The sequence below is a fragment of the Melopsittacus undulatus genome, chromosome 7, assembly GCF_012275295.1.
Source record: "Melopsittacus undulatus isolate bMelUnd1 chromosome 7, bMelUnd1.mat.Z, whole genome shotgun sequence".
Lineage (NCBI taxonomy): Eukaryota > Metazoa > Chordata > Aves > Psittaciformes > Psittaculidae > Melopsittacus > Melopsittacus undulatus.
In genome coordinates, this window is record NC_047533.1 from 5,755,013 (window position 1) to 5,826,189 (window position 71,177).

Sequence of the window (71,177 nt, forward strand, 5' to 3'; positions counted from 1 at the left end):
TCTGATTGATATAATTATTATATAATATCTGATTAATATAAAATACTGGGAAGAGGCAATAAAGGCTGGAGAAGCAAAGGTCTGAAAGATAATAAATATAACTGTGGGAAGATAAATGGCAGGGGATGGGGATGCAACAGGCTGGATCCTGGGAACAGGAGCTGACAGGTTTCCAAAGCCCTATCTCTACACCTGGAATCCAAAGCTGGGAAGTGCCTAAATAAGCCGAATATCCACGAAGAACACTTACCTTCAATAGCAGCAGCTTCCCCTTCTCCCTGGCACACCATTAAGGACCATGCTAGCAAATGCAGCATCCATCTGCCTGATTGAATATCCTCATTAGTGTGCCTGACGGGGTGTATCCCAACCATGCATTCTGATTCAGTCATTTGTTTCCACTGTGGCTGCCCATTTTGATTAGCATTTAGCAACATGCTTTATCGTAGTGAAGGTGGCTTGAAATTACCTTGTGTACGTGCCTTGAGCATTCATCTAGACATAGCCCCTGTCAGCGTGTAACAAACTGTTGTAGCTAAGCAATGTCAAATTCAGCTTGAGGAGCCTGTCTCCAGCACAGGGATGCAGGATAATGATGTATTTTCATAAGAGAAAACTATCAGTGAGGCCACGGGATTAACTTCAAGTGATACAAAATGTCCCATTAAGAACACCTCTATTCTCATGGGCTCATTCCCCAAAGAAATTAAGCTCTTTGTCTACTCAGGAGCCTCTGATGTAAATAAGCTTTTCTCCCTGCTATTAAGTTAAAGGCGCTTTCATAATTTCTGCCCTCCAAATTCTGCAGCCATTAGACCACTATACTTAGCTATAGAGCAAATACCCTGTGCCACCCAAAGGCTGCATGGGCTGCCATCGGAAATGTCCCATGCCAGGATGGGAAGAGGGAGCAGCTCCATAGAAACACCGGATCCTTGTACCTCCCTGTATCATCTGGTTGGAGCATGGCCGTGCTAGGCATCATTTTGTTAAATCCATCATTGCTCCTCTTCATGCAGGGAAACACATCCAGTAATGTGACTTGCCTATGGTCTTGCAGCAAGTTAATGGTGACATTTGCTGTGGCTAAGTGGTGATGGGTTGAAACACACATTTCCTATAGGGTGTTCCACGAGCATAAGGAAGCAGGAGAGGTGATTCTCTTTGATAATACACTCCTCAGGGACCAGTGTGCTAATATGTATACATAGCCCTGTCACCCCTTGGGTCTAAGTAATCTAATATGTCTAATTAGGACATATTCTCATATCTAATATAAAATATTACTGTAAAATAAGTTTTTTGTTGACATTATTATTATATTTTGATATTTTGGCTGTAGCTGGTAATAATCTCTTGCTTATCCTTGGCTATGGCAATGATGTCTCTGATGTTTAAAGGTATACTGTCAAGGATGTTTAAAGTTATTAAAAGCAATACCTTCTAGGTGCTAGGGAGAGGGCGCTCTAAACCCTCTACTCCAGGCTAATTTTAGCACCGATTCAGACCCGGAGTCAGATCACTAAAGGGCTCAGCAGAAAGGCTTCGATGGGACATCAGGTCTCGGATCTTAGCTCTGCATTGCCATCTTCAGGCTGGGAGCAGCCTTGCTCCTTCCAGAAATCCTAGGAATCTCCCACAGATCGAGCTCAGCTCCGGCTTACCCAGCATTAGCTGATACTGGTGGCCAAACCCTGCGAAATGGTGTTAGATACAAAGGAGAGGAAGGAACTCTGCAAGGCTGGTGCTCAGCTGCCCTGGATAGCACAGGTATTCCCCTCCCTGTAAATATACAAGGCTTTAGGGAGCAAATTAACCTAAACAATGCTGTTTTACACACATTACTTCTTGCTTTGTTTAGTTTATTGGCAAGTTTTCTTTCAAGTACATGAATTGAGGCTGCCTGAGTGATTTGAGCTCCATAGGCTGTGTTCTAACCCCTTCCCCCCAAAAAAACCCTTTTCTGACAATGAGAAAAACCTGGATTCTGAAGAGGTTTTAATAATATGTGCATCAAAAGGCTTCTGACAAACATTTCACATTTGATAGACACGGTGGTGGGTTTGCAAGAAAGAGAGGAGGTTTTCAGGCTTTCAGGATCTCTGATGGACAATATCCTGCAGACAGCTTGGGGGCACAAGGAGCTGTAATCACAGAACAGCATAAGTAACACATCTTAAAACAAATGACAAAATCATGGGATAGCTTAAATAACACAAAATACATTGAAAATCATGGGATAATGAAGGTGTCATGGCGCAGCAAGGCCAGCTTGGATGAGGTTGCTCATCACCTTGTGAACATCCCCCTGCGATTCCACCACCTCTCTGGTCTCCGGCCAGTGTTTGACCACTCTCATGGTAAAAAGTATTCTCCTGATGAGATCTGGTTGGAAAATCACTTTATAGGAGCCCAAAAATCATAGAATCATGGAATGTTTTGGTTGGAAATGAACTTAAAAGCTTCCAGTTCCAACCCCCCTGCCATGGGAAGGGACACCTCCCACTAAACCATATCACCCAAGGCTTCATCCAACCTGGCCTTGAACACAGGTCTCAAACTGTTTAAACCTCTTCCCACCATCTCAGTCCCTGAAATCCACTACTCCCAGTCCAAAAATGAGTAATCCCAGTGCTTACCATGGTCACCCACAGCACCCGTCACTGGCTGCGTCCATCTCAATCCCTTTCCCAGAGCACAGCCCCATAGCAGGAATCTCAGGTGACCATCTCAGCCTCCGCGAGGAAATGCTGTAGGCATCATTGTACTCGGATACCCAGTGGTTCCTGCAGAGAACATGGAGAAGGGGATAAGAAGAAGACTTCCATCCTCTCCATGCACCGGAACAGGGGACCTACCTGCCCTTTCACAGGGGTTGTCACCCAGTCAGTGTAGAGCAAAGGAAAGCACAGGGGGGAGAGGAAGACAAGCTTATCTCCATCATGCAGATGCTGAGACACACATGGCTCTCATTGCGACCAATCTCCCACCTAGATCAGCCATTACCCAGGCTGGGCTCCAACCCACACATAACTCCAGGATCATAGATTAAATCGAGACTTTAGTGCGGAGCTGAAATCCGTGCGTGAGGGGGATGAGGCAGCAGGGAGGAATTGCCTTTCCGCTGGGAAACGGGAGCTCAGGAGCAGTTGATGCCTGTTTGTTCATAGTGTGCGGGTGAGTCACATCGCAAACAGCTCCTGCCCTGTCTGATCCGAGAGAGCCCTTTCCCAGGGGAAGCCCGGGTGTGGAAGTGTTGAGACGTGCCTCCCGCTCCCAGCCTCACAGGGACCTCAGCATCTTCTTTCCATGGGGATGGGGCTGTTCAGGAGAGGTCCCCTCACTCCTACCAACACCACCAACAGAACTGCTCAAGAAAAGGCTGAGCAGGCTTGGAGAAAGGGTTTGACCCCGAGGGAAACCATTCAAGCTCATACTGGACACAATATGCATAGCATGGACACAGAGAAACATGCTTCAGAAACACCTTCCAACCCTAACCAGCTTCAAACACCCCCTGACCTGCTCTTACCCTGTCTCTACTCCCTCCAAGCTCCCTTCCCCTCCTCACCCACCTCTCACTTACTTGTGGAGCGCATCTTTGGGGAAAATGTGAGAGAGGTTCTTATGTCCTTTACAGTGTCCACCACAGGCTCCTGGCCGGTGCTTAAAATCTGTGTTGTATGTGGTTCTCCAGTCATGGTCAGAGCAGTCTGGTGAAGGAGAGTACAAGTAATTGAGTTTGCTGGATCTCTAACTCCTGCATCACAGAGACTCAGTGTTCCCCCTTTGTCCAAGCTCCATTGCTGTTTATGCTTTCAGAGCTCAATGTGGGAGCTGCCACAAACAAAGGGTTGGCCAAGGTAGAGGTGCAAGAAGCACTTCCTTGGCGTGGATAAGGTCTTTTAGATGAGGTTTCAGATGAGAGCTGGGCTTGTCCAGCCTGGAGAAGAGAATGGTCCAGGGACACCTGAAAGCATCCTTCTAGTACCTAAAAAGGGGGCTATGGGAAACCTGGAGAGGGGCTTGGGACAAGGGCCTGTAGGGACAGGCCAAGGGGAATGGCTTGAACCTCCCAGAACAGGGGAGACTGAGCTGAGCTCTTAGGCAGAAGCTGTTCCCTGTGAGGGTGCTGAGGCGCTGGCACAGGGTGCCCAGAGAAGCTGTGGCTGCCCCATCCCTGGCAGTGCTCAAGGCCAGGTTGGACACAGGGGCTTGGAGCAGCTGCTCCAGTGGAAGGTGTCCCTGCCTGTGGCAGGGGTTGGAACTGGGTGAGCTTTAAGGTCCCTTCCAACTCAAACCATTCCATGATTCAGCTTTTCTTTTCTACAGACTTTTATGTATGATGGCAGTCACACAAGGCAGATCTGTCAGTGTTATCTTGTGCTCTTCCCTTCTGGACACTGACTTGTTGGCCAGTACATATTTTTCCCTATTGTCTAGATTTTCTTTTTCATCATGTCAGAGCAACACGTCTCTCTCTGAAAGAGATACAAGATCCACTTAACCCCCATGTGAGGACCATAACATCTATTGTGCTATCTTCCCCAGCATTAGCTGGTTTGAAGGGATGCTGTCTCCTATCCTGCTCTCCAGAGATGCCCCATCTATATATATGTATGTGTCCTTCTGACTGAGCATGGGGACAAACATGCTGCCACCTCTCACAACAAAGCAGGGGGACACACAATGAAGAACAACCAATTGAAGATGCTTCAGGTTTTCTGTGCATTTTAAAATTACACATTCCCATAATGAGTCATTAGTGAAGTTATCTCTGTTGTTTTCACTGAGGCTGAGATTCCAGGTATTTATTGCACATGTGTATGACCACATCTGGCTGTTCATGCAACCCAAGCTGTCGCAGCAGCAGCTCCCATGCTGCTCATGGCAGGGGGGATGGACCTTCTTAGGTCCCTTCCAACCCAAACCATTCTATGATTCTATGAGGGATGCTGGTGAGGGACTATTCATTAGGGACTGTAGTGATAGGACAAGGGGAAATGGGTTAAAACTTAAACAGCAGAGGTTTGGATTGGATATAAGGAAGAAATTCTTTACTGTGAGGGTGGTGAGGCACTGGAATGGGTTGTCCAGGGAGGTTGTGAATGCTCCATCCCTGGCAGTGTTCAAGGCCAGGTTGGATGAAGCCTTGGGTGACATGGTTTAGTGTGAGGTGTCCCTGCCCATGGCAGGGGGGTTGGAACTGGATGATCCTAAGGTCCTTTCTAACCCTATCTATTCTATGATTCTATGGCTGTGTTGCATGGGGTGACCCATAAGGAAACTGGGATGAAAGAAATGTTATTCACAATGCTCCAACCTCATCCCTGCCCTTCATCTCCCTGCTGATGGGCAGATAGTTACAGGGACTCTGTGGACCCTTCCTGTGTCATTCACCTTCCCTTCTTCCTTAGTCTCTTCCTTTGCTAAGACCCCCAAAGCCAGGCTGAAGGCCACAGGTCACCCTCATGGGGCAGCTGCCACAACCTCCATCCACTGACCTTCAGCCAGAACAGAGGAGCCCAGATTCCTGAGCTTGATTTGCAGACCATTATTCTGTCTTTCCTGGCTGGTCTCCATGAGGAACTGCTGGTAGGTGCCCCAGGTCGGGACCAGCTTCTGCCTGGGCAGCAGCATCCCTGAGAACAAGAGGGTGCATTGGTCAGGAAGCACCATCAGTTACCCAAAATATAGCCTTGGTTGGAAGCAAGCAAACAACAACACCAAGTTGAAACCTCAGCTGGCATAAATCAGAGCAGATTCACTCACTGCAGCAGAGCTTTGCTGAGGTGCATCGGTTTATCATTGATTTGGCTCAAGAAGCCAGAAGGAAAAGGTTTTATGGAAGTGGAAGGGGCCATGCTGTCTCCATGTTGTCCTGGAGTGTGAAAAGGAGCTGAGATCCTCTGCAGGAGGTTCATGTATGAAAGGGAAGGACTTTGAGGGAAATACTGCTGGATTACACAAGGACAGAGCAGGAAGGGGAAAGCCCACTGTAGCTTTGTCATTAGAACAAGACAGCTTCAGAGGGGCTTGGCAAAGAGATGCTTGGAGCCCTCAGGTGTTAAGAAGAGCCTAAATGGACTGTCCAGATGGAGACATGTCCACCTGAGATGCTTGTCCAGACTCCTTCTAGTGAGTGGAGAGAGGGATTACTTCACCTCATCTTCAAGGTAGCATTCAAGCTACAGAATGGCTGTGTCTTTTCTCCCCTCTGATCATGACAGGATCCAGACACAGACATCCCATGCTGAGCTCAGGGAGCAGAGAGGACATCCCTACTTGTGTCCTCATGTTTGATCCTGGAGCAATACTATCCCCTTCCCTGTCTCACAGGAGCTTAGAGGAACACCTCCGCTGCTTTGGGAAGGTTGGGCACGGATGGGTGATGTTTGGTGACAACTACTTTTGTTTTCCTGAGTTCCAGCAGCATTTTAATCCATGCAAGCAAGCTGTTAACTGGCATGGCTGAGGGCTGGCTACCAGCCCCTTTGCTGCCTTTGTTGCCCATCAGGTATCCCTAGCAGAAGGGCACTAAGAGCTGCTGCTCTGAACCACCCAAGTCCCTTGTGCTCAACCATGGAGTCCTTTTGCCTCCCTGCACTTCTGTTCATGACCTGCAACATGGGGTTAACCACATCTCCCTCTATCCCAAAGGAGCAGTGATGATAAGACTCTAGGAGACTTTGCCTTGTCAATGCCTTGCTAGTAAGGCTCTTCATGCACCAAGCATTGCTCTGTAGATGTTTCTAAGACTCCACTCACTATACCTGCACTTAGAGCTGGGCTGGGAGCTGCATGTTCATGGTGACAGGGTGCTGTGCCCATGCTGCTAATCCTCATCAGTGTTAACCCAGCACCAACACTCCATCAGGATGCTGCCATCCTGTGTGTCCAGCCAACATGGACCATGGGCAGGGGGGCTCAGCTAGCAAAGACCCAGGAGACATCCCCTGGGATAGCCGGATATATCCATTCATGTTGGTGAGCAGCTGGTGTGGGGTTTACCTGTTGTCCCAGCAGCCTGAGCAGCCACTGGAAGATGCTGGCAACAAGACAGCTCATTCTCCATCTCACTGAGGGCCTGCAGCCCCTCTGCCTTCTCTGCCAGTTGAGAGGCAGGGTCGTGCTTTGGGAGGTAGCTTTCTGCAGCAGGAAGGGGGGAAGCTAAGTGCTTTCCCTCTTGCAAGGCCCTGCTGCTGTCTGGCATCCTCTCTTGTGCAGCATCAGCATGAGTGATGGTTTCGATGCTCAGTGCTGGGATGACTTCCCTCTGCGCGACAACACTGTCGCTGTAGGGTATCACTGGCCTCTCCTGGGGTACAGCAAACTCCTTGGCTTTTAGCTGGGCATCTGCAACCTGCAGCTTCTGCAGAACAAAGACATGTGAACGGAGGGGTAGTGAGGGGGAAGGACAGTTGCTAAAGCATCATTGGCAATGCTACCTGCCCTGGGTTTTGGTCAGGTCAGCTCCACTGGGGATACAACAGCCACAAAGCAGCTCCTTAACTGCTATTAAGAATGCAGGGACCATCACAGCTTCCTTTTGTGCCCATCTTATGGCTTGGGACTCAGGAGGACAGAAAGAAAGAGGGAGGGAGCTTTGATGGCTGGTTTGACAGTCATGTCAGGGAAGGGCTCATGGGGCTGTGGCATGGCTGCTCTGGGGTGTCTGCTGGCTCCAGCCTCATCAGCTGCACACTCCAGCTCTCTCATGAGCCAGTTGCTCCTTTCTAGGGGCTCCGGAAGAGACTTTCCTGCTGTGAGCTCTGCCAGGCTGCTGGGGCCAGCAAGGAGCATCCTCACAGGGTCTGCCCCAGCAGGCACCTTCACACAATGAATTCTCTGTTGCTAACCCCCCCTCCTTTTCCTCCCCATCCTGAACCTTCTATTTCCCTCTCTCCTGAGCCCAAAGCACTCCATCAACCCAACGTGCCCCCCGCCACTTCCCCGCAGTGGCCTGGTGCACACCACAGCGGTCCCCTTTGGGCTGCCACAAGCAATTAGACCAGGGCAGGCAGAGCGAGGCAAATCAGATTAAATAGCTCAGGGGGTTGCTCACACTGCAAGGGGATTCAAACCCAGCAGCCCACAGCTCCCTTGCAGGAGTCTTCTCAGGCCCATGGCAGGGCAAGGAGCCATCTCCATCCTACATGAGATCCCCCTCCTCAAGGCGGTACTGGGATGGGTCTAATCCTGATGCACTCCATCAGCCCCACGGGAAGCAAGAGGAGTCCAAGGCTTAGGCAGTTCAGCAAGCAGTGCCCTGACTTAATGAGTGTAATTAGCATCACCCGCCCCAAACAGCTTTACTGCAGGGCATGATGGGGATTTCCCACAGAAGGGATGGGGACACAAGCCAAGGGCATTGGGGTGTGATGAGACCTGCTGGTGGGTCATGGAGGTGGGGACCAAAGCAGACCTATGCCTGCTGCCCCCTTGGATCCCCAGCTGTCCTGCATCCATGATCCATGGATGTTTTAGTGGATACTAAAGAGCCAAGCAAGGAAAAGCCCATAGTACCTGTATGTCACTGGGTAGCTTGCGCTCCTCACACCACTGATAGTCCTTCTTGTACGAACTCTTGTACATGCTCAGTGACACAGGTGGCTGAAAGGAGAAGAGGCAAACACAAGGAGCAGATAGGACTTGAGGAAAGAGTTCCAAAGCAGTAATACATACCCAAATGCTCTCTTGTTGCTCAGGAGAGGATAAGCTGCCTGTGTCCCCTGAACCTTGATCAGCTGCTGGGGTCCCGTGACACTCAGGTTAAAGCAGGACCTGCTTCCACCTTCTGTTTTAGCAGTATTTCCCATGTGCTTATCACATATTTGTTTAAAGCTAAGTGCTGGCTATTGTCAATACTCATTCTCCAAAGTGATTGGAAAACCTATGGAGGAAAACTCTGCCAAGGGATATTAATGCAATGGTATTTGCCCTAACACCAGAAGTCACTGCGGTGCAAACTTCTGGATATGGGGACAGGATTTTAGGGAAAAAGCACTTGTACTTGTGTTTTCCCCTTCAGCATCTACCATGGGCACTGCTGGAGCTGAGAAACAGGGTGAGGTAAGCCTTCAGGCTGGCCCAAGAGATGCTAAAGCATTAAATGTGCTAATGAGTCAATGCATGGCAATGGCTGGGGAACATGGGTTCTTATGCAGTAGTTGAAGGTGCTACCATGATCTCCACTGCTACATGAGCACATTCACCACGTGGGGTGGCTTGGCCACTGGGTCTGCACTCCCATGTCCCTGTGATAAAAGGAATCAGTAACTGCCCCAGCAAACAGCCCTTAGGGAGGGCTCCTTGTGCCTATTCAACAGTGTCACCCATTATGGCAAAGAATATATTTTATATTCTCTTTTTTTCCATCATTTCACTCTTTTTCCCCTCTGGGCTTCCCAAACCGGTGTCTGCCTGTGGCCAAGACCCGGAAACTCGTTGTCAACAGCTCTTATTATCTTCCCAGCCTGGCAGACCCTGTAAACCCATTACTCAAACACCAGCGAGGATGCAATTCCTATGGATACCTCACCTTTGAGGGCTTCGGTTTCCCCATTGTGTCCACCATGGTGAGCTAGGAACCTGGACCAGAAAAGACACCCAGTTAACAACCAGCAAACCAGATCCACACCACCCCAAGGGGTCTAGAGACCTGGAGTTAGGAATGGCAATAGGAAGGGGGTTCAGCTGGGGCTGTGAGGCCCCTGTACACCCCAGATTGGCAGTTAGAGTATGACTGACTTCACCCAACTCCATCAATGCAAAATACACCCATCCAGCCCAACTCAGAGAACAGACAGAGCAGGACACCTCAGAGAGTCAGCCCTGTGGGACCCAGCAGGGAAGAGATGATAGCACCCCACAAACAGCAGCCCCAAGGGGTGAACATGGGTGTCCCCTCCTGCAATAGGGTACGTGTGCTGTGGGATCCACCAGCACCCACGTTACCACAGTGACTCCAAGGACAAGGGAAAACATTGTCCCTTTGTGAGACACCCACGCTCCAGAACCCTTAAGGCCTTGGTGGGAGTATGGGGGGCTTTGACAGTGTGGGGTGAGAGCTTCTTGGAAGAGAAGCCACCCCATGGTCACAGTGAGGGAGCTGATACCCACTCCTTCAGCTGCAGTCAGGGCAAGAGTGGGACAAAGCTTTTAGGGCTCTTGGAGCATCTCCAGCTCCTGCTACAGATGGGAGTAAAAGATGGGAAAACTGGGGGGGAATGGACCTGGGTGCGTTGAGTGGAAGAAGCAGTCTCCTTACCTTACTGCATGGGGTGGTGGGAAACACTGCAGAAGTAAGGCAGGAAGGGATCCGAAGGTCTTGGAGGGTGGCTGAGTACGCCTGAACTGTCCCATCCAGATGCTGCAGTTCTCTTCCTCTGATGACCTGAAGCGTAAGGCAATAGGGGATGCTCAGATGTAGTCTGCTGTCCCACAGGTGGACAAGAACCAGACCAGATCCACAAAGCAGTATTTACTCTTTAATAAAAGTCAAGTACTAACAAGGTTTGAATGCACCTCATACGAGAGTAATCATAGAATCATAGAATAGTTTGGGTTGGAAAGGACCTAAAGCTCATCCAGTTCCAACCCCTGCCATGGACAGGGACCCCTTCCACTGGAGCAGCTGCTCCAAGCCCCTGTGTCCAACCTGACCTTGAGCACTGCCAAGGATGGGGCAGCCACAGCTTCTCTGGGCACCCTGTGCCAGCGCCTCAGCACCCTCACAGGGAACAGCTTCTGCCTAAGAGCTCATCTCAGTCTCCCCTGTTCTAGCAGGTTCAAGCCATTCCCCTTGGCCTGTCCCTACAGGCTCTTGTCCCAAGCACCTCTCCAGGTTTCTTATTGGCCCCTTTAGACACTGGGAGCTGCTCTAAGCCCTCCCTTGAACCTTCCCCACATTAAACAACCCCAATTCTCTCAGCCTGAAAACTGCTTTCTCAGAAAGCCTGGGTTTGGTCAGTTGAATCTCATCCAAGAGTCCAATTTCTATAGCTACACATGAGCCTGGCTGTCAGCTCAGAAAGGAGGTTCTCTGGCACTACAGCAATGCAAACAGTTGTAAAGGCTGGTGATGGTGCACGAGTCAGAAAGACAACATCTCAGCTCCAGGATCCTCCACAGAGAAGTCAGTCATGGACCTGCATTCACATGCACTGTGGGAAGTAGCTCAGGTGCGGGAGCTGTTTCTCTTTGCACACTCTTAGACACCAGTACAGAATCGGACCCCAAGGCTCTGCAAGGGCCGTGTGCTGCTAAAGGCTCAGCACTGGAGTCACGCAGAAGCAGCATCCCCTTATCCCCACTGTATTTTATGTAAATTAATATTAGTGTAAATGATGCAACAAGGAAAGAAATGATTTCCAGAAATGTGAAACTCTCCTGTTCTCCTGTGCTTATATTAAAGGGATTACACTCCATTTCCTTCTTAATACAGCTAATGCTCTATGGGAAGCCCTCAGGCCAGGGATTAAAGCACTTATTCAATTAATTAGGAACAAACTTCTTCCTTAAAGTCAAACACACAAATATCAGTAAGCCCTTGAGAGTGTCTTCCTTGCAGGGGCAGGAAAACGGATCCTATTTCTGATGTAAATTAAACCCTGCCTGCACTCCAGAATTACCAGGAATAATACGAATTGAGAAGATTGACTTTTAAAACACTGTAATTCTGTAAAGCACTGCAGTAAAGGAGGAACAGTCCCATCCTCTTGATCTCAGCATCCAAACTCCCATCAGTTACATGGGGAGCAGAATCAGGTCCTACAAGACTAATTAACATAGATGAGATACAACATTAGGATGGAACATTGGTAACTAGCTCCAAGCTGCAGGCACAGCAGAGTTTGGATATATTTGAAGTTAGGGATGAAATCCTGGCCCTGCTAAACTCAAAACCCAAAATGCTTATTCAGTAGGATCCGAATTTCACCTAAGGTGTCTGATTCATTACCGAGATAAGAGACAATTTCCAAAGCCTGGCTCCATATCCTTGTCTTCCTTGATGCCGGTTTGATCCTTCCGCCTTCTCGCAGGCACAGCTCTCATGAAATTAAAAGGCATTTTGCCAGGACAGTTTATGCAGGAGCAGCCCAGTATTGCTGTTCAGGTTCCCGTTTCTTCTTCCCAAATATCAAACGATGGAAAGTGACTGTTGCCAGCATAATCCCAATTAGAAGCAGGTAGGAACCAAACTCCCAGCTCTCATCTTCTTCTACATCCAAGAGAGCTCATCTGCCCCCTTGCTGCTAATTCAGATATGGAGAACAACTAAACCAGCCACATGCCTATTTTTAAGTGGTTTTATACATAAAAAACAGGAACATGGACTCTTTTTAAACCTCCAGGGCTTGGAGCAAGCTGCTCTAGTGGCAGGTGTCCCTGCCCATGGCAGGGGGTTGGAATTAGATGATCTTTAAGGTCCCTTCCAACCCAGACCATTCTGGGATTCTGTGATACTTACAGGCTGCAGTGCCATTCTCTTTCCTGTGATACCAATTCCCTACAATGGTCCTAGATTTCTCTTGTGCTTCCCAGTACAAGGAACCTCAGCAGAAGGATGCTTGGGCACATCGTGTTCCTCCCCTGGCAGTCCCACACAGCGTTCAGCACGGGCTGTACATGAGAAGCACCAGGAGGGAGCCATCCAACTGGAGTGAATGGAAATACTGTGTTGGATTCACATCAGCTGGAATTGCCCCTTCCCCACAGCATCAACCACTGTGTGATCGCTCAGACTCTGCTGGGCTACTGGACATGCTCATGCCAGTGCCTCATGGATGTTGAAGCAGTCATAGAATCCCAGACTGGTTTGTGTTGGAAGGGACCTTAAAGCTCATCCAGCTCCAACCCCTGCCATGGGCAGGGACACCTTCCACTGGAGCAGCTGCTCCAAGCCCCTGTGTCCAACCTGGCCTTGAACACTGCCAGGGATGGGGCAGCCACAGCTTCTCTGGGCACCCTGTGCCAGCGCCTCAGCACCCTCACAGGGAACAGCTTCTGCCTAAGAGCTCAGCTCAGTCTCCCCTCAGGCAGGTTCAAGCCATTCCCCTTGGCCTGTCCCTACAGGCCCTTGTCCCAAGCCCCTCTCCAAATGTATTGTTTTCTAAAGGCCAACTGTGCTATAAACACCTGCAGGAGAAAATTGTTCCTAAATAATAAGTTTATTCTCACAGCACTCCAGGGAGGCAACTGTAGAAATTCCCAAGGTCAGGAACCTAAACCACAGACCTGAATGGAAGTGCTTCTGTTTCTCAAGGCAGTGATCACACCAAACATCCAGGGAGGTTTTTAGAGGGTGCTGGTGCTTTTGTCTTCACCATATCATGCTATGTGCATGGATACAAGGAAATTACAATAAATCAGCAGGGATCCAATTGTCAAAGGCAAACACTTTTGTGTTTTAGTAGGACCTTGGGAGAATTCTCCAATGGGTCCAAGTGCACAATAGCTGAGTTCAGGTCCTTTAACACCATATAGGTAGGAAGATTTTAAATTAAATTAAATAACCTGAATTACAATGTAAAATAATGAGATTTGTGCACCTGATCTGTGCAGCTCCTTTCTGACATCCTGCTGAACTGTTCCCTGTGCTCAGAGGTACCTATGTACCCCTGAAGTCAATCAGTAAGTATATAGGATGTGACCTAAAGATGAATTTCACCTCATTTTGGCCCTAACTTCTCATTTTTGCAGTCTTTTTCCACTTGTGAAATGGCAACGGTGCTATCTAAGCCTGTATGGCTCTTGTGCAAGGTGCTGCACTGGGTACAGCAGGGTTCAGGTGAACCATCCCAGCTATTAATTCAACACAAGAAAACATGGCCAAGGAGGATATACCTCCCTGTCAGCCCAGCTCTGACAAGTGCTCTTTGGGCTAGGAATAAGATTCATTGCCCCTGTGAGGATGTTGAAAGAGGGAAGTGATGGGTAAGCAGGACCCCCATTGCATGAAAGAGGCAGGGTGTAATCTGTGAATCTCCATTGAGGTTATCACCATGAGGAGACAAAGTGCAAAGGGGAGACTCTTCTTCAAGAGACGAGTGTTGACAGCCCATTCTGTCAGCATGAGGTCAGTCATCCATTTGGGTCTAAAAACATGAACTTTGGTGGCAGTGCAGCAGTTCAGCATGGGAAGGTTTCCTGTGGAGTTGTTTACTCCATGCTTTTCTCCAGCTTTCCTGATAAATGGGGCATTTATGGTGGCTTGTGATCAGAAACAAGCAGCATCCTTCAGCCTAAACCTGAGGCACCTGTAGCTCTCATCCAGCCATCTAAATCACTTACTAAAGCCCTCAAGTGTGTTGCATAGCCATTCCTCCCTGCAGAAGATAAGAGCTGTTGGTGAACTCAGTGATGGTGTCCCAAATCTTTGGGCAGTTCTGCTGTAACCTACTAAAACAATCAGCTGTTTGCCCACAGTCCCGTGTCCTGTGTCCCGTCCCATCCCCCCCCCAAAGCATCCATCAGCAGAGGATGGCTGAAATCACTGCCTATGCAATGTGTCCTGTGATCCAAATCAATGCATATTTATGCACCTGCGTAAGGCAAATATATATATGTGTTGTCAGGGAACCCAAATCTGCTCACTAATGCTGTTTAAATAGCCCTTTAACCACATCACTTTTCTCCTCGTTAGGTTAAGTCCCTAGAGGTGAAAAAGTCCTTCCAAAATGGTTTTCACTCACTCACTCAGTCCAAAGTAAACATGCCTCCGGGACCATTATGTGTATCAGATATCCAAGGCTTTGTTAAGAGCTTGCCTGTTAGGTAAATTCTGCTTCTCTTTCTCCTTGGAAGGAGTAGCTTAAAACTGCTTCTCTTTCTCCTTTGGAAGGAGTAGGTTACAATTAGAGATAGGCTCACATGAGTACAGCAGGACAGCATCTTGTGTGATGGACAAATAGGAGTAACAGGAAATTCAGATCAGCATGTGCAAGTGACCCAAGTCTCAAGGATATTCATGATCTAACGTAACTCTGGTTATAATACAACATTGGTTTGACTTAATCCTGACACCTGCAATCACATTCATCAGAGATCTCATGGTGGCCAAGAACCTAACTTTATTACCAGCAGTCAGTGGGGCCAATATATAGAGTTAGATGAGAGCCCAGAATAACAAGCAGGAGCCTTTGCTACCAGTAAATACAGGGGAAATAGCACATCATGGAAAACCATCATGTGCCTACATGTCTGGAGGAGCTCAGGGGTTCAGCCAGCTGGACTTCCATTGAGTCTCACCTCCCATCACAACCCCATCTACTTCTTAAAGGCAAGGTCTGCAGGATCACAACCACTCCAGATCAGCTCATCTTGACCCCATCCACAACCGACTACAGCAAGAGGAGCCGTTCCACTGGCTGCACCAAGGTATGGACTGGATATGAAACCAGGAGCTTTTCCCACTACAGCCATTAGCTGTTCAGCTGATCCAAACTTGTCGGGGAGAATAAAGCAACCACCTGCTTCAGGTGACAGGAAAAGTACAGGGAGATCAAACGCCAGCAGGAGCAGAGAATTCAAGCAATGCGAGAGGTCCCGCATGTCATTTCAGCAGTCACCTTTTGCCTTTGATCTGTGCTTAGGAAGCGGGCACCTCCTGGATCAGATGGTCATTAGAGAAGTGTGCCACCGAAATCATCCCACCTTGAAGTCTCAAGTGTTTGCTTTCCCCAGGGATCCTCCTCCTACTTCCGCCACCGTGTAAATCATCCGCCCTGAGATTTCCTATAGGAAAGCTGATTAATACAGGTTGGGGAGTGGGGACCAGGACCTGAGTCCTCCTCCCATGCAATGGGAGATGAGGCTGCCCTAACTTTTGTATGCACACAGGTAAGTCCCTTAAAGATAAGGGGAGAATTGTTATTAGAGCTATCACACAAACAAAGAATCCCTGGCCCTAAGGAGTGTGCAGCCTAAACACACAAGACAGATAAAGGGCTTTGACTTGAAGGAGTTTAAAGATGAAGCCCTCTGAGACAAAGCCACCTCCATGGCAAAACCATGGATAAATCCCACTTTGCTAAACCCTCTCTCAACAACTCCTTGGAAGGCTGCCTGGGTTTTGCTTAACAAAGCATTTGTTTTAGCCTCACACTTGGAGCTAAAAAAACCCTGTGCAGCCTTAATGTGTCAAGCACGTGCAGCTCCCTTCTAAAAGCAGAGCTTTACAGCGGGCGTGCATGCAGATATCTGCCAACCCCGGGCATGCAATAAAATAAACCCCTTTGCATTCAGTCTGTTGATCCCTTCGGAGAGTGTTAACAAGAGAAGAAATCGCGGGGGAGAGAGAGCCTGTTCTCAGGTTACCCCATAAATTGGTTAAGGCTGCAGAGAGGATTACAGTCCCAGAGCCATCCTAAAGCACTGAGAGGTCATTACGGCGAAATCAAAGGTAACCATGGGGCTTGGCAGGTAACTGTCAACAGCTACGGGAAAGAGCCAGCGCGGGAAGGAGCTCTGCATCAGGATGAAATCCAGCCACCTCTATTTTCATTTCAGGTGAGGGGTCAAGCAGAAAAGCTATCCCCAGCGGCCTTTATTTACAGGTTTCAAGGGAGCGGCTGATGAAGCATTTAGAGGAAGAAGGATGAACCCACTCGCCCCTCACCCACAGAGTCCAGCCTGATGACAGACAGAGGATGCTGTAATGGCACAAGCTGGAATGATGGCTTTTATGAATGAAATAGCACCGGTTCTAATGAAATCGTTAGGACTTGAATGGGGCCAGGATTTCACCTGCAATATCTGCAGGGAGACCAAGGAAAAGATCTTCCCATTAGGACACTTGCTTATAGCAGCACAGCGATAGCAACAGCAATGCCCCCTAAGCAGATTTGAAAGCCTTTCCTCAGCCTGAGTTTTGTTTTACATTTCTTCTCTCCATCCTACCTAGCAACCAACCTGAATTTCTAGAAACCCACAATATGTGAATGCATTTCTTTTCCTAGACATGTTGACAATTTGCTATAAAAACCTTGCAAGCTTTTTGTACTTCTCTGTGTCTCCTGTTGATGAGTGAATAGAGAAGCTATAAATGGGTTTGTGTTGTCAAGTCAGAGCAGCTACATCCATGCTGGAAAAAATATACCAGGGACTGTTCTATGGCTCTAAGCTCACATCCACACAGCCCAGGCAGCACTGCCCATAGCAGACTGGTCCTATGGACACTGCCCATTGAGAAGCTGATAGCCTCTGAACTATGCCTAGGCATGGGAGAGTACTGATAACCCTCAAACATGCCTGGTCCATGCATGTTATATGTTATATGCTATATATATAACATATATATATGTTATTATAATTTAACAGCATGGACTACAAGTGCATGGCTGGGTCCATTTTAATGCAGCACTGAAACACAGCCAGTGTGTAGGTACTGGGTATCCAGTGTTCTTCTACGCTGTTATGTTTGAAGACCTCATAGCTTCAAGCTGACCAGCACAGGAGGCAGAGGATGATGGCACCTTGCAAGGACATTGCAAGGCACAGCTCCCTTTGCACTCAGACATAGGAAACCTTCCTTTACCTTCCTTCCCCTTTAAAAGACCTAAACCCTCCCAGCAGCCAGTTTTGCAAGGGTTAACCAGCATGAAATGAATGTGGAGAGACAGTCCGGGACTGTAATCACTTATTATTTTCAGGTAATATGCTTTATCTCTGACTAATCTCCTCATCTGGAGAAACACTCACTGCAGACAAGAGTCACCGAGGTTATTTCTGATGATGGGGCTCTACGGGCTACTGGCTGTGAGGTACTGAGGAGAGGCCAAGGAGAGGAACTTCAATTATGGCCTGAACTATGCTCTGGTAGCTGAAAGGCCATTGTTTAATCTCCTAGAAATCATCTATTTTAGCAGATAAAGGGATTACTTGGGTTTTCTTTCCCCCAAGAACAGTGTGTTATTCCAACTGCTAATGGAACATTCGGTGTTTAATTAAAGAAAAAGCCCAGGGAGAAGCAGCACAGGCATCAACATCACTTCTGGGGAAATTCAAATTGATTGTCACCCTTTGATGCTGCTCAATCACCTCTATCTCACTCACCCTTCCTACAACCCACATTAAATCCTCTGGCGCTCTCCATCCTGCATATCTGATGTTTTATTTTAGGGATCCCATCCAAAACTCTGGGGCTCCATAATGTGAATTCACTGCTCTATAGAAACCTCCTGGCTTGCAAAGATCCACATTGCTCATCAAGAGGAGACAGTGGAAACTTGAGTTGGATTTTGCCTCTTCTGCATGCTCGGTGCTCATTGCTGCCTGGCAGGGCTCTGTCTGCCTGTCCCATGAGACTGATCTGATCTCATAGGTCCGGTGTTTGGAAACTCAAAGTGGCTTCATTGATCAAGGATCAACTTGAACCTGCTGCATGCACAAACCTGTTTGTTCCTTTCCCCTCTCAGCTCCCTTGTCTTTGCCATCTCCATTTTCAGAGAGCTTTGTTCTTTCATCCCACAGACTAATGACCATAAAGGACAGGTACAAGCCATACTTGAGTGTTTCACTGTGCTCAGCAAATACAGACTCATTTTCTTATGTCACCCACAATTTCAATCTACAAACTGCAGACCCAAAGGGTCTGTGAAGGAGGGTCAAGAAGTAACAGTTTCCATAGGCAGGTGTCAATTCAGTACGTGGGGGTTCACAACTTGGCTGAGAAAACCATAAAAGAAAACCCCAAACAAATCAAAATGAAACCAAAAATCTCATTGATTTTACCATCAGGATCTTAATCCTCTTCCCTTAACCAGAACTAAGAACAGGGTACCCTGACAGTGATTATCCAGCCAGCAGCCAGAGTTTCCTCACGCAGATGATTGTCCCTTTTGTTCATCCTGCTGCTAACTGCCCTATTTCTGACATGGTCTCACAATCTGTAACATCTCATAGAACCATAGAATCATAGAATAGTCAGGGTTGGAAAGGACCTTGAGATCATCCAGTTCCAGCTGCAAAGACAAACTATTTTTGTTCCACCTTCCCGACCATCCATTTCTTTGCACATAGAGCAAGGACAGGGACTTACTGAGTAGCCTGATTTTTGCTTCCATGAATTGTCTATCTTTTCATGACTGTTTCAGATGATTTATGCCCACTTGCCCCAGCTACATCCTCCTGCAGATCACTGTTAATGGCTTTTCTGCCATCCTGTGTGGTGAAATCCCTCAGATAAATAGAGCTGTGCACCTTGTCCACCCAGCTGCTACCTCCCTGTGTAGTTCTCATCCTTTCTCCCTTTCCTCCTGCTCTTTGTCTGGCTCACGCCAAGGTTTGATACACATCATTCACCATGGGACACAGCAGCCTGACTTGGCACATCTGATGAACTGGCACCACCACTGAAGATGCGATCATCCTCAGGCTTTTGATCTCCTTGTCTGCCTTTGCCCAAAGCCTTTGGGTGACTCTAACTACATCCTTCACTTTCTACAGGCAGCTCCAGAAGGTACAGTGAATTATCAAGTCACCCTGTCTGCTACCAGTCATTGTGCTGAACCAGTTGTTCAGCTTGCTCTTGACCAGGACTGCTGACCTCACCTCTTCATAATGTTTTCCAGCAGCTTCTTACACATATCATATAGCCCTAGGACACTCCACACACCTATTGCAACACACTGGGTCTAATGACTTTGGAATTGTGCAACTGAAGCTCTTCTTGATATCTCAGAACTTGCCAGTGACCAGCCTCTTGCACTGGTTTTGCTATACTGAATCTACCTTCTGAATCCTTCAGCAAGGAACACAGTGAGGAATTAGCTTAGGTATCAGGAAACACAGAGAATTTGGAAGGCCACTATAGTGTGAATTCACTTACTAGGATCCCCTTTTCCTTGTTTAGGGGTGGACTGTGTTAATGGTTGGACTTGATAATCTTAAACATCTTTTCCAACCTAAACAATTCTATGATTCTATCTTTCCTTCCCTGATAACACACAATTGCCTGGCTGGGTCAATGACCCATGCTGTAGCCCCATCGATCCATTCTCAGCCCCTCAAATTTCTTCTGTCTCCTGACCCTTCCTTGCAGCCTCTGCTAGCAAGATTCTTTTTGTCATCCTGCTCCTGAAGCGTTATAATCTCCCAAACACTGAGAATCATTCCTCTCTTGATCGGTCATCTGTAAAACCTCTGCTAACATTTCACCCATCTCTTCAGCCTCGTCCTTTTCTGAAAGCAGGGAGCTCTCCTCAGCGCTAATGTTGTGGAGGATGCACTAATTCTTCTTCCTTAGTGTCTATTATAAAACAAACCGTGTTCATTTGGACTCTCACAAGCACATTTAATGCTGCTTTCCTTTTTAAACCGATTCTCCTTGACTTTCCTTGTTATCTGACCTTTGCCCAGCTCTGAGCATGGGTATATTTTTTCACCTACGCATTCTGCTTAGCACCAACCAGGTGGAGAATGTCTTCCACCACTCATGCTCAGTGCCTGCCTGCTTGCTTTCTCACCAAGCCATGTTAAATGAATGCTGTTGAGACAGATGATGAGGTTATGACTGCAGGAGACCACTGCTCCAGGGGATACTCACTGCTTGTTCTTCCTCTCCTTGCTAATTTGGGTCTTCCTAAATGCCAATCAGAACTTCTCAGCTCTGCTGCATGTTTAGTTTGCACTTGCATCTCTTTTTGCACATGTAGAGCCTCATGAAAGCCTGCAGGCACTTGCCATATATGCTCCTGGTTAATTTGTCTTTGCCAATCTTTGGCATGTGCCAATCACTTATGAACATCAGTCATTGGGTATATAAATGGTTCACTCCCAAGGTATGGCTTAGGCATGCCTTGACTGGTAGGAAAATCGCCTGAAATTCCTCAAAGAAATCAAGCAAATTCTTCCTCACCATCTGTCATAGGAGCCCATGTGTCCATAAGCAACACAGAACCTGTTCCACAGCCCCATATGGAAGGGCTGATTTCTGAAAGTTGACCAGGGGTTTCTGTTTACTGCTGTGATTCCTGCTGATGCCTCTCTTGTGTTTTGCACCACTGCCTTTAACAAGGTTTCCCCATATGGCCTCGATACCTTGTCTGTCCACCTGATTTTCAAAAGGCACAGTGTATTATGCTGCTGTATTTCTAACCTGCTCATTAGCTGTGAGGTTTTACTTAAAGTGATCTCAGATTCCCATTCCTGCTGGCCAAAGCTTCCATTAGCATCAATCCTTTCCCTGGACCACTTCCCTTCGTCAAACACTGACCTAGTTACAGGTATCAGATAGCATCTACATAGCCAAGAAGACTGAACAGACCTTAAAACCTTTCTTGCCTGTAGCCTTCATGGCTATATGAGACCTGTGGATCTTAGCACATGATGCATCTTTTGAGCACTCACTCTGAGTGGGTTTTAGGCTTAGGTGATAACATGTTGCTCAGCCCTTCTAATAAGAGCCATACTTCCAAGAGCGAGTATCATAGCAGGATCTAGATTACCAACATCACATGCCTAGCTGGGCAATAAAACCTGGGCAGAATCAGCACAAGTTCAGACAAGTTCAGTCTGTACTAGGCAAAATTAAGCACAGTGCAAAGACAGCAAACCAACTGAGGGAAACTGTGAGTCTGGAGCTGGAGCACAGTGCCATGTTCAGGGTAGGACTGCTGGAGGGAAAATGGGAACACAGGACACCACTGTGGACAGCCCACATGTCTGCAGATGGATCCAGGCTAAGGTTTCTCTTAGTAACTGTCTTCTTTATGTATTAAAAAGTCATGGAATCACAGAATCCCAGGTTGGAAGGGACCTCAAGGATTATCTGGTCCAATCTTTGTAGGCAAAGAATGACCTAAACTACATATCCTGCTTCACTTCAGGCCGCTTATTCCTGTTCCAACTTTGTCCTTTCTCCTCATACTTCTGCTCTTGCATAGATATTTATGGACTGCAAATTAGTCATCCATAACATTCCCATCCCATAAGTAATTAAAGTTCCTTGGGAAGCTTCAAGGCATAGCTGCACGTTGTGTGCACTGGTATCTCCTCAGGAGCATGGCTCCTACCAGGTTTATTTATGTCCCATAGCTCTTGTATTTGACTGGCTAATAAATGACTTCACCTCTGTTACTTTGCCCTGTTACTCATGATTTTATAGGTGCCATCATAATATGATACAGTACCAATATGGATTATTATCATTCCTTATTCCTTTGTTTCATTCACCCCAAGATCACAAGAAACAGTTGATTATTAACAAGGACCACAACAAATTATTAATTTCTGATATGGATTCCATCACTTCATTTATCTCAGATGTTTTTCCTAAATGTGTCCTTTGGTTTCTCCATATGGAAATACACCCTGTCCATTTGCTGCTGGTTCCCATGCAGAGATAGAGGCAACTCAGTGTCAGTGAACTGTTCTCTTCATTATTTAACACTCCACAGCCCCAGTTTTACACTCTTACACATTTGGTAGACAATGATCCTTTATTCCCCTGCCCCTAAATCCAGGACGGAAACAGAATGATGAACCAGCTTCCATAGCATTTCCCTGCAGAGACTCAAGGACTCATTTTCCACAGTGAGATCCTGAAATCTCCATTTAACCAGTTATAACCACTTAATTTGCACTATGTTCTTTTTATACCGAATTTCAAATACCCAATTCCAGGATGGGATCAACCATATACTTTCAGAGATCAGTTTCACCAGGAGTTGCTCACTTACAGAACAACAGCAAATCGATTTGACAAAGCTGGTTTTCCGTATACACAGACTCATTTGCAGTGATTTCATTGCCTTCCTTTAAGAATCAAGTGATGTGCCCACTATTTCTTGCCTTTAACATTGACAGTCTCAGCTTTACCCAAATCATCTGCCCAATCCTTTAACATAATGAGCCACTACCACCTTTCTTAGTCCTCTAAAATCTTCCTAGTGTCCCAAAATGGAAAGTCAGCATTAATGGCCCACACGGCATGTTCCTGGTTCCAGGAGTTCTGAACCTCTTGGCTGTGAATTACCAGGACTGGCTGATCATAAAATAGGTAAGTTATGTGGCTGCTATTTAACATAATCCCTCCTCACTAATGGAGCCCAAAATGCCCTTTCACCAACACCCGATATGAATACACCATCTGATTTTCTCCCCAGACAAACATGGAACAGAGATATTAATTTAACGCTCCTCCATTTCCTTGTGGTGGAGGTGACGGCAGCTCCTGCCTTTATCTGCTCATAGTTTTGATTGTTTTTACCTTAGATAACCATAAATTTATCTTTATGTTTGGCCACTTCCATTACTCATTCCAGGGCAGAGGTGGCCTATTCAGATGAGCTAAGACCACAAGATATTGGCCTTATTTACCTTATTCTATAGACACTTACCTTACTCTATAGGAGTAGGCAACCAGCCCAAAGCATCGAGCTCCATTTCAAAATCCCATTATGCATCAAAACCATGTAAAAAGCACAGAGATGTTGCTTTATTTCAGGTCAGCTTCTACCTTTAAGCAGGAGGGATCAGGCTCCTTCCTTAAGACTCCTCCCAGACAAGACGTGATCCGATAGTACCAAGTCAATCCCACCTCACTTTTGTACTGTTAAAAACATAAAATGAGGAAGGATTAGATCTGTGGGATCAGAATGGGGAATTTTAAATACTTTGTATGGATCTTAAGCCCAAGGAGAGGCAGGAGGAATGCAGGGTGCTGAGAGCTCCTGCAAGCGTTTACAAACACCTGGAACGTGTGCTTAATCCACTCGCAAACAGTTGACATCCTTCTGTCTCCCACCAGGCTCCTATTCTCCCTTCAAAACCAAGACGGGCTTCTTTCCCAGTGTGGGTAATACCTCTTCTGATACTCAGAGGTACTGAAGCCTGGCCAAATCCAGCCCACAGGCTCTGAAATTCCCACTTGTAACTGTCTCACTCCCAAGGTGTCTCTTTAATCCCACTTTTATTAGGAGCACAGCTCTGGGTAGCTTACAGAGGTTCCAAACAATGAAGCTTTTATCAAAACTCCAGCTAATCGGTGGCTAACAAGCTCTCATTCAGGAAGGGGAGGCAGGACCAAGCTTAAACTAACCTGAGGGAGTGAAAAAGGAGAAAAAGATTGGGAAGAGGGTGTTCTCTTAACCTGTATCCATGCCCCAGTCCATAGACACAGCAGTCGGGAGTGGACACAGAGCAGAACCGCTTCTTTTAGTGATGGTGCTCACTTGCACCAAAGTGATGGTAGTAACTGATGGGAGTAACTACAGCTTGTGATAAACTGTGATTTATTCCATGCTGATTTATTACAGGGGCTCCATCATGCACAGCACCATATAAACACACCAGGAAAATATCTGCTATTCAAAATGCTCACTCTCAGTCTGCAGCCGGCAGTGGTTTTATGGAAACCAAGACACAAAAGAAACCAAACCAAACTGAGCCTTTTGTCATCAGCCTGAAAATCATGGAATGAAGACACCTCCCCAGGAAATGTTGTAGGGGCTGAAAAAGAGATTTGAAAGCCTCTGATCTTATCATAAGGCAAGTTGGCAAAATGTGATAGCCAGAACTTCAGTCCAATAGATGACTTGATACAGGCAGGGAGGGATATGCATTATTCTCCTTAGGTAAGGGAGAAGAATTACTTCAACCTGTATACACGTACACAGAACACCTTTCCCACATCCATGGCAGTGAAATGTCTGTTGCACAGCATCAGACATTCTCTGGTACCCATTTACAGGGCAAATCAGATGTTGAGTGAAAAAAAGATACTTTCTTAGAGCATAGTAAAAGGTGTAAAGTACCCAGTCTAGGAAGGAATAGGCTTAGCTGTATATAAGGGAGTGGTACTACAGCTTACATTCAATTTGAGCTGTTCATAGTCAACTGCTTGATATTGTTGACAGTGGAGCCCCAGTACTGGAGCACTCCAAGGGAAAAGATAATTCTCCTATCTCTTCCCTGAGGATGAAGAACTTATTCCCAATTCCATTGATTACTCTGGAGAAAGATATAAAAGATCTTCATGTGCAGATTGTAAGTGGGCCATAGAGTAACTGCCTTCCCTCTTGCCAGCCCTGGGGAAAAAGCGAGACTTCTATTGCAAATGCAGCTGAAACAAATCAAACCTGTGGGTCCTGCTTCACTGCAGCAATTCGGAGCCATGGAAGGGATCCTGGTTTCTCTTTCCTACTGGTAAAGTGAAGATCAGCCAATATGGACTATTATGCCTCAGTCCTCTAATACATTCCCTGCTCCTAGGCCTCAGCATCCTCAGGAAAGAGAGAGAGCCCAAAGTGGTGCAGGTATCAGCTCCCACTGCAAGCCTGGGTGCTCACGTCTGAAGCATTTTCAGGTTTCTGTGTTCAGCTGTACACACCTGAGATTCACAACAGGAAAGTAAAGCCTGTACCTACATGTTCAGAGGAGCAGGGCTTAAAGGCAAAGCCAGTGTCTTCCTAGCAGGGGGAAAAGCACTTGCTGCATGCCCGACAAGGAGAAGCACAACACCAAAGGGAATGGTGTGGCTAGCGCAAGGGGAGGATGGGGAGGACCTCGCTTTCCTGCAGCACTTTTCCTTGGGAAACCTTAAAACACTTCCTAAGGCAGCTGGCTAGAGAGGTTTACACATAATCACAGCTGGATGGGGATATGGTTTAATCCTGATTCCCAGGTGCCATGGGCTGCTCTACCCAGCACACCCCACTGCCACACTATTAACGCCAATGCTAATGAATGTCCCCAGGTTCATCTCACTGCATTGCTCAATCCCGAATCTGTCCACAGTGATGGACAGCAGCCCCAAACCCTTACCTGGACACCCATTTCAGTTCAGTGCCTCAACACCTCTCTTCTCAGTGCATTTCCGAAAGCAAAACGTCTCCCAGATCTCTCTGCAAGAAAGCAGCATTCAGAGAGCAGGGAGGCAGAGTGCTGGATCTCTTCATGCTGCTCTCCTCTTACCTTGGAAGAGGAGAACAGCCACAGTTTGTCCTGAGAGCTGCTGATGTTTCAAGGCAACGCTGCGTGCTGCTTGTAGGATAAATGCTTTAAGAGAATTAAGCGCTTTTACAACCGACACACCATCAAAGCTTTATTCTCTCTGCTCTTTAAATTAAAGGCTGGTTTGCACATCCGTGCCATCCCAGCTGTGTAATAACCTCTCTAAAGCTATTTTTGTTCCACATTCCTTACCATTTGGTAAAGCAAGCGGGAGTTTTCTGAGGACACGCGTTTTTTATTAGAGCTAATTCAGCACTATTTTCTCACCCATTTCCTTTGTTGGAAGAGGGAAAAGGAACTCAAGGAAGCTCGAAGGCAGCGCACCGCGCCTCCGAAGGATCGTCATGGCCGGGCTGTTCCTCTAGATGGCTCTGCCTTTGCCTAAAATACATCAAATCCCAAAGGAAAATCGCGATTTCGACCCATACCGCAATACAAGCGGTTGCTCCTCTCCCTCCTGCAACCACCGCGGGGGTTTGGAGCAAACGGATAAAAGCCGATTTGTTGTGATTTTACACAGTAACACGTTCGGTTTAGCTCTTCAAACACAGGGGGAAGCTGCTGTTAATAAATCTACCTGTTTGTAGACCTATAACTGCCTTTTCTGGATGGGATTTCCCCATCAATTCCTTGCTTTAGATGTCTGTTGTCCGGTCAAACTTCAAATCAGCATTTTCCAGTGTGATCTTTCTCTAAAGAGGAGCGGAACTGTCCTGTATTGATTCTATTCTAAATAATAAAGGCAAAGGAAGTCGAGAAGGGAAAAAGCACCTTGCAAAGCATAATGGAAAGTTTTCTCCTGCTGTCCCGGCTATCTGGATACACATGGGAAGCTCTTTTTCCCAAAGAGGCAAAATAAATTCATCACCAGCAACAGTGACAGAAACAAAATAACAAGAGAAAAAATCAAAATGAACAAAACACCAAATAAATTCAAACAAAAAAATCCCAAACACCTCCTCTTACGACTGAAGGAGGAAGCACAAAGTCACGATTCATTATTACACTCTCTTTTAAATGATTCTCTGGCTCCAAACTCTCTGTCCACCTGTTTTCAAACGAAATATAACAGTGAAAAGCGCCCTGTTATTACATCCCTGCTTAGAACACACGAGGGATGAACATTTGGCTCTGCAGGTAGCAAGGGAATGCTGCTGTGAATCAGGTTCACTGGCTTACATGTGATTTATAACTCTTATCGAAGACATAACCGGCAAAGACACTTCCCAAACGCTCCCCTCTCCCCAGAATTCCTGATGTCGGACCCAGACCTCGGTGCTCGCAGCCCTGGGGAGACTTCGCGTCTGCACCTGGAAGGGGGATTTTTAGGCATTTTACCAGCACAAAAACTAAACAATAACCCCGTTTAAGACGCGGGATTTAAGTCTTCTTAGCGACTGATAAAGACTCTAAATTCTCCCTCACCATTGACAGTATTTCGCTTGTTATACCTGTGGGTCTGATCGCGTGTTTTACCCTGGACGAGAAGGATTTGCCGGATTCGCCCCATATAAATCCCGGCTGTTGGGATCGTTACGAATACCGGCAGCTTTTCCCCATCAAATGGATGCGTTTTCCCCCAAGCTCCCCCGAAGAATGAAGGCGAAAACCAACTTTTATTCATTAAATCAGTCCCGGCGCTGCGAGCGAACACGCCGATGTTGTTTGTTTGTTTAATTTCGGGCAATTCCTTATCCAAAGCTCATTAACTGCGATCTCAGCCCTGACTTTTATGAGACGAGCGGCAAAATTACACATAAATAACAGGAGTTTAAGCGAATTTCACCCTTCGCGTTCCCATCGGGGCAACCGCAGCGATGCTAATCTCCCCCTAGACCTCAACTTCGGGGCCGGTTTAGGGGCCGAGGGGATCAGGGACGAGCCGTGGGAAAGGGGGAGCGGGACAGGGCGGAGAGACCCTCGGGACAGGATGGGACCGAGGTGGGACACACACACACACACATGGTCCAGCCGGGGGTCGGGCTCAGGGATGCTGCCCCCGCGCAGCCGGGAGCCAAATCCCTGGCGCCTCCCGCAGCTCCCCCCCTGCCGGTCCCTCCCCCATCGCCGCTTTTGGGGCCCGGCCTTGCCCCCCTCCGCCTCCTTCCCCAGCGCGGAGCCGCGCTACTGGCTGCTCCCTGCGCGCCGCCGCCGCACGCCCAGCCCCGGACCCGGCTGCGGGCGGGGAGACCGGGCTCACGGCAGCGCCTATAAGGGCACCGCGCTGCAGCCCCCCGGGAGTTTCTGGTCTGGGGCCACCGGGGCCGCCGGCGGAGGGGGGGGGGATCAACGGGAAAGGAGCGATCCGGGGTGGGGGGGAGCGCCGGCCGCCCTGCATGGCCAGGGATTATGAGCGCCGGTGAGTTGCAGCAAGCGCAGCCCAGAGCCTCGGCGCCGGCGGCCGCCCCAGCGCCCCCTCAGCCCCGCAGCGCCCAGGAAGCCCCCGACATGGCGGTTTATTGCAGCGAGAACTTCAGCGTCTACCCCCAGCCCAGCCTCCATCCGCCCGGTGCTGCAGCAGCCGCCGCAGCGGCCGCCGCCGCCGCCGCCGCCGCCGCAGCCTCTTCGGGGCAGCGGGCAGGAGGGTACCCGCTGGGGGACTACGGGGCACCCGCTAACGCCGGTTACCTATGGGGCATGAACAGCCCCGCGCCCTACCTGCAGGGCCCGCCCGGCTCCGCCGCTGCCGCCGCCGCTCCCTTCCTGCCGCCGGCTTCGTACGGCTGCTCCCGGGGCGGGCAGTTGGTGGGGTCCCCCCCGGCTCCGGGGTCGCCGTCGGCGGGCGGTGCGGAGCTGAGCTGGCTGAGCCTGGCCAGCCAGGAGGAGCTGCTGAAGCTGGTGCGGCCGCCTTACTCGTACTCAGCGCTGATCGCCATGGCCATCCAGAGCGCGCCCGAGAGGAAGCTCACCCTCAGCCACATCTACCAGTACGTGGCCGAGAACTTCCCCTTCTACAAGCGCAGCAAAGCGGGATGGCAGAACAGCATCCGCCACAACCTCAGCCTCAACGACTGCTTCCGCAAGGTGCCCCGCGATGAGGATGACCCCGGTGAGGCCGCCGAGCCGGGCGGGAGGGTGGGCGGAAGGGATGCGGGGAGCGGCGGGCGCAAACGGCATCACCGTGGTGGGAGAGGCCCCTTGTCCGACGGGTCCCGTGTCCTCTCCAGCCGGGTGCTGTGAGGGGACTGTCCCCATTGTGGCTGGCACTGTGAGGGCACCGAGGGTCCCTGTCCCCTCCAGCCGGGCACGGTAGGGAGAGCCGCTTCTCTCCGCCCCGGTCTGTCCCGGCGCCGGCCCCGTCGAGGAGCGGCCCCAGCGCTCACCCCCTCCCCGGCAGTGCTGGTTGTGCAAGGGCCGGCTCTTTCGGCCGTGATTCACGGCTCCGCTCCTTACCGGCCCCGGGGCACAGCGGAGGGGCGCGCCCGGGCAGCGCTGGCTCGGCCCGGAGGGGAGGGGACTTTACAGGGTCACTGCTCCAGTCAGGCCCAGGCATGGGGCAGAGGCGTGTGGGGACAGATAAAACCTCCAGAGTCCCCTGTAGGAAGGCCGGGTGTGGAGCAGCTTGTCTGCACCCCCACAGCCCAGTCCTGTTGTCCCCTCATTGTGCCTTGATGTGCCAGCCAGATGTTCCATTAGCTCTTATGACAAGAGCCATGGTGGGGGCACCACCTTGTCACACACTTGTGACACAGCTGCAAGCGTCCAAGTTTGCTGTGAGGAGCACGCAAGGAGCACAGGGAGCCCTGCTTTATAGTCTATTTAGCCAAGTCTAGGGTAGGGGTACAGATCCTCCAGGGAGGTTTATGCTATGTGATGGAGATGTTCTCCTCTATATGGCCTTAAGGTTCACTGAGGCATCGGAGGGGTGGACGTGATGATGTTCTGGAGGCATGGTTTAGATCCTATGGCCAACAGACAGAGCAGGAGGTGGTGCAGCAGAGATGCGGGTTCTATGCCAATGGGACAAGATGTGGATGTTGCTTATCTGTCTGCAGTGTCCCTGTCACAGAAGCTGACTTTCTCTCCTGTTTCTCCTGTTTTCCACCAGGGAAAGGAAACTACTGGACCTTAGACCCCAACTGCGAGAAGATGTTTGACAACGGGAACTTCCGCCGCAAGCGCAAGCGGCGCTCTGAGCCCAGTGCCCCTGCGACCGCATCCGCAGCATCCTCTCTGGGGAGCCTGAAGGCTGAGGAAGAGCGACCCATCCCCAGCGCAGGCAAACCATGTGGAAACAGTCCCCCCCCTGAGCTGGACCCCTCGCCTTCTGCCAGGGACCATCCCAAAAGCTCCTCTCCCTCCGGTATCATTTCATCCACCCCAAGCTGCCTCAGCACCTTCTTCAGCGGCATGAGCTCCCTGAGCAGCGGGGGCAGCCGGCTGACAGGGGCTCTGGGCAGTGACCTGCATCACAGGAACTTCTCTGCTGGACAGCTGAGCAGTGGCACTTTCACCCCTTCCAGCAGCTCTTCTCAAGAGGTGCCTTCACCAGACCAGCTACAGCGGGTTGCGGGACCTTCCCCTGCCTACTACAGCTCCTTCCATCCCAGCAGCAGCAGCCAGGGAGCCCAGTACAACCACTACTACAACTTCACCGTGAACAGCCTCATCTACACCCGGGATGGCACGGAGGTGTAGGATGCTGCGGTGAGCGCTGCGAAGGGAATGGGAGTTGCAGCATGGAGGACCGTATGCTTTTGCAAACAGCATTTCAATGTGGACACTTCCCAGGAGTTCTTCCAGGAAGACAAATCTCACCTTTCAAGATAAGGACAGCCCTTAAACACCGGCAGAAGTCTTTTTTTCCCCCCATCCTGGAAAACATTACGTGGTTTAGATGACTTGTCGTCGCAATTCTGCAGGCGAAAGCGAACTCAAATTGATGTTTTCAGAGGTTTCGAATCCTGAATGTAGACTAAGAAGTTTAAAAACTATAGCCATCAAGCGGTATCAGCAAGAGCCCAGTGACACCAGCCATAGAAGAGAACAGGAGAAAGGAAAATGAAGAGATTTCTTATGAAGTGCCTTGTACAATGTGTTAAAAACTCTTCTGCCAGCAGTTGCCTCTGTAAGCCCTTGCTCTGTGCCCTGATCCGGCAATATGCAATGCACAAGGGGGAAACATCCACCCCAGACCTCGGAGGGTCACTCTGGTCTTCCTGTGCGTGGCATATTGTACAGCCAGGGCTGTGTCTTGTCATCCTTTTCCCTGAGCTTAGTACCAAAGATCACTGTAGCCATGCAGCTTTAGCACGAGGATAAACACTGGGGTATTTTTATACATATTTGTACGTAATGTAACTCTTCTGTACATATGTTTCTATGTGGTTTTATATTTGTAAATTATGCTCCGGAGCTGTACTTTATTTATAACGTGTTTTACACTTTGTTAAAGTTTATTTTACTTCCTCCCCCCCTTTACTTTTTACGTTGTTGTTTTATTTGTTTTGGATTGTTTTGGTCGGTTCCGTTCTCATTCCTTAGTGTATTACTGACCCTTTTCAGGCTGAATAAGCTGGTTGGGAATAAAACGTTAACAGTTGTTAGGCTTTGTTTCTGTGCCTGGTTGTTCCTCAGTGTGTTTGAGGTATTTTACAGCTCTGTGGGAGACAGGTTTTGCTTTCACGTGGTTTGGATAAAAGGTGCAGAGATTTATGAACAAGTTCATCTGTGCAGTAAGACAGAAGAAAACTGTTCTGTGCCCAAAGGCACATCTGAACTCACTTCTAGCCTCCCATAGTCTCACAATGCGGAGTGGGCACTCTGGGCCTTTTTGTGTTTGTTTTTGTCAATGGTTTGAATGAAAACTGTCCTTTTTCATCCGGGTTTAGTAAAAAGATAAACCAACAAAACAATAAAAGCTTGCAAAACTAAGAGAAGCAGGGTTGGTTCCAGTGAGGTGCTGCCTAGCAGCAGGTACCATGAGCTTGGCTGTTGGCTTGATCCAGCATCTGCTGAGCATCCTCCCTGATTCATGCTGCTGGGAAAGGAGAATCCATCCTAGAGCAGACACTATCAACTCCCAATTCTTGCTGTTTGTTTAAAGCCGTTTGTCGGGTGCTGTGTGTGGGTAGAGCATAAATATAAATGAGGAATGTAGTACCAGTAATGAAGTTAAGCATGAAATTGCAGCTATTTAACATATATGCATCTGCCGTGATGTAAGGCCATCCCTGCAGGCTATTCAGACAACAAACTCGTTGGCAGAGCCTCTTCCCTGGCTACCTGCATAACACACAGGGTGGTGATGCAAGACAAAGCACTGCCCCATCCAAAATGCAATGAAGCCATGATGAAACATCAGATGACTTCCATGTGCTTGGGACTGGGACCAATTACTTGCCCCAGCACTGACCAACCACCATTTGTGCAATAGCTAAGACAGGTGGGTGGGTGGCAATTCCTGCCTCATCCCCTTCGTTCACCCCTTCCCAGCACAGATAGCATCTTCCTGGCTTTAGGGGTAATTCCTCCATGTCTTGGTTTTTAATTGTGTCTCAGGTGATGCAGTGGTAATGGTAATGGGAAGGAAAGGGCAGACTGCCACTAGCAAAAAGACAAGAGGGTCAGTCTCATCCTGCTTGAGTTTAGTTGCAGAGTGGGATAGCTTGATCTGGAAGCTGGACTGCTGAGTCTGATGTACAAGCAGTGGAGGGACTCCAAACACCTTATAAGGAAGGCCCTTAAGTAAGTCAGGAACTGCTTACTCACACACCTGAGTGACCATTGCACCCCTTCTCTGCTCCACCAGCCAGACCTTAGCAAGCAGTAGGCCAATGTGGGACACTTGCAAGTGTCCAGCTCATGTTCTTCCACCCAGATTTGTTTCAGCATTTGCCCTGTGCCACTTCCATCAGCTGTATGCTTCTGCAGACAGTGCCCATAAATGTTTGCTCTTGAGGATCCCAAACCAGTGGCAAAGTATCCTCAGCCAGTATCCCACACATCAATAGACCTTTAGCCACGCCAGTTGGGTGGTGACATAGCCAGGACCTGGCATAGAAGAGAAAGGAAAGGATTCACCCACCACAGTGCTCCAGTCCTGGTCCTAAGGGATGGTGAGAGGGAGGTTCTGGCAGGTTTATCTGTCCCCAGTGCACCTTTCTGCTGTTAGACCCAAACCCTGCTCCCTTCAGGGAAAGTGAGCCCTGAGCTGGAAGCAGGAGATGTGACCCCTCCTGCGGACACATCACAGCAAAAGCTGGTGTGTTAATGATAAATTGACCTGCCCCAGAGACACTTGAGAGTAGATTTCAGCAAATAGACACCTAGTCTGCAGAGGAGCCAAGTGAATGAGCTAATGGCAGCTTTTAGGCGTCCTTTTGTCATTGAAAGATGCTCTTTTTTTAGCAGGTCTTGGGAGAGGGAGGGCTAGAGGATAGAGCTTAAATAGCACCTTTTAAAGCAGCAGGGCTATTGTCATGGGATTTGGGGATTTACTGTGATTCCCCCATTGAAGGAGAGGGAAGACAAAGGCTATTAGCCTGCTGGTCCCACCCTGAGAGTCCCCACTCTGCTCTAAATGCCAAGGCCATGCCTGGGATGGGCAGTTCTCCATGACAATGAGCCCCTTCCCAGCCTTGTGTTAGCCTTGCAGCTCATGGCACATCCAGGAAAGTCAGTGGAGAGGTGTTCTTAAGGCTTAAACTTCAGGCCTCCATCCTCTCTGCTCTGTCAGCCATAGAAATCAACCTGTAAAATAACTTCTTTTGAGGGAGCAGGGATTTCATGGGACCCCATAGATCCCAACTGCTGGACGTTAAAGCAAAGCATCCCAGGGAGTCTTAGCTGTGCATGGTTTCTCCACTTGGCATCTAGAAAGATGCCATTTCAACTGGACAAGACCAATGCAGTGCAGAAGGCCTCAATGTAAAACTATGCTCATGATGATGACTGCAAGCACAACTGTGTGGTACCTGCACTGAGCTACCTGTATCCTCTGATGCTCCCAGCCAGGGACTATGGCTCTTCCAGCACACACAACTACTAAAAAAGGCAGTCCCTGCTCAGAAAGAAGTACAGTCCAAAGGCACTTCAAGGGAAGCGTTGGATCAGTAACACAGATACTCGCTGGCTTCTACGTGTGGCACTTCTCCAGCTCAGCGCTGGCCTTATCGACATGCCAGCAAAGGTTCAGGCAGGTACCCACTGCAGGTCTGCACTTGAGCTGCTCCACAGTACAAAGGCTTTGCCAGTACAGCTGGATCAGCCCAGTCCCCTAAAGGAGACCCAGCTCCCATCAACAAAGGAAACCCTTGTGCCAGTGAAGTTAAACCCCCCACCCCCAGCAACACCAGAGTGTATTTCGGGGCGGTGGGAGGGGATTCAAAAGGCAAGAACGCGGCATCCACGCTGGGTTTCATCGCCCGCCAACTCCTTTGGAAGCAGGGCTTCAGTTACTGCCACTGGCCATGGACCGTGCTTTGCATCTCCTCTGGTGGAGGAGGGTTTTGGTTTGCCCTCTCACTCACAGAGTCCATGAGAGTTGGCCACAGTACATTGCACGTCTATGGAAGGTTTTATTGCCTTTTTTATGCTGACTGAGGGGGATTTTTCCCTGGAATCTCTAGGAATAGTTCAAAAGATGCAGTAGTGTTCAGTGAAACTACAGATACCCTGCCCTTGCATTCTCTGTATTTCTAGCAATAGAATCATACAATGGGTTGGATTGGAAATGACCTTAACATCATCTAGTTCCAACCCTGGAGCATCTTCATCTGACTTGCCAAGAAGGCCCCACGGACCTCACCTGACTTTGAATGTGCTGTACCTAAACTCAGCCTTGCTTGTCCGTGGAAGCGTTCTCTCAGTCCCATTCTGATAGCACATAAAATAAGAAGGACAAAGACTTGCTTTTCAGCTTGACTCAAGAGAAGCAAGATGAGGATCAGTCCTGGCTGCTGGTACATGGATGGCTGATGCCTCAGCTAGAAATAGTTGTGCCAGAGGGAGGTTGCAATTGGTGGGAAATTCGTGTTTTTCCTTAGGCTTTGGCAAAAAAACCACCCCAAACTCCCCCAAAACCCAATTAGTTTTACTGCCCTGTTAGAAAATCCTTCCAAACCAGTTTTTTGTTCCCAATGTTATTTTTTTCCTTGGATTGTTGAAGGAAAACATGGATTTACCTATTGAGCTGAACCCCCCAACATTTCCTATTAAAAAGGAGGTTGGTGGAATGTTTTTGACCAAATTACTGAGTGCAATATTCACCTGGGTAAGGTGACGAGAATTTGCCCCTCAAGGAATAACTGAAGTGTAATGTAAAACATCAAAGGTGTTATTTCTCTCTCTCTTTTTTTTACCTTATACCTGAGCTATCTCTGAATCATATCAAATAATCTTCTCGTTTCATAACTCCATACAATGCAGGCTAAAAGTGTATGTGATCTGCTTTGTGTACTGCTGAATGGATGATTAAACTGCCTAACCCGAGGGATGTTCATCCAGGGCCTGCCCCAAACATGGTGAAGTCAGGGGAAAGACTCCCACTGACTTCAGAGGGCTTTGGAGCAGACCCATAATCAGCCAGGCTCTAATATACTTCAGGTGGTGTCTATGAGACTGCCCGGGGACACGTAAAAGGAGCTAAAGATTGCACGTTTGTGAATTAAACATCCTAGGCCTGATCCAGGCAATTGGCTGCTGTAGGGGAGCAGAAGCATCTCCCCCATCTGCCTGGACTCCTTGGATCATTTTCCCTTTCCTGCAGCCCATCGTGTCCGGGGTTTATTGACAAAGCATAGTTCTCGCCATGCGGCCGGCCCATGTTTGCAATAAGCAGTGGCAAATCAGGTCAGGATTGATGGTTAATCTGCCCTTGGACCCCTCGAGTGGTGCTGATTTTGTATCTAATGAAAGTGAATAGTGGGGTTGAGTTGTGCCATTTACCTCCCAGGCTGGTTTGAAGGGTAGCAGAACCCACACCTTGTGCTACCACTTCAGGGCCATCACAAACAGTGATGCTGAAACACGTAGCTCCAAGAACATGGAGTCAAAGTTAACAGCAGAGCCATGCTTGGACTTCCTTTGGCAAAGTGAATGACACTCAAATGGAGTGAAATTATACTGTATGTGGGGGGGAATGATACGCCCATCTAAGTGCTCTACTAGTCTAGATAATGGACAGCTAATGAAGCTGCCAGGCTATAGGCTCAGAGCAGACCAGAGGAGGTGGGGGTGCCTTACTGGTGATGGAGATGCTCTAGGCATTTCCTTGCTTCAGGAGGATGGAAGCCTGTAGAGAGATAGTAAGGGTTCATGGAAAGGAAACCCAGCAGCAGTTAGGAAATGCAAAGATTCCCATCTTAAGGTAGAAGTTCCTGAACTGCAAAGTGCTGGAGCCTGGGAATGTATTTTGTGTATGTATATATATATATACATACATATATATGTATAGCCTTCCCTAGGCAACCACCCTTCAGCACTGTGAGGCATGACAGCGAGTCTGACAGTCTGATCCAACAGGACCATTTTATGTTCCTCTATGTATAGTAGTGTAGCTGAAAGCACCATTTAGTTTCCATCTAGGACAGGCTGATCCAGAGCTCTGGCCAATCCCATTGATTTGGATGAACACTGAAGACATTGCTTCCTGCAGGAGTTCTGCACCCTAAGAACAAGCTGGCTAAGTTAGGGCAGACAAGTTGCTCTCTGCAGGTGCCTATTTCTCTCCATTCAACGCAGAGGAAGCCTGGAGAGCTAATTTAGGCCAAGTGTTTAGACTTTCCCCAGGGCAGGAATGCATGGATACCTGCAGATAGGAGGCATCTGTCACTTGTGGTCTTATATCTGATTACAAACAGTACCATGGCCATCAGAGATGGAGGCATCCAAGAAGGTTTTAAAGCAAGACACATGTCTAATACATAGCTCCTTACTCATGGAGGACTTACAGGAGACGAAAACTCCTGCATATCTTTTCCTTCTCCCATGAAGCAGCATCTCAGCATCTCTTTGGTTCATTCAGTTCCAGGGAATTTCCTTTAAGCTGGGGCAGGAAGGTTTGATGGGCCTTTTGACTCCTTGTATTCTTGTTGACAAGCTGCCATAATGAGTGTAGGCACCTTCCATCAGTGCAACATGATCAGTATGTCATGTGTATTCTCTCTTTCCTGCTGCAAGAACTGTTGATTAAGTGTAAAACTTTTGGTTTTGCAGGGAAATAGTGCTTCCTACCAGGCTGCTCTGCATTTCTCATAGAAAAAGCTGTTTGCAGAGCAGACAGCAGGAGGTGACATTTGTGCTGCACTGAGATTTGAAGCTCCACTGCACCCTAAGATGTCCCCGGCACCTGAAGCAACAGCTTTGAAGTCATGAGCCCAAATCAGTATTTGATCAGTAGCATCAAAATCATGGGATGTCTCAGTGGCAAAAGCAACAGGAGAGCAACACTCATGAGAGAGCTATGGCAAGACACGCTGGTGAAGCTTCAATAGGGCCCTTCATTAAACTAGAGCTCATCTTCAAGTTCAAGGAAACAGATTTACATCCAGTGAAGACAATGTGAGTTTGTGGCTTTCCCACAGGTGGAAAGAAACCAGTCTCTTCAGATAGAGCTCAGCTCACAGGAAAGGTGGGGACCACTTTATCCCTGCTCGCATGTAAACTGATGCTAATGGACAGCAACTAGATTCCGTAGCCAAGGCAGTGAGTGTCTAAATGTGGATATCTGTTGCCAAAAGATAATAAGAGCTGTCATACTTCAGTGGAGAAAACATTAGTGCCTTCTTCCTCTCCCATATTTGCAGGTTATTCTTGGCAGCACGGCAGGGAAGCAGACCTGACAAGAAACCAAGGAGACCCTTCAAAGAATCAGGGAATTCATTTATTATAATTGAACAAGGGACTGTATTTATTTTCACTGCCCCTGGCAGGGAGTATGTGAGCAGTGGGAAGACAAGAGCAACGAGCATGTCATGAATGTTTGGGTCATTTATCATAACTGAATGCTGTTTCTTTCCAGGCAGCAGCTGCTTGTTACAGTGTGAAACCTCATTCGCTACCCTGGAAAGGTGACAATCCAAAGAGACATGTATGACCAAGGGAGTGTTACTGGCCCTGTTTGACTGCAGGGGGTCAAGGAACACCATGGGAAAGTGATTTGCTAAAGGTCACACAGTGTTATAGCTGAGGTAGGTGTCAAATCCTCACTTACCAATGCCTCCATCACAAAATTGGCCATGCTGAGTCAGCCTGAAACACTCTAGCCCCTGACTCATCCTCCCTTGGTGTTGTTACAGGAAAGCACAATGGATCACAGTGTTCTTTACCTATAAATCTTTCCTGTATCTGCTTTATATAGAAGCATGGGACCTGCCCAAGGAGCCTACTAGACTTAATCTCCCTCCCTCCAAACCTCACAAGTCACCTGCACAACCAGGTACTAGGTCTTTTCCAAGGGATTTTCATAGTGTGCAAGACCTGTTCTTAACCACAGGACAATTGGAAGTGTGCTAAACCCGACAGAAATAGTACCAGCACCTGGGGGCTGCAGAGAGCAAAAACTTGTGATCCATTCCCATTCCCATTTCAATACATCACAAATCTGCTCAGGTTGCATAGCAGCAATGTTTAATTTGCACACCACAATCTTAGAAGAAAGGGTTAAAATGTGTTATGAGCTGAACCCTGCTCTGGAGATCTGATAACCTAATTACCACAGTTCAGGTCCCTTCTCTACCCCCAGTACAATCATGTTTGCATCCAGAAGTGATACTGATCTGATTCCACCCAGTTTGAGCCCTCTCCAAGCAGCACCCTTGCTCCCCACGTAACACGTGCTGCTTGCACTTGTGCACCTCCACATAGCTGCTGCAATGCACCCAGAGCATCTGCTCTCCCTGTTCCTGGGAGTAGAGGGATTGTTCTCCCTACTTTTTGGTGGACAGGTGAGCTCCTGACCTCTGGTTTGATGAAACGTTTTGGATGCAGGAATGCTGCTTCCTCCCCTGCCACCGGCAATGTGTTTCCACTAGAAGAAAGCAATGCTCAGTGCCTCCATGAGAAGATGCTGGAAGCAGGAGGGATGACTTCTGAACTGGCCTCAGAAGTGGACTTTGCTTGGCCAAGCCACCATGACTAGAACCTCAGCTATTAGGAGGTGTTGGTTCAGTAAGTCTAAGCAAACATGTCCATTTGCAACAGAGGAATTGCCTCAGCTCCCTTCACCACTGTAGCAATAGGACAAGGGGCGATGGGTTCAAACTGGAACAGGGAAGTTTAAATTGGATATAAGGAAGAAATTCTTTACTGTAAGGGTGCTGAGGCACTGGAATGGGTTGCCCAAGGAAGCTGTGAATGCTCCATCCCTGGCAGTGTTCAAGGCCAGGTTGGACAGAGCCTTGGGTGATGTGATTTAGTGTGAGGTGTCCCTGCCCATGGCAGGGGGGCTGGAACTGAATGATCTTAAGGTCCTTTCCAGCCCTAACCAGTCTATGGGTCTATGTCAGACATTTCACTGTGTGACTCATTCCCAGCCTCCTCTGACTGTACAGAGCACATTTCCCTGCTTCTTACAGTGCTTGGACACCTCTTTCACTTATAGACACCCACCTGCAGACATGTGGGATTCAGTGTCTTACCTGCAAGCTGCATCCTGCCCTCCCTGCCCACCTACACGTCTGGCTGACAAATCCTCACCAAAACTAGACTCTTTCTAAGAGTGGGATTGGTTTCACCACCAACTTCAGGTGTTTCCAGCACAGATGTCTTCATCTGAGCTAATCACCCTTGTCTCCCTTTTGAGCTGAAATAGAGAAACTGGGGCAATGTATCTGCGTTTGGTTTGGGTTTTAGGTCTCCTTCAGGAATGGATGAATCAGTCCTTCAATCTCTGCTGCAAATAAGGACAGATCTACTTCAGTCAGATCAGTTCCTTCTCTGCAGTAGTACAAATATTATGAAAGCACTCAAGTGCATGGAGGACAGAGACCCAAATTAGTGCCTCTCCCAGGGAAACAGTTATATTCCATCAGCCCTGGCCTTCAGACCATACTGCTGTGAGGTGGGAGATGAAGAGGGGTTAAACAAGGTAAGACAAATTCATCAGGAGCCATTCATTCATTTCATTGCCTATGGAAAAGGTCCCTTTTCCTCTTGCTCTAACACCATAGAAACCACTGTTTCTCCAGTTGTTGAAGGAATGAGGCCATGTCCCTCTTCTGATGTAAATTTCCCTGGATGCATCCCACTATTCACAGTACGGATAACTTCATTTGCTCTGAAAGCAGCACAAGGAGCCATGCTGGGCCCAGGCTGACTGACTGACACTGAGAAATAGAATTCAATAACTCTGATTGTTAAATGCCATTCAAGCAATGAAGAGAAACAGCCTGCATGGGCTGTTGTGTCTCACTGGAAGGATGTGGTGACCTTATCTTCTGACTGATGCAGGCTTTCAACCAGTGCTGCTACTTGGAGTCCTTCACCACCAGTCCTAGGAGGTAAAGGGAAAGCAACCCTTCATCCTTCCCAGTGGGAGCATAGTCCTCTATGTTTTCCTCCCCTCTCCTCAAGGTTTTCAATGGAAGGGAGGAAGAGTCCCCATACTATCCTTTCATGTTGTATTCCCAGCACCTGGTTGCTCTAGAAAAATCAGGGCTGGGCTCCCCAGATCACATCCAGGCTTAAATCCGTTCCAGGTTTATCAAGACTTTTCAAAGCTTAACTGCATTTCTAATTGTCCCACCTGTATTGAAACATATTGCTTGTGTTAATCTCGAATTCTTTTCTCTTTCCATAATCTTTTCAAGTTTTCCTGCACTCAGGCAGTAAATCCAATTAGGCCCTTGGATGTTATTAGAGAGCCAAATTTACTTTGCAGCTCCAGACACTCTTGTCCTTCTATTTCATGTTCTCTTTTTCTTTTCTTTCTCTTTTTCTTTTTATTATTTTTCTTTTTTATTTTTATCTTTCCATTTTCTCCATCTTTTCTTTTCTTTCCTTTCCTTTCTTTGCTTTCCTCTCTTCTTTCTCCTCTCTTTTTCTCTCCTATCCTCTCCCTTCCTTTCTTTCCCATGCCATTCCCTTCTCTTCCCCCACTAAACCCTTCCAGGACTTACACCACTACTAGCACTCTGCTCCTCTGCACGTTCCCCTTTCTTGTGTAGGCTGAAACTGCTGGAGGTAGAGGTGTGGCAGTGATGTTTGATCTTATTTCACATTAAAACCTCTTAATACCGAGGGCTGATCCCCCCACGCACACCTTCATCTTGAAGAGCATCCTACTCTATCAGTGCTCTGCGGGAATGAAGAGGCAGAGTAAGGTAATACCCATTGTAAAAAGGGCTGGCAGGGTTGGTCCTTGAGCAAGCTGCCATCCCTGCAGGGTATATAAAATCTGTAGCCTCCTCCAAAATAAAGGTGAACGTGATGCCACTGCTTTTAGACAGTTCGTGCAGTTCATGCCTCAAAGCATATTCTGGCTCCAACTGAGGATAAAACCTCACCAGGGCCAGGATTCTGCCTGTGTTTCCTTCCAAGGAGTAAATCAGAGCTTCCCACATTGTCCCTACTTTATTCCTATGAGAGCAGAATTAAGCACTTAAGAGCATTTGAGTCTGCAGCCCTTTTACTTCCCAAATACAAGTAAATGGGAGTTATGCAGTGATTGATTATATAAAAGAGATGTACTTGGAGAAGGTGTGTGCGTGAAGAACTAACAAAGATGAATCAGGTGAGAGGAGCGTGCACTCCCTGAGCTGGCAGGTAGGCTGCAGGTTTGTCTCTGATAGGGTTTAAACAAGCCCCCCCTTTGTGTCACTGTAGAGTTTTCATGATACAAACACTGAGGAGTTTTCTCCCAAAACGTTCAAACATCACTGCATGGAAACAGGACTTCAAACCACATGGAAACAGGACTTCAAACCTGTTTTCTGCTGCCCACCTCCATGCTTTGGGAATCACTTAGTCATTTCAATACCCTCAGTTCTCAGTTTCAGGAGCTCATGGGGCACCCCAGCTCACTCAGGCAAGCTGCCCCCTTGCAGCCATCTCCAGGCAAAGGACAGCTCTTACAGTTGGATCACATAGGACTTCAGGTTAGATCTTAGGCAGACGCTCTTCCCTGTGAGGGTGCTGAGGCGCTGGCACAGGGTGTCCAGAGAAGCTGTGGCTGCCCCATCCCTGGCAGTGCTCAAGGCCAGGTTGGACACAGGGGCTTGGAGCAGCTGCTCCAGTGGAAGGTGTCCCTGCCCATGGCAGGGGTTGGAACTGGATGAGCTCTAAGGACCCTTCCAACACAAACCATGCTGTGATTCTTTGATTCTGGCCAATGGCCCTATGATGAGGGAAGAGAGCAGCTCAGAGGAGGGCAGTATTAAGCATCAAAGCTTGGGATGGTTTCTACATGGGTTGGTTTCTGTATGGTATGGTCACACTGGACACAGATTTTAGGTTGAAGATCAGAGAAGCAAAAACCCCTTCCTGTGCAGGCTCACTTTATAGGCAGTATGCACAGCACCGAAGGGAGAAAAGGTCATGTCTGTCCTCAAGACATGGAGAAGTCACCTAGCCCTGTCTTAGCGTAGATGTAGGAGGTGGAGCAACCAGTCCTAGGTCTCGTTCCTGTAGTGCCATCAAGCTTTTCCTTGTGAAGATGCACAGGGGAGGCCTACTCTATGGTGTTTCATGGGTTGTGCCAGTAGAAGAACCACATCTTGGCTCCTGTGGCCACAGTTACCATCACCACCATTAGTGAGCACCCAGAGATCAGTGCTGCTTCTTCAGTCTCTCCTTCCCCAGCAGGTTGGACTGCTCTTGCTGGCTCACATGGGATGATATCCCTCTGCCTGCCCAGTGCTGGACATCAAAAAGGAAGGCATCTGCTCTCTGAAATAGGGTTTGGAGCCTGGATGTCTTCCCACCTGAAGCACACAGCCTGATCTTTGGCCAGCTGCAGCTAAAGGCGTTTACTTGGCCACTCACCTGGACCTTTCTTGGAGGGTCTCCAGACAACCCCAAGGCTTCATTCTGACTGCATGCTGGGGAATGGATACTCTCCTTGAGGTGGATCTGGGAAAGGCTAATTGCTCAGTGTACCTTCAAAGCACTAGAGGTGCCAGGAGGAGCTCACTCAAGCTTGGCCAATGGCACTGTGCTTGCAAGTCCCAGAAGTTTGGACCTGGGTTTGGCATACATGGTTGCCAGCCCAGCAAGGTTTTACAGATACCAAATAGCCAGAGGAAGGACTCTGGGCATCCTGAGACTCCAGTAAGTAGGATGGGTTAGGAACATAGTCATAGTGTTGTTGGGATCAGATCAAGGCCCAGTTCCTCTTTATTATCCAGGATTTCAGTCCCCTTTTCCCAGGCCATTTTAATTTGGGGTTTTCTTGTGAGCATAAAAATTGCCAATAACCTTTTAAACCTTTGAAGCTCTGGGCAAGAGTGATGCCCGATAGAGCTGGGTCTGACAGACCAGCTGCACCTGTGTGGGAAGACTTTTCCTTCCCTTGGACTCAGATGTCTTCCCATTGAATTTGTGGAAACCCTCCTCTGCCCTTGCATTGTAAGAGTTGATGAAATAGCTGGTTTTACCTGCTTGGATGGCTGCTTTTGTGAAAGCCCTTCCATTTAATAGCATAAGAACGTAATGTTCTATGCCTGTGGTTGGCTTAAGAAGAGGAACCAGAGCCATTTCAAGATGCTTTGTTTGCTCCTACAGCATGGTGTTGTGAGAAAGGGATGCCCACAAGTCTGAAGAGCCTCCTTGACCAGGAGAATACTAATGGCTTCAGTAGCACTGTTTTTGAGTGAGCCATTGATGAGCTTGTGTTGAACCACTACAGAGAGGACACTGTTCCATCAATGTGTGCCACCTCCATGCTGCACTCATGGTCACTTATGGTGGCCAGTAATAGAGGCTCTTGGTTTCATTCAGTTTCTACTGAAATGTCCACTTTTCTGTGACCCCAAAAGGAAATGGTTCATTAGAATCACAGACTAATATAATGTTTTAGGTTGGAAAAGACCTTTTACATCACTGAATCCAACCATTAACCCAGCACTGCCACTAAACCATGTCCCTAAGTGCCACATCTACATGTCTTTTAAATACCTTCAGGGGTGGTGATGCCAAGCCATCAGCAGCCAGGAGAATGCTGTGGGAAATGGTGTCAAAAGCTTTACTAAAGTCTAGGTAGGCAGCATCCACAGCCTTTCCCTCATACACTGAGTGGGTCACTGTCATAGAAGGAGATCAGGTTAGTCAAGAAGGACCTGTCTTTCATAAACCCACTAGAGAAGCCACTGCTGCCTCAAGACCCTATCTGAATTCAACTAAGATCCTTCTTGGACATTTCCTTTTGGTGGTTACCTCAAGGGTGACTCTGTCCTATTCACAGTGCATGTAGCCTTACGTGTGGTATATACCAGTTAGCTTTCGCCCCGAGGTCATGGCAAGGTGGCAGCTTAGAGCCATCAGCATCCAAACTGTTCTGTGGTTGGATAAGGTCTCCTATGGTCATTTCAAACAAGGGCACGTGACACAACCTGGATTTAAGCTGCACACGCACCATGATGGCTGGTACCCGTGTATTCCGCTGCTCCCATATCCTGCCACTGTAAACACGGATAATCCCCAGCTCATGCTCAATCAGTCTTTCTGAAACCACTTCATGGGCTCGAATTTAAGCTCTGCTTTATGACCAAGGGAGCACAATCCTCGCAAAGCCCCGGTAATCATAATACATGGAGGCAGAATTGATACATGTGGGTTTTTTCTATCACTCAATTAAATGGTTAGTTTATGCAACATGCCGTCTTTTTGAATCAAAGCTAGGTCACTGTTAGGCTGAGGTAACATTAATTATTTTTCCGCTTGTCGGATCCCATGAAAAGGATGTGAAAATGGCCTGTTTATGAAAGAGTGCGGGCAAAGGCTGTGAGCTGATTATGTCAAACATATTCAAAGCTTCCTCTGCAAAAAGGATTGTGATCAACAAAGCATAGCCCACACCTGCACCCATTTCACAATGAAAGCTGTTAGGGCCATGAAGCTATAGGGGGGAAAAGAGAGGTTGCGTTAACCCTTTTGGGGATTGGGATCCTCCACCCTAAGATTTATACACACACAAAGTTGCTTTTCTCATTCCCTCACGTGGATGCCAACAATGTCACCCCAGGAGCAAAACCAGTCTTTTCCATCTAACTTGTTTTCATGCACAGGCTTTTCTAAGCTGGATGGAAGCATCAGACTGATGCATTTCCTCCTGCCCTTTCTGATCTCCAAGGGCAGTTGCACAGAGGAGCTATCTGTGCTGATAAGCTTGGACCCCAGTCCTAAAAGACACTCTGTTCAGGATGATCCTGGCATCCTCAGGGTAAGTGCCTATCACACAGAGCACACTGCTGAAGTCAGGCCATGTCCTTAATAAAGCTGTAGCTGCTTGGAAGGCAGAAGAAGAGGTGTGTTCCCAAAGCTGAACTGGATCCCAATTGCACAGTACTTAATCCGTTTTCTTGCAACCCTGTTTATTATACTCCAACTGGATAAGATGGTCTGAATCCATTACTGAGGTGGTTGGAACAGGAAGTTGGGCCAGAGATGTCCTGTGGTTGCTTCCAACCCAGGTAGTTCTGTGATATGCAGACCTGTGTCTGTATGAATCCTTATCAGATTCATGAGGCTGAGGGCAGTCTTGCATCTACTGGTCTTTAAGGGAGTATGGGATAGAGCAATGTGCTGTTATAGCATCCTAGAATGGGTTGAGTTGGGTTGGATTGGAGGGAACCTTAAAGCTCACCCAGTTCCAACCCCCTGCCATGGGCAGGGACACCTTCCACTAGAGCAGCTTGCTCCAAGCCCCTGTGTCCAACCTGGCCTTGAGCACTGCCAGGGATGGGGCAGCCACAGCTTCTCTGGGCACCCTGTGCCAGCACCTCAGCACCCTCACAGGGAAGAGCTTCTTCCTGATCATCCCTTCTGCAGTGTTAGTATCTGTTCTTCCTTCTCTGATTGGGGTGGCAACACAGGGGAAATAGAATTACAGCAAGAGTCACCTCCCTTGCCAACCTGGGGTGAATCCTGGGCAGGTCACAATGCAAGATCAAAGTGACAAAGCATGACTTTTCACCTAGCATTTTCCTGCAGCACCCCATGGATAGTGCCAAGGGAAAGCTAAATGCTCAATTTCTGCACTAAGAACCCAAACATCTACCCAGAAATCCTTCTTATTGGAGCTCATAGAGAGCCACAGTCCCACCAGCCTGGGAATTTACAAATCACACCATTAGGTAATGAAGATGAGCTCTCCATGAGCAGACAAACACTTTAACAAACTCCCTCGAAGGCAACTGATGTCAACCTTTGCATGATGGAGAGATCCACCACAGGATAAAGATGATGCTAAAGCTTCAAGTTTCTGTTCATGCCTCATGCCATTCAACAGATTTTACTGGCTCTAAATCCTTTCTGTCTCCTTCGCCAAGTCAGTATTGTTTTATGGGAAGATCTGGGACAATCCTTTAATTCACCAAAATTTCTAGTGATTAATGTCATAATTCTGCCTTAATAAGGATGCTATAGACTAATTGCATTTGTTCTAATTAATGCTCCTGAGGGGAGATCTGGAAATGCCCTGCTAAGCATCACATCATATAGAACCAGATTAAGGAAAATCTCCTGACTCTTTCCAAGGCTGAAGTTTTCCCTGATTCATTGTGTACCATGATGGAAAAAAATGTTCCTCTTGTAAGTATTAAAGCACTTCCAGAATGATTTTCCCTGCTATTCTTATATCTTCAGGCTGGGCTTTAGAGTTGTGAAAGACATAAAGCTGTAAAAAGCATTGGCTGAATGCTTTGACTGGGTTGTAGCCTTTGGTTGGGTTATAATCTCTGGGCCCCGTTAACTGGGAATGAGTAAGAAGGAAAGGCATGTTGCAAAGAGAGGTCAGTGGGAAGGTCATTTTCCTTTTTCAAACGATCTAAAAGATCCTTTAACCTTGTTTGGAAACAAACAATCAAACAAAATCTCCAAATACATTATCTAGCAACCCTCATGATTAGCATGGAGCAAGGAGACGTGAGTTTGGTAAACACAAAATCAACTGAGAAACTACTCTTGATTAATATGAACTCCCTCAGGAGTTCAAAACACCTTCCAATATTTAAAAGGAACAGAGTGAGAACATCTCAGTTTAACAAATGCTACAAGCTCTTTTGATGGCATATGGAAGGAATGTTGTAAGCGATAGAGAATAGTCACTATTTGCTTATAATAATGTCTAAATACACTAGATCTCTCAATACTATTAGCTAGGATCGTTACATAAATTAGACCAGGGCGTTCTGTACCATATCGATTCAGTCATGAATACACCTCTTCAGAAAAACAGAAATTCTCCTCTATCTATTATTTATTTGTAAAACTGGAATTAAGATCCAAATTGCCATAATTTTCCTGGAAATAACACCCTGCAAAATGTTTATAAATGGAAAGTGCCAACATGTGGGCTTATTTTCAATATATTTTTTCCAAAATATCAGTGGTTTAACACTCTAAATAATAATTCAAACCAAAATGTTTTGGTTTTATTTGTTTTTCTTGGGAAAACAATTAAAGAATGGTTTATAAAGTGGTAATTATGACAATTTTGAGATAAGAAAATGGCAAAATAGGACCAAACCAGCCTCGAAAGTGTTAGAAATTATTGTGGAAAAACGTAAAAATGAACCCTGCCCAAAGAAATATTTTTGTTTTAAGGATCTATCATTTAAAAGCAAACCCCTCCTCTTGCTGACAGCAGATGTTCATGCCTGGGACCTGGACCCGTTGGTCTTTAGCAGCTGCTGTGGCTTCTTCCCCTCTAATGTCTCCTACAGGTTGGATTTTGCCAGCTCCAGGCACAGTGAGTTTGTGTCTGTGCTGCATAGGCTGGTTTGGACACTACAGGGACATTGCTATCAGGGCTTCTTGAGCAGTCCCCTGCTCCATCCGGAGACTTCCTACAGAATACTTCTCCTTCTGGAACACCTATGGAGGTGCAGCACGCTTAGGGACCAAATAGGTGAGTCTCATCCCATCAGAGGTAGGTGTCTACCCAGCCTGTGCCTCCATCTGAGCCAGCCCCAAGGCTTCTCTTCTCATCAGGGGAGAGAAACTGGATTTCTCAGAGGCTGACTCCATCGCTCTTTAATTCAACATCTGCATCTGACTGATGAAACATGCTCTACTTTGCCTTGCTGTTTATGGAGGTAGAAAGGGAGGGAGGACAGCTCAGAAGCAGACACCTACAATACAGACATCTGCAATTAGGCAAGATGAGTCCTGACTATCTATCCACAGCTGATTTGGCTAATCCTCTTCCTTTTCCTTGGAAAACCACTGAAATGCCAGCCAGGAAAGTTCCACAGGCACTGCCCATCACATTTACCACCTTCCGCATCAGCAATGTGGGTTGCCTTTCCTCAAGCTTTCTTCCCTTTCAGTGTGCAACTGAGGAGGGGACTCAAGCCGTGTAATAACAAAGACATGGGAACTCTGGTGTGTGTGCAGCTCCAGTTGATTTCTACAGGGGCCACTAACAGCATATATTTTAATGGGTTTTATATACATATCCTGCATTATTCATCCCATGTGCATATGACACCCTTGAGGAATACCAAAGACCACTCACAACCTGGCCCAGAAAGCAGATCATGTTCAGAAACGCTTCTCTCAGTCTGGGGGTGAACAACTCTGATGTCTCCGAACAACTGCAAAGCAAGAATGGAGTCCTGTGGTCATCTGAGGGTTTCTTGGTGGCCACAATAAACCAACATCTCAGAAGGAAGGAGAGGGTGGACAATTATCTGTAACCTCTTCCTCCTCACTGATGGTGGCTTTTCATGCCATAGGTTTTTGGTAGGATGGTTTTGTTGTTGTTGGAATTGAGGTCCAGGCAGGTAGGTAATAGAGTCAAAAGGTAACTGCTTGTCCATCTTTGGGTTTTAACCTAAAGATGTAGCTTCTCCACCTTATTTGTATCTCTCATTTTTCCAGGTCTTTCTCCAACATCTCAAGTGGCAGATGTAGTCATTGTTCAAAGGAAATGCCAGCGGGTCATTTAATGACTTTCCTTCTCCTTCAAGGGCTTGACTCATACATGGAAAGATACATAAGAGATTATAACAATAGCAGGCAGCCAAAACCAAAATGATTTATGTGTAGTGTGTGACAAATGGCAATGTAAGACAAGATCTCTGGCTTATGGGCATTTTGGCAAGACAAGAGGTGGATCCTATAGCAACACCTTGTGTTTGCACAGCTCCCATTTCTGCTGAACTGTCCTGGGTTTTACTTTCATCTCTCACCTATAGGCCTTCAGTGAGAGGGCCCCAACCTTCCTTAGCCAGTTGTGACTTAGATATTACTTAGACAGCTGAGAGCCACACTGCTTTAATCTGTTCGAGGGATAAAGCATCTCAGAGAACATTTTTGTCCCATTTTCTCAGACTGTAAATGGAGATAGTCATACTTACCTCTTTTATCTACCTCAAAGGGTAGTTTGAGGGCCAGATAATGATTTAAATCATTATCTAGTTGGATATTTTTCTTATCACCATGGAAAGGAAGAACATAAGAGCAGCTGGTCTAGCTCAGATCATCCCTTTGCCCCAGTCAGTCATTTGTCTCCAACAAGGTCAAGAGCAAGAGCTTGGGAAAGGAGTATCAAGATAATGCAAGACCCTTGTCTACCTTTATGCAGCCTTCACTTGCTTCCCACTAAGCTGAAATAATTAATAAAGGATTGATTATTCCCTTAACTGCCATTCCTTTCCTCTCTTCATCCCCAGCTCCCTGGAAAAGAGTTACCGTGTTAGACAGGAAAGGCAGTGTTTGCTATCAGTGGGAAGAGGTGTTTGCTATCAATGGGAAGAGCAGCTCTCAGTCAAATACAGTGGGGCAAACCTGCTTCCTACAACCAGGAAGGGAGTGGAAATCCCCATGGGGCTCGTGTTCATGAGTCCCACCAGTCTTGTCTGCAAGCCCTCTACCTTTGATTCCAGGGTCTCCCCACAATGGACTTTTAATGCATTGTTCTGCCTTTGATGACTACTGCCAGGTTATTTTTCTTATCTACCTTAGGAAAGATCTAACAGGATCAGTTAGCTAGCTCCAGGGTAGGTTCTTTGAAAAGCAGTGATTTATCAGGGCTTTCTTTTACCTGCTCTTGGGGTTCTCCAACCCTTTTGGTTTATCCAGCTCTGAGATAAAGCGATTCCCCAATGGGGTTGGTTGAGGTGCTGGTACCTCCCGACCCATGGCTGTAATTCATCCACACAGTTGCTGATCCTTACTGCAGAAAGCATCTCCAACCACATCTCAAAGACAAAGAGAAGCCTCTTTGGGGAGCATGGATGTCTAAGGCACTTGAAGTTAGCAAGGACTGAGTTAATTTGCACTAAAAGTGGCTGCCAGAAAGCTCTGGCTGTGCTTGCATCTCTCCTTTTGGCCTCTTCACAGGCCTCTGTGATGGCAGAGGGAGAAATGACCTTGGCTCAGCTGGAACTGCTCAGCTGGCTTAAATTAGTGCTGAAGTTGATGGTTAACTGGGATGGGAAGGAGATCAGCAGCCACCTGAGGGTGATTCCAAACCAGATCCCACACTGAGAAGGATGGCTGGGGCCTTCCTCAGACAATCAGAGGGATGCAGGGCTACAAGGTCTCATCAAACGCTGGTCACCTGGGTCTCCTCCATGGGAAATGCAGTTCTATGGAACACACTATCCAGTGAGAGGTCTAACTAGAGAAGCTGTGATGTGAAACCGGTGGCTTGTGACACTGTCAAAAACAGAGTGGCTCACACAGGGGTTGCATGCTTGAGCAGATCCAAGCAATTCACAGTCAGAGCTATCAAAGCAATGACCCAGCTCCTTTAACACGCTGTCTGAAATCATGTTCAGAAACTTGAACACAAAATTCTAATGCCCTACTGTATCGTTACAGACAGGCCAACAATGATGTTTTACATTCACAAGTTACCTTCCACACCAGAGACTCCCATTGGGAAGGTCTGGATGGGGACTGATGGCATTATGTAAAATAAAGAACTGGCAAAATTAGGCTGCATTAGTTCATATACAGGAGGACCTGTTAGAGACAGTGCTCAAGGCCAGGCTGGACAGAGCCTTGGGTGACATGGTTTGGTGTCTGTGCTTCAGGCAGTGCTCATCCTGTATCCCCATTGAGCAAGGGGTAGGCACAGGGGTCCTGTTCACCCCAGTGAGACCTCTCACCTTCCTTGGGCTCCCACTCTGCCTTCTGTGCCCCTAGACCTCTGCTCAGCACATCCTAACAGGGGCTTAACTTAACATCAGAGACTTAGCAGTGCTGAATGGCAGCTGGGGAGACTTGAGCATGCACAGAGAGGTCACCATCCAAACCAGGGAAGGTGATGGATAAGACCATGGTTCAGCTGCAGGAAGGGGGAGCCTGGATACCTGGAATGTCCTTCATGGTGGAAAGGGAGTCAAGGGAAGAAAGAGGAAAGGAAGGCGTGGGGGGAAAAGGGTGACTAAGGAAAGGCTTGCAGCAATGTGGGTTCCTGTCTGCTGCTTGCTGGGATGCTTGCCATTTGTCCAGATCAGAGCTAGTGATACACCACAGCCCTTTCTATCTTTATTTTTTGTTATTCACACAGATAGAGTGTTTCTTTGGTTACCATATACAACTCATTTCAGATCTGATGCCAGAGGATATTCGATACAAGATCTAAACAGCACTATGTGTAAATTCATAATGCTGTCTGTGCCGGAACATGTTGCATGACTTTGAATCCTACGATATGCTAGTGCCATCAGATATACCTTAATACAACCAAATGTAACACACCCAGCTAAAGAAAAGATGTGACACCTTTGCTGTAAAGCTATCAGAAAACAAGCCAAAAGGGAACAAAACCTGACTTGGCAAAGCCTCAATCAGCTCAGAGGAAACTCAATGTTCATAGTGTGTAAGTACTCGCACGACCCAACACAGAGGATAAGGAGAGACTTCTCAGAGCAGAAAGGGAAAGGAGGCTTTGGCAGCAAGGTACATTAGATAACATTGCTCCTGATCTTACCTGGGATTCACGCTCTGCTCCAAGGGTGGGAACATCTCTCCTGGATTCACCTGTCTGTATAAGGAGACTCCTGCCTACAGCTCTGCATTGCCTCCCTTCCTGCACTGTAATTCCCACTCTTTAAAACCTTTCCTCAACAGGATTTATATGGGGAAGCTTGCAGATAATGTGCATGTATAGTTAGGGAGGACTGCTCGCTGTCAGATAGAAGAGTCAGCGTGCTTCCCAGGCACGTGTACCTCCAATATGGGTTGTGTGAAGTCGTGACAGCTCAAGCATACGTAATTGGGCTGGATTCCACATCTATGGCAATGAGCAAATTCTCTGCCATTGCAGATGCTGGAACCGTAAGGTGTTTCAAAACACATGTAACCATCTGAGTTTCTTCTCACACAGATATCTGCCTTCCCCTTGTGTGATTGGCTGTTGGTGCTCATGCAGGAATTAGGGTATTCAAAATTCCCATGGTTCCCAGATCAGTTCCTTTTCCCTCCTTTTCCAAGCATATTTTAATTCAACTGTCCATCCAAGAAGCACATCCCCGGCAAAGGCCTTGTGGTGTATTGATGGAGCAAGGTGCCTTCAAGCAGGTTCTTGGTTAGGCAGCAAGACGGGGGTCATGTATTAAAAAGTGCATTGCTTTTGATGGTTTCCTGTACTTACAAAGTGTGCACAAAATGGACTAATATTCTCTGAAAATATTCTCCTGTTCATGTTCAGCATTTTCCAAATGGTCATTTAGTGTACAGAACATGAAAATACAAAGGAGAGACTCTGAAATATGCCCAGTGAATCTGAGCACACAGCCAACATTCTGCATTAGTTTGCCTCTTGAAACAATCCTGCAGTCCCTTCAACACCAGTGGGGCTTTGCTGGAATAGGGTTTCAGTTACCCAACATTAACATGCGAAGGAGATGTGGGCCATTGGGTTGATGCTAGAAGTTGTTAACAAGAAACTATGTCTGTGTCAGTCATAACCTACATGGAAAGAGTGGCCAAATGGTGATTGCTTAGCATAAGGAGGAGAAGACAGAGTGGGAATAGCTGATGGCCTTCAAATAGGTGAAAGGCTGCTGTGGAGAAGAAGGAAATGGCCTGTTCTCCATGTCCATAGAGGAGTATAAGCAGTAATGGTCTCTGAAGTCATGTTAGGCATTAGGAAACCTTTCCTAATGGTCAGGTCAGGAAGCAGTGGGGTAGTTGGGCTGAGCACGATGGGATGCCTGCATCACTGGATACCTTCAGAAAGTGTACCCAGCCTATGAAACAGCCTTGAAGTGTGAAGATAGACTTTTTGAAGTCCCTTCCAGTCCAATGGTGATGCCAAAACCCGAGACACTGACTAGAGAATGGGATTTCTAATATCTCTGCACTTTTTTCCCTATAATTTTTAAGTGGGAGATGGTAGAATTCATGCCCCTGGGCTGACAATTCAATCAGAGGAGAAGTAAAATAACAGCTTTAGGATTATCTGTGCAGCATGGTTTGCCAGACAGGGATAAAAAAGACATAATTTATAAAGCCACACTATAAACCCAAAAGTCCCTTAATCTGAAGAGGAGCTGAAGTCCCCATTAAGTCCTTGTCTTTTCAAAATGGTGAACAAGAATATAATGCTGCCGTTCAGAAAGCCTCCAGCATGTGTGTGTTCTTAGTACTCTACCATGAATGTATGTGCATTTGTATAGTCATTTTCAGACTGGTGGTGATGGTGTAGTACCACATGCAGAGTGCAATCTGTTTTCCAACAAGTATTTGTTCTCATTCAAAAGTGAATGTTTATTTAGGCATCCTCAGGATGATGCAGGCTCCATTCAGATGTAAACATGTTTCAGTAGCATGACTCATCACTGAACTTCTAACTATATACATTTTTAATGGTGACTGTTGAGATGACAATTTATATGCCATTTCTTCTGTGTTTTGAGGTACTGGCAAATGAACAATCATTTACATCTTGACATTCGCTGCATTTCTGCTTACACAGCAGTCAAACTGCATGACTTAGACAGGTATGATGTAATGTAAATGATGAACTGCATATTTTCAAGCCCTTCCCTAGGCAGGCAGAATGGAGATCAATGATTACCAGCTACAGAAATGTGCAGGTCTTTTGAAGTTGTAAACATCAAACTTTCACAGCCTGTTGAGTGACAGTACATGAATGTTACAACCGCAACAAGCCTACCTCGATGACAAACAACAATTCATATTAAAGTAGCATAGCTCAGTATTGCTGTCTGTGAATTGCCCATTTTTCATCTGCTCAGGTGGATTTTAGAAGTCCAAATATTATCATGGCATTAGGAAGATAGTATTACTGTACTGCTACTACTTATATGACCACTAATGCTACATAAGGACTAACCGAGATTGCGTTGCTATGGAGGACATGTACTGAGCAATAGGTGGAATCTACTCCATGTCAGAACTGTTATATAGAAGACAGTGATGGCTGTAACCACTTGTGATCACATCCAGTGAGTAGGTAGCACTAAGCTGTGTTTTGTGCAGTTAACTTCTAAACATCCCTGGGGACCGGGATTCCTCTTGGGAGACAATTTTTAATGGAGAAGATTTCTACCCTTCTGTCTGTTGGGAGTTTATACTTATATACCATTCTATGATTCTATTTCCATTGAGCTCTTTCTGTGGTTCCCATGGCAAATACAAGTGTTTTCTGCTGAAATAATTCAATCCATGAACTGCATTTGCTTGTACCTACACAAGAAATTCCTCAGCATCCTTCAGATGTCAGCTGACAGCGTTCCTACCTTCCACTCATGGACTTCATCAGGACACATTCACCTCTTTCTATCCTTCCCCCAACAGAGCCTTTGCAAGGAATTTATACACACAAATGGTCCTCAGTGCTGAGTTCTGATGTCCCAAATCCACTGAATTCTTTCAGCTCCAGGGGCTGCTCCCTGAAAATTGAACTGATTTTGGGATGATTTAAGAGCTTAAACACCAATTTTAGACTTCAGACTTGAAAACTGTGCTTTGAATGGTTCTCTCCTATTTTTTTACAACATGCTGTCCGGATATAACTCTGCCAACACAGCACAGTTACACCAGTGCCTATTTTCAGAACAAGGAGGAAGCACCACAACACATTAAAGGACTTGGATGTGCCTTTTGCATAACGATGCCATACTGTGTGCCCAGGCTGCTCTGCTATCCTATGAAGCAGAGCCTGGATGTTGGCCCAAGTTCAGGTGCACACAGGCCTGCAGAGCCCTGGCCACTACCAGGACTGCAATCACAGCCTTGGGAGCTGTGGGGATGAGTAGATGGGAAACATAGAGCTCGAATGGAATGGAGCTCACCAGAAACCCAAAAGGAAGGACAAGTGTAAGGACTGAGTCCTGCTATGACTATTCTTTTGCTAATGTGCTCCACACTGTTCTCTTTATAAATTACTGAATTATCCTTAGGAACAAAAGGCATTAGGGTCCCGCAAGCTTCTCTCAGTTTGTGGTAGGACTAATTCATTAATGTGGCTCCAACAGGAATGTGTGCAATGTTGTTTCTAATTGGACATGACTGGTCAAGAATGACTCGGCCTCCATCCAGATCACACTGTCACTTATGCTGTATAATAAGCTACTACTACTGGCCCATGAATCAATTTTTAAACAATCTCCAGTAATGAACTTGGACGGCCCATTGTTGTTGACAAAGAAATGCACAGTCCTGCTATTGTCAAGGGGCTCAATTATGGGTTCTTTGCTGATAAAATAGAGGAGGCGGGATAAAGGGGGGGGTGGTCTATGGACAGTAGTGACAGACTGAAAGAAGTGTTTCATCTCTGGGGTCTTTACAGAGCCTGACAAGCCAAAAGGTCAGTTTCATAGAGGTCTAACTTGAAATGTCTGAGGACAAAAAAGGCATCTGGAATCATTAGGGAATGCAAAGTTTGACTTGCACCATTGGAAACCCTTAATATATTATTTTAACTGTAGATCTGACAAACCCTTTGCCCACTGGGTGGGAAAGAAAGGTTAAAGGAAGTAAAAGCTTTATATTCCTCCAGCAGGGGGGAATAAAAAGGTTAATTTTAGTAACTCTGGGAAAAGTCTTTGGGGGAAACTGTCAATGTTTCAGCCCGTTTGCCATTGTCCTGAACCAGAGGAGTCAACAGGGGTAGCCGGACAGGCTGCTGCCGGATGCTGCGATCCCAATGCTTTCCCCTCAAATAACCTCATCAGTCACTGGAATGTCAGGGCTCTGCCTAGTTCCTCCTGCCTGAACTAGCCTCTGCGCACGGTGATGCTGCCCCTGTGCTTCACACTTTGTTCAGGATTACTTGCATGTTACCAGGATTCCCTCAGCATAAAGGAAATAAATAGACCTGAAGTGGTTCTAGCAATGATGTTTACAATACATTTCCCAGTTGACCTTACAAAGCCAGCTCTTTGTCATGCCCATGCAGTTGCCAACTCCTGTTTGCATGGTATTTTTTAAGCTTTAAAACTGGTTCCAGGTTTCTTCCAGCAGAAGAATGCACTGCTATGAACCCATGGGAGAATGTGCATCCAAATTAAAGACAAGCAGGGTGTGTATTTGCAAATGAAGATGTCCACTGGGCCCATGGGTAAAAACCTGCTCCCTTTCCTGGTTATTTCATCACGGAGCTGAAGGAGAAGGACAAGAGGGCAGCCTGCACTGGGCAACTGGCTCTGTATTTCCCTGGATAATGAATCACTTCTCCACCTGGATAAGACACCTTGTCTCTATTCCCCACCACAAAGCAGGGCAGCTTCAATGTATTTGGAAGACGAGTCTTAAGCAGGAGCAGTGGGTGGGATGTAATGAGAAGGGGTCCAGCAGGGAAGTGGGGAATCAAGCACACTCTGAGGCTTTGCCAGAGCAGGAATGAATCTGGATGTGCATGGGTAGAGACTGTTTGAAGATGAGACACACCTGCTGGTATGAAGACTGCTGGGGCTTGTCTGGCTCATCTCACAGGATAGTCCTTCCAAAAGCCCTTCAGACCAAAGAGGAGGGAGGGTACTGAGGACACCATGCTCAGCACATGCCAACACCAGCTTGAAACAAGGGTAAATGCTCCAGGACCAACCGTGGAAGCACATAAGGACGTGGTGAGCACATGGTGAAGGCACTTAGCAGAGGAAAAGCCCACATGGAAACATGTAGCTTGGCATTGTTGGTTTTCTGTTATTGCCCAGACCATATGGGGAAAAGCCTCTTGAGGAGCAAGTTCAGGAAGACCTTCAGCTTAGAAGGATACTGGGTGGTGACTGTAAGGTCTTTGCACACACAAGCTGTCACTGTTGGGATATATCCTTAGGACAAGGTCCAGTCTGGTGGCAATCCCTCACTGAGCTCCCATAATACCCAGATCGCAGGTGACTCCCAAGTTTCCTGAGAAAGGAAAGTTTCCCCTTCCCATTCTCCCAGCTGGCAAGAAACCTTTTTATTTTCCTGCCTAGAATGTGCCCTCCTGTGAATATACCTGGACCTGTGGTGCTAATAGCTTGTGATTCATTGGGCAGGAATGCATTGCTATGTCCAAGCACTGGACTCTGGTTTTCCCACTGTTCTTTGGGATGAAGGAACAAGCAAAAGGAAGGGACTTCAGCCCAGGAGAGGAAAGAGAGGCTCTGGGGTGAGGAGCAGCAGGCATGGGGATTGAAAGCTGGCTTTCCACCCAGCACATTGACCCACTGCTTGTGAGAGAGGTGAAGAACAGCGGCATTTTGAGCCCTCCCATGGCCTGGACAAGTCATTCTGCAACAATCCTGGACCATAAAACAGAGCCAGATGTCCTGGTGGAGGTGATTCCCACATCAGCCAAGGTCTCCATAGGGGCTTATTGAGGAATAGAGTTTTGGGAGCTGGAGCTATTCGGGCATTGGCTGAAAACCCTCTACTTACCCAGCCAAAGCCTGCGGGAGCCGTATTCGGTGCCTGTCTCAAGTCTGGGCGACCCCGTCTGTTCCCATTAGGAGGCCCAGGCAGTAAATTGGACCCTGAATATATAATTAAGCAAAGGGCACCATCCTGAAGCCAGGGTTCACACTGATTTGTTGTGGCTGGGGTGGGAACAGCCCTTTGCAAATCAGTCGCAGGATGTTGCTCCTAGTCAGCTGGAAACTTGGTAGCTCGACTCCATAAAAGCTGGATCTAACGCTTCAGCTCCCCAACTGGTTTCGGCATCCTGACCAGCACGCAATCCTGTGGCTTGCTTTTCTGCACGACAGTCTGGAAGCCTTCCTTGAGAGCCTCTTGTTTGCTGGCTGCCAGGATTTGCCATGCGGATTCTTGCCAAAGGGATAATATAAACAAAGCATAATGTCAAGTTTCCCACACAAGTAAGATGATCTATTAGCACTGCACTTTGTACTAATTATTGCACAGTGGGTGGGGGCTTGTGAAAGGAGATTTATGCATTCAGCTAGCCTCACTTTTATTATTTGTAAGTACTTTTTGGCAAGGAATGAGCGAGATATGTATTTTATTGTTAGGCTGTTGCAAACATCCTAATCTTCCGCACTCATTAAAACCTCATAACAAATAGTAAGAATGATATATTGCAGCCACAGTGAGCATCTCATTCATCCCCAGGTGGGGGAAGGGGGGAAAGATGCAGGGGAGAAGGAGGACAAGGGAAAGTGGAATGTGGGTTTTGGGGCCATTGATCATCTTTGGAGCAAGTGGAGGACCCAAGTACTTGAAGCGTGGAAATAAGGTGATAGAATCATAGGATCGTGGAATGGTTTGGGTTGGAAAGGACCTTAAGATCATCCAGTTCCAACCCCCCTGCCATGGGCAGGGACACCTCACACTAAATCATGTCACACAAGGCTCTGTTCAGCCTTGAACACTGCCAGGGATGGAGCATTCACAACCTCCCTGGACAACCCATTCCAGTGCCTCACCACCCTAACAGTAAAGAACTTCTTCCCTATATCCAATCTAAACTTTCCCTGTTTCAGTTTGAACTCATCACCCCTTGTCCTGTCACTACAGTCACTAATGAAGAGTTCCTCCTTGGCATCCTTATAGGCCCCCTTCAGATAATGGAGGAAAGGCTGCTGGGATGCCAGGGTGATGGGGAGCTCTGTGGTAAGGTCTCAGCATGGAAGAAGGATGCTGTTGCTTCAAAGTTTGAGTCAGAGCTCTCAGAAAACTAGAGCATACATATGTTCTCCCTGGCATGAACCAGTTCAACTGTCTTTCTGTTATGGGGGGTAAGCCCACATCAATACCTGCAGAGCAGGCCAGCTTGCAAGGCTTGTGCTGTGTGTCAGGATCTGGCATGAAGAAGACCCAGGGCACTCCAGGAAGGTGTCTTAGAGTATTTCTGCACTGCTTGGATAAGCACAAAAGACCCAGGAAGTCACCTATGTGTCAATTTATCCTTGGGTAATACAGTGCTGGGTGACAAAGGCTGAGCTGATGGTTGTGATCATCACTCTGATAAGTCCCTGGTTCTGACTTCTGCAGTGCGGCTCTTGGCTGATGACCCAGGAAGAGCCTGGTCCAGGAGGGATTGTGGTGACCACCAAAGAGAGGACAGTTCTGCTGCCACAAGATCCTTTGCAATTCCTCTGCCCACGCTGACAGCCTCCAAGCTGCCTTAGTAATGCACAGAGCCAAGGTGGACATGCCCCAAGCATCTGCCTTGTGTGAGCAGCTCAAGGCCATGGCAGGAGTAAGGGGTGCCACGGGCTCACAAAGGTGATGCTCATGAAGGTGATATTCACTCAAAATCTTGTTTCCAAACTGAAGTTCAGGACATTTTAATCCCTGTTTTCCTCCTGACAACAGCGAGGCAAGTTCAGGGTGCAGCCTTTGGGTGTTGTACCCATTGGGTTAATGTTGGGCAAAAGCTAAAACATAGAATCATAGAATAGTTAGGGTTGGAAAGGACCTTAAGGTCATCCAGTTGCAGCCCCCCTGCCAGCAGGGACACCTCACACTAAACCAGATCACCCAAGGCTCTTGAACACTGCCAGGGATGGAGCATTCACCACTTCTTTGGGCAGCCTGTGCCAGTGCCTCCCCACCCTCACAGTAAAGAACTTCTTCCTTATATCCAATCTAAATCTCCCCTGTTTAAGTTTTAACCCATTACCCCTTGTCCTGTCACTACAGTCCCTAATGAAGAGTCCCTTCCCAGCATCCTTAGAGGACTCCCAGACATGGCAGTTTTGGCTATCTGTTGATTTGGGAGAACAAAGTTCAGTAGAAATCCTTGGCACAGGTTGAAGGGCTCTGATGGTACTTCTAGAATATCACAACAGTTGGGGGACATTTTCTTATTTGGAATTCCCAGGAAAAGTTCAGAAAAGATAACCTGGACTCAGGAATACACTCTTGATATGTTGAACAAGATTGCAGAAGGAGGTGAATGGAGGATCAGAAGGAGCACCAGTGAGACACGATCCAACATAATCCCACCCATGTCTGCACACTACAGCTCTCAGAGCCTTCCCCAACCCTGGCTCAAGCTTACCTGCGATGGGGTGAGAGATGAGGTTCTCTTCTTCATAGCTGGTGGGGTTTCTCAGCATTTCTCACCTAATCAGAGCACTTCTTGCTCCACTGTTAAGCCATCTGTAGGGGTTGGGGTAAGAGAAGGACTTTCATCCTCCTCATCCATCATTCCTTCCATCCTCAATATTGTACCTCAAATGTTTTAGGCAGGGCTTGCTCTAAGCCCCAGGATACTGTCAGCCCCATGTGAGGCCCTGTTTAGATGTCCTTTTCTCTCTTCTTCGAAAAAATCACATTTATTCTCTTTCTTTCCAGCCTCTAATGTGTTACATCATCGAACTGACCTCTGGATGCAGAGGAGGAGAGCATAACCCAAAGGCTACTTCTGAAAGTACTAGCCTGGAGCAGGGTCAATGTGCACCAGAGCTGGGCAGAAAATGCCAGACACACTGTTTCCAGCACAGCTTTGAAGTGGCCACATGTGTCAGGCAGCCTAACCCTAAACCTCAATTCAACCCTTCACTAGGTACCTCCAAGTGAGGAATAAAAAATGGTGATGACTTTTCCTTTTTCCAAGCTCAGAAGTCTTGGAAGCATCGTTCTTCTTCAGTTTCCGGTTTAAAAACCATTTTGGGACTGGTTGCAAATGATGACCTCAAAGTTTTGAAGGATTTGGGAATATCTCCTGCATTGCCTTCTTCCCCAAGTCTTATGAGTCTTCCAGGTTGCATTGGGTTAGCCCTAGGAAGATGCTAGTTAAAAAACAAAGCAAGGTGAGATAGAAATTGAGAGAAAGGATTCAATTTAGGAAATTATAGGTATTGGCTGGGCCTTAAGCCCATGGAAAATGTAGAAGGAAAGAATATTTCAGAGATCCTTGTTTGGATTTTTATCTTTGAGATGCCATTTCTAATCCTTAGTGTTTCATACTCTCTTCCTCCAGCTGAGCCCTGTTATTGCAGTGGCACTATAGTCCGGGGGACCAAGAAACCACGTCCTCATGTGGGAACAGAATAATCACATGCCCTTGGCCTGTGCCCTCACACAGACATAGGAGGTGGAAGGGTGTTCTACACGGATCCACTGTCTGGAAGCATGGACAGATTGGTCACTACACTGAAGTCATGACATGGCTAATATAAATGAAGTTGAGTTCAGGTCCTCCCCCTGTAATGGGTGCTCTGAAAGAGCTGGAGAGGTTGGCTCCCAGCCCTGTCGTCATGTTCAATGCAGGACGTTGTGGAGATAGTTTCTGGAAAAAGGCTGGCTCTTGTTTGGGTCATGAAGCAGAAGTGTAAGGGGGAGGGAAAGAAGAGGATTAGGTAAGCTGACAGCATGAGACAACTCATCTCTCAAGCCTAAGAAAGTGTAAAGTTGCCACAACAGAAATACAGGAATACACCCAGCAAGGAAGGGTTTGATACTGTGCTGGGAACCACTGGTGTGAACTCAAAATCAAGGTCCCAAATTGCAGGCCCACACTACTGATTGAAGGGATTGTTGAGGCTGCTACTGCTGTTGGTGTTAGTGAACCATCAGTGAGTCTGCTTCACCACCCCATCACGGTGTGAAACCCCAGCTGAACAACCTCAATGCACTCCTTCCCATGACCAACAACCCCTCCAGCAACTAAGGGGCTGTTCAGCTATTTTCCCATCCTTATTTGGTTCCTTCATCCTTATCCTGGTGATAAATTTCAGCCAGAACTGGGAAACCCCCCTTTAGCTGGTGTCTGCTGCAGTCTGGTATTACTTTCATTCCCACCCTTCCTCCCCATTCATCCCCATCACAATGCAGACTGTCATCCCATCCCTTCTCCCATCTCTCCCTCTGCACAGGCTCACCCTGAACAAACCTCTTTTGTCGGGCCACCCCACACAACAAGAAAATTAGCATCATTCGGGCATGTTGAGGCCACCACAGCATCTACAAGCCATGATTATGGTGCGTGCGGTTAGCACAGCCTGCAACATCAAACAGCATGTTTACAACAGATGTAATCCGTAATGATACAACAGGTGTATAACAGTCAATACCAGCATTGTAGCGATCAAATAACTTTGTGGCGCGTTCACATTGATCCGGTATTAATCCAACTGCCTCGGGGTTTTGGTCTATGATTTATATGACTCACTGGGAGGTTTGGGCACCTATTTGGCACAGCACCAAACTCCAGGCAGGGATCAGTATATAATTTACCTCTGCAGTGAGAGCTTTTAAATCCATGCTCTTAGCAAGCCAGGTTTGTCAATGGCACTTTGAAAAGAAGGGCTTGTCGGAGCACGCAGAGACATGCTTCTCTCAAAGGATGATTCATGCTCTGCAGCTTCAGCGACTGTCCTGGTTTTATGTGCTCGAATGCTGATGGATTAAAGCAGCAACAGGAGCCAGTGTCAGCCCTCAAAGGCTCCTGCCTGTGAATTTCCTCCTCATCCCTTTATATGTTAGCCCAAATCATTTACCTTAAAGAGGAGGCATACAGGAGAGGATGGGATAAAAGCATACCGAGGGAAGGATGGGGAGCTTCTGAATGGGAATCAAAGCAAAATCCCAAGGTGGCACATCCAAAAACTGATGGGGGGGAAATACGTTTCCACCCAGGCCCTGGTTGAGTTGTTAGACTGTTTAATTGTTAAATTTAAGACCAAAAAATGGATGAGATCCAAGGAGATGATGACCGTTGGAGGGATAACAAGAACATCTACAACCATATAAGACATGGAATGTTCGCCTGGGGCAGGTGTCAGAGCCTGGCTTGTGGATCTGCTCCTGCCTAGCAGGAGTCACCCTTTGACTAGTCAAGGGTCCTCATTTAGCAACTCATCACACCCCTAATTTTAGTTCTCACCTCTACAGGCAATTTGCAGGCAAAACACCAGCGATCAAACATGCAGGGCAAATTAAGAGCTGTCTTTTAATAACGAGGGCAAAATGCATTGCTGAAGGAGCATGGAAAGGAAGCTGGTGTTGTGCTTGCTGCAATCCAACAAACGAGCTTCGCTTGCAGTGGTGGCAAGCTGGTAACTTTCATGAGTATTAAATGCAATTAAAGAAACAAACACTCTCCATCATTCCCCAGAGTGAGAGATACTATCAGTTGTGGCTTTGTATTTTTACATAATCACAGTTTAAAGGAACATTTTTTCCATATGTGGAAATTCCCCATTTTCTCCTCCAAACGCTAACAAAATCCTTGCCGCTGGCTGGCTCCGCTCTCTTCATGGCTCCCTGTTATGGCACTCATGGCCCCTGAGGAGAAGAGATGGGCCCAAAACAAACGCCAGAGGTGAACGTGCTGGAGATCCAGTCCTACACCCAAACAGCACACGTTCCCTCTGCTCGAGGTGTTCTTTGAAAATCCCCCTCTCCTGATGTTGAAAAGGCTTTTGTGATCTCAGAGCCCTCCTCTTCCAGGCTTCCCACCCTCGCAACGTGATCGAGAGGCACGTCCCATCCATCACTGCATGCCCCTCACCCTGAAACCTCCACGAAGGGCACAGAAACCCCAGGGAGCTCCACAGGGTGCTCCCAACTGAGTCAAACCCGCCTCTTCCACTGGGTGGACATCTTGGGATCTGGCTAATGATAACGGCTTCCTCCCTCTGATGCAACCAAAGCTGTTGAGCACAGCTTTGCTCCAAGACAAAGCATGTTGTGTTCAGGGTTTTGGCTCAGAGCTCACTGTTTGGTAGCTTCATGCTCTTCACTCTTCAACCCAATGGCCAAACCATTGGCCCCCTTGATAAGGAGCATGGCCAGGTACAGCAGGCTTGGAGGGAGGCTCATGCCAAGGGCGCACTGCTGAAGACGCCCATATCTTGCATGAACATGTCTGCACGCCCAAGCTGTCTCACACACCCATCTCCAAGTGTCCATGTGCAGTTGTCCATGCATCTGTCTACACCCCATTGCAGCCCAACCGCAATCGCTTTCCCCATGGACAAGGCAGATGTGCTTCTTTCACGTCTTCAAACCGCTGGCCCTAACCCTAACCCTTTGTGCGGAACAGTGATTCCTGGCTTGCTTGCATGGCCTTTGCTCGAGTTGTTTGTTTGTTGCTATGCGCTGTTTGTGTGCAGCTCGCCTGCTGAGCTATTCTCTGCCTGCATTCAGTACGTGGGCTGGCCTGCTCCCCTCTTGGCTATCATCATCTCGCTTGCTTGCAAGCCTACAGAAGCTGCCTGGCTCTCCTGGAGTCCACCATGCAGCAAGCCCCAAGCATGACCAAGACCACTCCTAGGCAATGAGGTGAGGGCCTTTGGGCATCCTGAGCTCTCCCTTCACCTCACTGCAGCTCCTGGAGAGTTTATACCTAGTCACCAAACACTGAAACAACAAAGGTCTGGTGGCAGCAGAAGAAAGTCTAATAGCATCAGTGCACAGGGAGTGGAGGGACTTTGATACAGTGACCTGCTTATGGATGTTGCCTAAGGAGACCTAAATCCACACAGAGATCATCCAAGAAAGCATGTTAATACTGAGTCCATCTCAGGAGACACTTAACTTGGAACAAGACTTTGAAACCTGTATTCATTGGATGATCCAGGCAGATTGTCTCAAGACACGGGACACCAGCCATATATCCAGGATCACTTAAGCAAACCAGGAAGGAGTGAGGAGCAATCCCACCATCTCTCTACCAAGCCACACTGGCAGAGAATATATATGAAGTTCCTTAGGAATATGCATGAAGTTCCTCAGAAAGGGACTAAGCTCTGTGGTATATTGATCCATACTGTGTTTTCACACTCTCCTGCACGCACATTCCCAATCTTGCATGAGACAGACAAGAAGACACCAAAGCTTTGAAGTTTTTCTTAGACCGAGGCAGTTATTGCTGTTATTTTCCATCTGGCAAGACTCTGAGGACCTATGGCTGTTTCCAAATATGTTTTCTGGGAATGTTACCACATCAGAAAACATTTAGATATAAAACATCATCGCTTATGGGAAAATCTTGTTAACATGGAGCTGTCGGCGGGAGCTCTTGTTAAACATTCCTTTCTGCTTGATAAGGGCTTTCCTTATCTAAACAGTGGTTTGGTGTCCTCCCCTGATAGCCTCGTGTTGTGTCATGGAGTCTGGGAAGGCTCCTTCTCAGAGGCAAGTCTATCTGAGCTGCTTTTCATGCCATTGTTTCAGTGGCTGGATCCTGTGGCATTTGTGTTTGTTATCACTGCCAGGGAATCCACTAGGATTTTGCCACTTAATATGGTTCTATGGGCATTGAGAACCAGCTCCCTTCACAAAGATAAGGATGGGCACACATCACAGGCAGATCACAGGTTTGATGTGCAATTGGTGTTGTCTATTGCAGTGCAGAGTTGAGGAAGAGTTGAGGTCTACCAGGAATATGACCCCTTGGGATATCCTGGATCCCTCTAGGGACACACACAGAGACAAGTTCTGTCTAACCCAAGGCTCTTCTTTCATACTAGACCCACTGGCCGTGCACCCACCCATATCTTGGAATCAGAATCAGAAACTCCATGGACAACCTGATAATCAAACTTGGGAACACTTCTTCCTTCCTGTTTCCTTCCTCTACTTCCTCTGCCAAAACCAAACCATCCTGTCTACATTCTCTGTGATGCTCACACTCATTCAGCCACACACAGCCACTGTCACTCTATTTTAATTGTAAGCTATTGCAATTTGCTGACCAAACCCCTTTAAAACTGCTTAGAAACAGCTCAGGGACTGCCAAGGGCTGTGTTTCAGGTTTGTTTCTGCTTGTGCTCAGTCTCTTTCAAGCACCTTGAAATCCTTGCCCATTGTTACTCTCTCTGTTCCTGTCAAGTACTCACCATAATGCCTACATCAAAAGCTCATCTCCTCTTGGCTGATGGGCACCTCTGCAGACTAAGGCTCTCCCTGGTGCCTACATGAACTTGATGCTTCACCATGTTTATCTGCAGGAGCTCTAGCACTGATGACCATTTTGTTGAGCAACTCCCAGCTTTCCATGTGGATTGGGGTTTTCAAGGCTTGCAGGCTGTGAGGTGAGCTGGTTCCTTCTTGGGGGAGCCTAGGAGATGCTGCAAGCCCAGGTAATGCTGCCAGACCCAGGTGCCAAAGGTTCCCCAAACCCATGTCAGGTTATATGGGATCTTAAGAGCAGGGATGTCTGGATCCTGAGCTTAAGCTTGGAACCAGAGGCCTGGTAGCTTCCAAGGGAAGTAACTTTGTGGGGTGGGAGAAGAGTGTCCCAGGTCTTAATGGTTCTTGGCTCACAACAGGGAGGCTGAAAGACTAGAGCTAGGTTTACCTCTCCACCTTCAACCTACATGCCTAGGCCTCTGCTTCTGGTCCATTAAAGCTTTCCGAAGCCCAGATCTTCCTCACAGAAGGAATACCTGAGGATGAGCAATTTGGCATGTTTCTACAGTGCTCCACTTGCAGTGTCCTGTTGCTTTGGCCTTTGTGATCCTAAGCTGGAGGCTGGAGGAACCCAATTAACCTGCATCCCCTACATGCACTACATAGTGTTAACCCTGTCAGAGACCTCTGGGAGCTGAGTCTGAGCCCCTCACCCTGCCCACTCCATATGAACCATTGCTGCTTGGACAGTGGATGGACATGGCACCTCCCAGTGAATCGCATGGCTTGGGAATATATGCAACCTGCACCTCAGAGCTGATCACTGCTGTGTTTCCTTTCTTGCTCCTCCTCTTCTTCAGTCTTGCTGAGCTGCAATGTGAGTCCCCTGCTATCTCTGAAGGATTCACTGCAGAGCATTGCTTGCGTTTCTGATTATGCAGTTCAGAGCCCTCGAAAGAGCCCTGCAGCCACTTAGCTCATGATGACGACTGATACCAAACACTGTTTCCTCTTCTTGCAAGTAAAAATAAACATCTTACTGTACCTGACTCTCTCCAGGAAAGCACAGTAACTGGTATTTATAGATAAACAGAGATACATTGCCTGCTGGGGTCTGCCGCCATGGATTTAGACCTGAAGACTGAAAATCCAATTGTGTATGAATCAGCTGTGACATGCCAGTGTCATGTCATCAGCAGAAGGCAAAGGGCATGTTTACTACAAGCAAAGGCACACGCTACAGTCATATGCATAAGCAAGCCTCTGCGCAGGCAGGTTGCTTTTTGCATAGTGGTTTCTTGATTTTTACATGACTTCAGGATAATGCTCTAGGAGCCTTTTTTGCCTGGTGCGTTCTTATTTTACACAGTAATGTTGTGTTTTTACCATTCTGTGATTGACTGGAGGTTTGGTTCAGTTTGGGGTTTTTTTTCTGAATGTTCTGAAGAATGCTTGTGCTTTTTTTGGCATCTCATTGCATACCTCAAGAAACCTGTCTAAAACCCCGGCTGCTTCCACAGCTCCTGCCAAAACGAATTCATGCTCCTCTAAATTTGCTCTTCGTGTTTCTCATTCCAACTGATATTTTTAATAATATATATGGTTACTAAAAATAGCTGTTCTTCACCTCTGTCAGCTTCAGCCTTTTATTTGGACTCAGATCTCATCCCTGGGTTAACTTCTTGTCTTGAGCAAAAGTCAGCACCATATAACGACACTGTAGGGACCCTCTTAGCGAGCTGTGTGCAGCAAGGGCATGCTGCAACCTCCTACCCACCTGGGATCTTGGAGGTGCTGTTATTTACACGGCTAAACCCAGGCTTTCCCAATCCATAATCCCTCTCCATGATTCACTTTGTTTTCCCCAGTGCTGCTCGTCACCAGCTCTGCAGCCAGGTTTCCACATCCGTCTCCTTCCATCACGCTAGACAGGTTTTTTAGCTGCTTTCTTTCTTTCTTTCTTCCCTTTTTCTATTCTCTAGACCAGGTCCTCTTATTAGATATGCCCTTTCCACTGACCCTGAATTATTGCTACCCATGGTCTTAGAAGAACAGTGCTGTTTGTTAGTCTAAGAGCACATGTGACAACCCTCTTCCTGGCCAACACCAGAGGTTGCACCAGAGATTTTCCAGGACAAACCCCAGGCATTTCAGCTACGGCTCTGAATGAGATCTGTGGGGTCAGAAGAGGACGAGGGAATCATCGCCTATTTGGGGACCTGCCGGAAGACACCCATCAGAAAGACGTGCACAGATTTAGTGCAGGGCACACAAGAGTTTCCCCAGGCTGAATCTAACCTCTGTCAGTGGCAAATATCCCATTCCCACTGCCAGCAGGAGCTGGTATTTTAATGTCCGGGAATTCTACTACAGCCCGTCTGGAGTGAGCGATGCCTGACCGAGCCTGCCCAGCGATGTTAATGGGGATGAGCATCCCAACCCATGGGGGTCTGGGCTGAAGGAAGGTTCCCAGCTCCGCCGCTCTTTAGGGTTTGAAACAATTTGCAGATTAGTGTTGGCACTTCCAAGGCTGGGCTGGCAGTGAGACCTTTAACCAAGACAGACAGATTCCCTGCTGTGGCACTGTTCAGTGGGTTTAAATGGAATAACAACGTCCTTCCAGCTTGAGTGATATTGGGTCAATTTTCTTCTGTTTCACTGTGTTTCCAGCCCCCCTTCCCTATTGCCATCCCCATCCTCCCTCTGCTGCAGGTCACTGGGGCTGTCAGGAGGGCTGTGAGCTGCTGCTCTTCTACTTTTATGTTTGGGGAGATCATTTTTATAACTCCTTGTACCAGCACAAGCAGAGCTAATGGTAAAAGGCAACTAAATCTGCGCCAAGGCACAAGCTGGTTGCCTGAAGGGTCAGGGAGAAATCTTGCTCTCCCTCCCCTTCTGGGCTCAGAGGCTGCTCAGCATCAGCAGTTTGAGCTTCACCTCAAAAACTCTCGTGTTCTTATAACCCTTCCCTTTATTTTGCTCTGTTGCGTAGCTGTGAACAAGTAGAGAGGGAATGAGAGGTGTTTATGGGATCCCTAAGAAAGGTCCCCATTAGTGCCCACAGCAAGTGAGGCTGTGGGAGCTGCTTATGGCTGCCTTACTCTTGGGGCTTTTGACTGCCTCCCTCTGATGCCCCACTTTCCCTTCATGGAACAGTGGGAGTTTTCTGCCTGTGAGTCCTTCCTTTTCAACTCCAAATCCTTATGGATGCTGGGTTCACCCGGGTTAAACCTTCACGTGTGTGTGAAGGATTGGAAGCCTTGGGGTGGGAGATGCTCCCACCATCACCCCAAGCCCCTTCCCAATGGAACAGCTCTCCTTAGCTTGGTCAATGCACACCAGCAAGACACACGGCAAAGCTGCAAGCAGGCACAAGCAGGAGAAGCAACCGTTGGGAAGGCAGGAGTTCAGAGGTAAGCCGGCTGTCCTCGGGTAACAAACTCCGGGCCACCCACATCAGAGCACCAACCTCAGCTCCCTCCCAGCAGAAATGACCAGGGGCAAATCTCAAAGGCAGAGCCAACGCAAAGGCACACACACACCCCTATCAGTGCGGTCTCACAGGGGGAAGAACAGGCATCAAAGGCGTCACGGCCTCTTCTCCTTGAATCCGGCTGTGCCAGGGAGGATGGAGGCACTGGGGTGGCTTTACTCAGGCTCCATCCTGATCGCAGCACCCCTGTTCTCCATCCAGACCCACAGAGGGGTGAAGCCCCTGTGGCTGCCTCCCACAAGAAAGAAAACACGCACACGCAAGGGGAAAATAAAAGGGGCTGGAATATTTTTTTCCCTATTGCTTTCTGAAACCAATAATTACATCTATAAAATAACCCAACAACAATTAAAGGAAATTAAGTGTGAGGGCTAAGCTGCCGGCAGGAGTTTGCAAAGCAAGCACTTCTGGTTGGGAACCCTGATAGTTTGGCTCATACAGATGGGCAGAGAGAGGGAGGGAGGGAGGGAGGGAAAAGGGTTGAGAATGATGGCTAACATGGGTATGACCCATGGGTGGAATGGGACCCTCTGGAGTTGGCAGGTGGGTTACAGCAGCACTTTCCACCTCTCATTTAGCACCAAAGGAGCATTTGGGTGACTGTGGCTGAGTGGCACTGGCTCCACTGCACCCTCTCCAATACTGACAAGGCTGGTCAAAGCCTTGCCCAAAATAAGGTAACCTTGACCCAAAACCAGAGAAGGCAGGGAGAAGTGCATGGGAGATGCTGTGTTCATGGATGTGACTGCAAAACCTGTCCGTGTTAAGCATCTTTTTAGGGCATCCTCTTCTCTAGGGGGAGAATCCCATGTTCTCTTCCCATTCCTGCCTATTTGCCTTCTCCTCTTGGGGAAGATTTGGTGCCCTTTTTTGCACTGACCACTACATCAGCCCAAACCAAGGGTCCCACCAACATACAGCTGTGTATTTTGCTGCTATGGCCACCAACTCATCCCCTTGGTCACAAAAGTCACATTTATATTCCCCTCACAGGGTAGACAGAAGGTCTTGCTCTGTCAGCCCCCAAAATACATTGCTGAGCTCCACATGTAAATGGATAAAACCCCAAGGGCAGCCTTGCTCACCCACCCCAACTCTCAGCTGATGGTGTGCAGTCTGTGCTGCTCAATCTTTTATATAAAATCCCTAAATTGTTCTTTTTTATTGTTTTGGGGGTTTTTTGTTTTTTTGGTTTTTTTTTTACTGGATCTCTCTGTTTTTTTTAACTGGGTCTCATCCCAGATCCTGGTCTGTGTGGGGAAACAGGAATAGAAAGTGCCCTTTTCCCTCCTGCTTGACCCCCTTTGGGCATCACTCACAGGACACTCCTAGGACCGCAGTGTCAGCAACCCAGTCTCTTGGGGTTTCAGCTCTTAAGGGTGACCCTAAAGAGGGA

General features: G+C 47.5%; 2 protein-coding genes across 3 annotated transcripts; one reads left to right on the forward strand and one right to left on the reverse strand.

Moving 5' to 3' along the window:
* Window positions 1-1,898: 1,898 nt before the first annotated feature.
* On the reverse strand, window positions 1,899-26,468 carry LOC115945760 (uncharacterized). 2 transcript variants are annotated; one of them, XM_034064833.1, is made up of 12 exons: window positions 26,224-26,468; window positions 25,768-25,847; window positions 24,815-25,031; window positions 23,343-23,554; window positions 10,271-10,396; window positions 9,542-9,591; window positions 8,527-8,613; window positions 7,012-7,372; window positions 5,505-5,642; window positions 3,587-3,713; window positions 2,640-2,786; window positions 1,899-2,144 (listed from the first exon to the last, which is right to left on the reverse strand). In XM_034064833.1, the coding sequence occupies exons 6-11, from the start codon at window positions 9,575-9,577 to the stop codon at window positions 2,645-2,647; spliced, it is 891 nt and encodes a 296-aa protein (XP_033920724.1). In that variant the 5' UTR covers window positions 9,578-9,591; window positions 10,271-10,396; window positions 23,343-23,554; window positions 24,815-25,031; window positions 25,768-25,847; window positions 26,224-26,468; the 3' UTR covers window positions 1,899-2,144; window positions 2,640-2,644. The 2 variants fall into 2 exon arrangements, with proteins under 2 accessions (XP_033920724.1, XP_033920725.1); XM_034064834.1 differs by lacking the exons at window positions 23,343-23,554; window positions 24,815-25,031; window positions 25,768-25,847; window positions 26,224-26,468 and adding an exon at window positions 11,963-12,176.
* Window positions 26,469-28,252: 1,784 nt separating this feature from the next.
* On the forward strand, window positions 28,253-31,498 carry FOXI3 (forkhead box I3). Its single transcript, XM_034065016.1, has 2 exons — window positions 28,253-29,005; window positions 30,005-31,498. The coding sequence occupies exons 1-2, from the start codon at window positions 28,306-28,308 to the stop codon at window positions 30,592-30,594; spliced, it is 1,290 nt and encodes a 429-aa protein (XP_033920907.1). The 5' UTR covers window positions 28,253-28,305; the 3' UTR covers window positions 30,595-31,498.
* Window positions 31,499-71,177: the final 39,679 nt, after the last annotated feature.

What these genes read in the sequence shown, in the direction of transcription:
- LOC115945760 (XM_034064833.1), bottom strand. Translation starts at nt 9,577, where the DNA reads ATGGTGGACACAATGGGGAAACCGAAGCCCTCAAAG. An exon ending in GGAAACCGAAGCCCTCAAAG is followed by an intron (nt 8,614 to 9,541) that starts GTGAGGTATCCA and finishes TTCTCCTTTCAG; the next exon opens with CCACCTGTGTCACTGAGCAT. An exon ending in AGCTACCCAGTGACATACAG is followed by an intron (nt 7,373 to 8,526) that starts GTACTATGGGCT and finishes TTTGTTCTGCAG; the next exon opens with AAGCTGCAGGTTGCAGATGC.
- FOXI3 (XM_034065016.1), top strand. Translation starts at nt 28,306, where the DNA reads ATGAGCGCCGGTGAGTTGCAGCAAGCGCAGCCCAGAGCCTCGGCGCCG. An exon ending in CCGCGATGAGGATGACCCCG is followed by an intron (nt 29,006 to 30,004) that starts GTGAGGCCGCCG and finishes GTTTTCCACCAG; the next exon opens with GGAAAGGAAACTACTGGACC.